We start from the raw sequence: 72,089 nt of genomic DNA, 5'->3' as shown, positions 1-72,089 counted from the left end.
GCCAATCGGAAAAGGCTACATACTGTATGATTTTAACTATATGACATTCCGGAAAAGGCAAAACTATGGAGACAGTAAAAAGATTTGTGGCACCAGGGTTGAGGTTGAGGGCAGGGACGAATAGGTGGAGTACAGAGTATTTTTAGAAAAGTGAAAATACTCTCTATAATACTATAATGATGGATAAAAGTCAATATACATTTGTCCAAACCCACAGAATGTACAACACCAAGATGAACCCTAAGGTAAACTATGGACTTTGGATGATTATGAGGTGCCAAAGTAGATTCATCAGCTGTAACAAATGTACTGCTCTGACGGGGGATGTTGATAATGGAGGAGGCTATGCATGTGTAGGGGAAGGGGGTCTATGGGATATCTCTGTACCTTCTGCTCAATTTTGCTGTGAACATAAAACTGCTCTAAAAAAAAGTCTTAAAAAAAAATCTATAGTCTTCATTTATACAAACAAAAATGAGTTCAAAGGTATAATTTATAATATATAATACATGTGTATTTATAACAAATAATTTTTAAATACCTAGGCACAAACATAAAAATATATAAGGAAACAAACATATATAAGGAATATATATAACATATATTTATATATATTTGAACATATATATGTTCAAACACATATAAGGAAAACTGTTTAAAAGACACTATGTACTTGGATAGAACTGTAGGGAGACGATTCTCCGTGGGTCTCTCATGTTTCTGCACATCTGGCAAACAGAGGCACTGACTTTGTTCCACGCTATCTTTTAAAAAAATGTTTATTATTGAATATAATTTACATACCATAAAATTCACCCTGTTAAAGTGTACAGTTCAGTGGCTTTAAGTATATTCATAAAAGTGTGCAACCAACACCACTATGTAATTCCAGAACACTTTTATCACCCCAAGAAGAAACTTTGTACCTACTAGCAATCACTCTCCATTCTCTCTCCCTGCAGCTCCTGTTAACCACCAATCTACTTTCCATCTCCAGGGATTGCCTACTCTGGAAATTTCAGATAAATGGAATCATATGTGTCTTTTGAATCTGGCTTCTTTCACCTAGCGTAATGTTTTCAAGATTCATCCATGTTGTAGCACGTATCAGTATTTTATTTCTTTTTATTGCCAAATATATATTTCATAGTACAATATACCGTATTTGATTATCCGTTCATCAGTTAATGGACATTTGGGTTGTTTCTACTTTTTGACTGTTATGAATAATGCTGCTATGAACATTCGTGTATGAGTTTTTGTGTGTTACACATGTTTTCAATTCTCTTAGGTTTATTCCTGGCAGTGAAATTGCTGGGTCATATGGTAACTCTACTTTTCACTTTTTGAGAATTGGTATACTATTATTTCTCAGGATTACTATATTTTATATCTCAAGATTTTTTTCCTTTATAAAATTATGGTCATCTATTTTTTTATGGATCAGATGTAAGATTCACTGACTTCTTTGAAAATAGACTTAATCATTGTCCTTAAAACATTTTTCTAGTTTTTTGGGAATGGCTTTAGGTTTTGGATGCTACAGAAACAACCAAATTTCTTTGTTAGTTACATTAATCTTATCATGAGCTCTCATTAGACTTTTCAAGTTTGAAAATTATCCATAGCTTAATAAATTAACCATAGTTATTTTAAGTCTCTCTCATCTATGGACAGTTTAGTTTTATTCTGATGCTTGCCTGAAGTCTCTACAATCAGCTACAGGCCAGAGTTTGTGTCTTTAACAAAGAAGAATCATTTCAGACCCCAGTGGAAAAGGAATGTGCCAGGACTTCAAGTTATTGACACTTCAAAGAAAAGACCCTTGGATATAAGCTTCTCATGGTATCACTTAGCCAACTTTCAGAGCATACCAGGAGTCAGGATTCTAGAACCCTTTAGTTGAGAAGCAGATGGTTTCATAAGACTGCCATCTCAAGATCCAGTGGAAAAGAATTTCTTACACAGTACTGAATGAACAGATAAGGGAAATTTTATGGTGGTTATTTGTTTAAAATATTGTTGATATTGTATTAATGTTCTATTTTCTAGGTATATAAGGAGGCCCTTCTCTTTCCTTCTTATGCTATCTTTAGCCTACAGCAATTTGAATGCCAATTTAGGTAACAAAGTAATAGATATGTTAACTCATATTATTTTCCCCACCTTTTATAAGACATCCAGGGTCTTTTGGATTGAAGTAATCGACATATTTTTAATTAAAAAAAAATTTCAGCTGTGGCAAAAGACAGTTTGGTCAGTCTCCTCTTCTGTTCTTAGACTATACGAAGTGCCTAAACCAGTTCTCCAAGCTGGCTTCCTTTATATTTGGGACTGATAGTGACAGTCTCTTTGGCTGGTTAGAGGATGCAGAGCAGCTTATGCTTGAATGAGGGAAGGGTAGCTGGTGAATGCAGATTAGAACAACCAGGTGCATTCTTGATGATACCAATTTCTTTTTTTTTTTACCTTATCTGCCCCAAACCCCTTCATCTCACTGCCAAATTCTTTTTTTAGCTTTTTTTTTTTTTGGTGCCATACATTAAAGATTGAAGTATCAAAACTTGGAGTTCCACTTAGAGGTTTTTCTGACAAGCAAGGAAGTTGAATTTATTTGCTTTGTATTGCAAATTGTGAATACAGTAAAGCAGTATTAATATAGATTCCACCAAGTCACAATATGTGGTTATTCAGGTACCTGTTTGACATATGTTAAATAATTCTATATGTGTTTCTTAGCATACATGTTATTTGATGGGAACTAAGATTTTTTGGAAGCTAAAACTTGTGGTTTTCCCAACTCACCACTGATATTCTAGGAGTGGATATTCATTCACTCAAGATTTATCATGGCTTCCCTTTTCCCAGCAGACAAAATACAATCTCAAGGTTTCGAATCACCAAAATGAAAAGCCTGTTCACAGGACCAGCTACCTGATTTGTGGGGCCCAGTGCAAAATAAAAATGTGGGGCCTCTTATTTAAAAATTATGAAGAATTTCAAGATGGCAGTAGCAGAGCATTAAACCGAGAGCAGAGCCCTTCAAAACGTGGGCCCTTAAGCGAGCATGTGTGTGTATCTGAATGTATACACACACAAACTTTTCTGTGTAAAATTAGATTTTTAAAGAAAAATTGCAAATATTTGTGCTTTTATATATACATATATGTGTATACACACAGACAAATAACTATTCTCTTTAAAAATCTCATCTGCTCTTAAAATTTGAGCTATTACTTCTAGGCAGATGATTACAACATTTGTATCTCTACTGTATTCATTCAACAAGTATTTCTTGTTTGCCAGAATTCTGTTTTAGGCATTTAGAATGGATATAATGACTGCAGGTCTAAAAGCTATCTTGGACCACAGAAGGAATTTGGGAATGAAAAAACACATGGTAGAGCAACAAGATGTAAGGATCCTGGGTTACTGACAGGGGCCATCATGCCAACTCTGGACTGCATGTCTCAGGCTTTTACGTGTTTATGTTATTTAAGCCACTGGGATTTTGGATTTTTCTACTACTCTCACTGAATCTAATCCTAACTAATAAAATAGACATCTCAAATTTCACATGTCCAAAAATGGACTTTGGATTTTTTTCTCTCAAACCTCAGTAATGGCATCTATGTCCTTCCAGTTGCATAGGCTGAAATCCTTTGGAGAAGTGGTCATTAACTTTGGATTCATGAAGGTTCAAGGGGTCAAGAAGTCCATAAACTTGGATGAGAAAAAAATTACACCTGTGATATCATGAACCTGTAACTGAAATTTAATTATCTCCTTCAATTTATGATTATAGGCAATAAATCACAATAGTGTTAGTAGTATCTGTAACTTTAGCACCAATAAAAATCACAGATATTTTTATATCACATACAGTTGTTGCAGAGATCTCAAATATCTTAAATATTTATTGCTTTGAATTACAGGAGCAATTATGAAGAAGCACCTATATTTAACACATATTTCCTAATATTTTGATAATGATATTTCAATGTAATTGGCTTCCTTTGTAATCTTAGGTGTTTCATTTCACACACTTAAAACATTGTTCTGAGAGGGCAATCCATAAGCTTCACCAGAGGGCTAAAGGGCTCCATGGCATAGAAAGGGTATAGCCCTTTCCCTCTGGTCATCCTTGACCTCTCAGTTTATCTCATACCCATTTGGCAGAGGATGCTAGTTAGCACGGGTATCCATTCTTCCTATTTTCCTTAGTGTCAAAACCCTAGGGTTTTTTTGGGGGGGTGTTGTGGAGGGAGCAATAATGTTCTTACCTGAAAGACTTCATTTCCCAGACACTGTTTGTAGTTAAGTGTGCCCTTGTAACTAAATTCTAGCTAAGGAGTTATAAGTCAAAATGTTGTGTAGGACTTCTGGAAACACTTAAAATGTCCAACTTAGCTGGGTAGAAAACACAGAGAGCTCCCATACCATCATTGGAAAGCCTACTTCTGGAATTGTTTTACATTAAAAAATAAACACTCTAGGTAGATTTCTGTTTCTAATTGTTGACTGCAATTCCTAACTAATATATCCCACTTTTAATAAATCCTATTGGTTCTGCCTTCAAAATCTAATTCAAATTCAGAGTTTGAGTACTTCTCACTGTTTCCATCACTGTTACCCTTGTCTCAGCTCTCATCAAATCTCACCTGAGTTATGGCAATAACCAAATTCTACCCAGTCTCCCTTCTCCTGCCTTGGCTCCCCACAGTGTGTTCTCAACAAGTATCCAGAGTGACCTTTTAAAATTCCTAAGGTGGATCATATCACTCCTCTGCCCAAAACTTTCAACAATTTTTTCCTCATTCCAAATAAAAGTTAAATCCTAATGATGGCCTTTATAGTTTTATAAGATGTTACCAATCTACCCCCTTACCTCTCTGATCTCTTCCATCACTCTTCTCCAGCTTAGTCGATTCCTGTCCCATTTTCCCCTTTGTTGTGCTTTCAATATGGTAGGTGCTCAGTAACATACTTATTCAGTGAATAACTGAGGAAGCCAACAGAAGGCTATTTCAAGCCTATCTTTGCTCTAGGCTGGAATTATTCAATGAGCCTGATTATTCCAAATGAATGGATTCTTATGTGTACAATTGATACCGTAATTATTTATGGTCCCGATAGGGTAGAAAATTAACAATAAGAGGGATCACTGATAATGAAAGGAAGAGTTGTTGTATCATCACTCTAACTTAGACAATCCTGCCACAAAACCAACTCTCCTGATTTCCCCACTTCTCTCACAAGTACCCAGAATCAACCACTCAGTTATCCTGCCTCTTTCCTTATAAAAATGCCATCATTTTCATGACATCTCTCACACTTGTCTCTTACTTTTCACCACTCTACCTTCTATCTATTTCAGGGTTCTATCATCTCACACACGGATTACTGCAGGAACCTCCTACTGTGCTTCCTATCATCTCTCTCTCTAATTCTGAGCACTACCAATAGAATAATTTCCCTGAGACACTGGTTTTAATAGTGCTTTCCAGCTCAATATCATTTAATATTTATACATTTATTTTCTGATGGTAATAACTAATGTGCACTGAAGCTTCTTACTAGAGGTAGAGAAGCTAGAGGTAGAGAAGCTATTTGTTCTTATTGTTTTCCTGTAAGTTCATAGCAAAATAATAATCATGAAATATAATTATCTGTAACATAATTGTCTACATGGTTGGTGTAATTAGATATAATTATAAAGCTACTTGCCAGTAAAAGAACTGAAAAAAAGTATTTAAAAAAACTATATTTTACGCCTATATATGCATCCTCTATAATTCATTTCGATTCTTATTTATTTAATACTTACAAGATACAGAGTACTGAACTAAATATTGTGAGAATAAACAAATGAATATACAAATAAAATTATCAAGAAAGTGTTCTTGGCCAGCCCCGGTGGCCTAGTGGTTAAGTTTGGCGCGCTCCGCTTCCGTGGACCGGGTTTGGTTCCTGAGCACCTGGGTGTGTTCTATGTTACCAAGTCAGATACAGATTCTGGTAAGCTACTGGGAAAAAAACGAGATAAAATGAGGAAAGGAAAAAATAATTGAATTGTTGATCAAAGAATAAAGGAGAAATACATTTATATTGAAGTGCTTTGTTTCCATTGAGCTATTTAGGTTATTTCAAGCTTTTAAAAATATCTGACCTTTAAATAGACAATAAAATTGACTGATTTTTAAATATTAAAATGATGTTTCTTATGGCTAAAGTTGCAAAAATTACAACCTTTAAATGTAGGCCTAGCAGTCACCAAGAGTTTGATATTTTTAATAGAGATATATGTATGTTGAGAGAATTACACAAGAAATGCCAAGGAAGACTCAATTTAACCCTGAGGTTCTATTTCATTTCTTTATAGCAACATTTTAATTTAAGCTGCAGAGTCATAACGATAAAAAGCTCTTGAGAATCAGCTGTGAGAATCACCATGCAGACCATACCATGTTCTCAGGTCACATTAATGAGGTCTCTGCAAACAGTGGGCAGGGATTATCAATTGTGTGGTTGCAAATAACAAACACACTCAAATTAGCGTCAATAAAGAGGGGTTTATCAAAAGGATCAAACTGACCATTTCAAAAACATTTAAAGAAATAAAATACAGTTAGGCCAACTGGAAAATGGAAAAGGAATGTTAGAAACCCACCACTTCCTTTCATTTCCCTCAGAGTGGTTTGGCCTCTGCTTCTCTGTGCTTCTGGGTTTACTTGTGGCATCTCTGCTTCCCCATAAATTATCTTGTACTTGGCTTTGATTTGCTGTCTTTTGTAGGTCTTGCCCTGACCTTTTAGTTCAAGTATTTAGCATCTTATGACTCATTGGCTCAGTATCTTTCTCCCGAGAAAAAGAATCTGATTGATTTAGTTTAGGTCGGGTGTCTCCAGGTGGACCAATAGGCTGTGGTGGTGGTGGAGACCTTAGCATATGTCCTTACAGGCGCTGTGGCCAGTTAAAATACACAGCATCTACAATTTTGTAAAATCCTTCAGGGGTAAAGGAGTAAAGTGAGTTATGCTGATAATATATGCCCAGTTCCGTTCTGGAATCTTACTGTTGACAACTCATTCACACCTTTCCTTTCCCACTGATTTTAAGAAATTAAGACAACACACACACACACACACACACACACACACACACACACACACACACAGTGTCCGAGTTATAAAACAGTTGACAAAAAATTAAGGTTATCGGGGCCCGTGGCTTAGTGGTTAAGTGCGGGTGCTCTGCTACTCGCTGCCCGGGTTTGGATCCCAGGCGTGCACCGACGCACGGCTTGTCTGGCCATGCTGAGGTGGCATCCCACATACAGTAAATAGAAGGATGTACAACTATGACATACAACTATCTACTGGGGCTTTGGGGAGAAAAAGGGGGAAAAAAAGGAGGAGGATGGATGTTAGCTCAGGGCTGGTCTTCCTCAGCAAAAAAGAGGAGGATTGGCATGGATGTTAGCTCAGGGCTGATCTTCCTCACCAAAAAAAAAAAAATAAAAATAATTAAGGTTATGGGGGCCTGCCCCATGGTGTAGTGGTTAAGTTTGGCGCATTCTGCTTCACTGACCCAGGTTTGGATCCTGGGCGCAGACCTACACCACTTGTCAGCCGTGCTGTGGCAGTGACTGGACTACAAAGTAGAGGAAGATTGGCACAGATGTTAGCTCAGGGCTAATCTTCCCCAGAAAAAAAAAAAATTAAGGTTGTTATTTTGATCCTTCCACTAGACCTCTTACCTGAATGACAACTCAATCAGCAAATATTTATTGATTCCCTTCACTGAGCTCAGCACCGGACAGCATTGGCGTGGGGGATGAGGACAAAAAGTGACAAGATTGGTCTTTGATGCTCACGTTTTTCCTAAGTTATGAGAAGTCCAAACCCTTAATGGACCCTCCATTTCTGATGATTCTCAGTTGGCTCACAGGTATGTAGTCTACCTTAATCTTATTGTTTCCCTGCTCATCACTGCTTCTCAACTCTTACCACTACTTCTCTAATCACACTCTTACTTCTCAGAACTTGCCCCTTCAACAGGCTTCAAATGGGAGAGGGATTCTAGAAAATTCTCCCAGGCAAATTTTTTGGGGGAAGGAAGGGAAGATATATCATGTCCAATTTTTTTTGTTTTTTTGGTTAAGTGGGCAGCATCTAAAAAAAATCAGTAGAATCCATATGACAATTTGATTTTCTTGTTTCTCTTGAAAAATCTGAAAATCTGGCATTTTGGGATCTGTATTTCCATATAGTTGGGCACAAAGAGTAGTCTTTCTCTTTAGCTGGGACAATAAGCTTCCCAATTTGGCATAGTTCCCCTGCTGTGTGCTGCATGACACCCAGCCTGCTTTACTCATTCTACTTTTTTATCTGCCTTGCCCCCGTAGGCACTTGTGTTTGCACAGCTTGATCTTTCCTAGTTCATGAGATATGCTGTGTTCTCTTATTTTTTTCCAAATCTAATCTCTGGAGAAATTGAGATGCATCTCTGGATTTGAGACTATTTTGTGGCACCACATCACGCTCAAAATAGTGACCCATGTTGGAGACAAATAATTTCTATCCTGTTTTAATTTAGGGACAATTTCTTGCTCACCTCCTCTGACATTCACTTTTAGAGCTAAGGAAACCCACTGTCTGCTTAATTTATTCCAAAACTTAATGACAGTGTCCCTGATTTAATCATTGGTCCTGGTCACCATATGTGCAGGAAATCTAGTGCAAAAAATGCTTCCTGTGGTTTGCGCTAATATTGTAGCACATGGAATCAGGCTCTTACTGCATCTATATTGCTCATCCCACCAACATAATAATTTTTTTAAATGGTAATGTAGGAAAAACTGTCCACTACTTGGAAATGGACAAAAGAGATTACCGAGTTTAGCAGACCTTCTGGAGATTATCTGATTATGTAAGGTTGTGTGTCTTTGATAGACTTTCTGTTGAGGAGGCTATATTACATGTCAATACACTAGAAATGACCTTGTACAAAACTAATAGTAATGCAGATAATTCTTGTGCAAAGCAATGCAAATTAATTTTGTCTTGTAGATACAAAATTGATTTCTGCCTTGTAGAAAAGATTACCACAAACATTAAATTTTATTGCCCTATAGGATATTAGCCAGTTTTGCATCTATTAGCAAATGCTTTTCAGCACTCCTGATTGTGTGTGTATGTATGTATTTTTTTGAAATTTCCCTTTAAACTGATTCCTTCATTATTAATGAGTTGAATAAAATCTTTCAAATGTGTTCATTTTATATTCAAGTGAGAGTAAAAAGTACTTTTTTTCTTCTTAAACATTGCACCTGATGTTTTGATTATCTGATTTCAATAGCTCTAATTAAAAAAGAAACTCAGACAGGTTACTAAATATGTAAACTTAAATTATACAAAAATTAATAGTAGTGATCTTGAGGTAAAAAGAACATTTGGGGTATAGTAACTATAGTTTTTGCATGCGGTATGTTAAATTTTCTGTGGTAAAGGAATCTCCTCCACAAGATTTATGCCCTCAGATCCTTCCTTCCACCCTTGGCTGTGTTTTTTAATCCACAAAGAGGAAAAAGAAATTTTAGAGATGGTGAAATTGGATGAGAAAGGAAAAAAATTAGTAGAAAGTAATGAAGACAGATTCAAGAGCACTGCTTCAGCTGAGTCCTCCTGTAGGGAGTCTCCTTACAGGCCTAAAATCTTGGAGTTTTGTGCACTCCAAAGTGAAGTCATTCCCACCTCAGTGACCCAGTGACTTCCCTGGTTATTAAGGAAGGACATTAATCTACTACAACCCAAACACAAAGAAGTACTCTTTAACTGGCCTGGAGTGTTCTCCTCTGTAGTTTTCTTTCTTTAGAATTGAGGAATAGCAATTTGGTAGCTGAGATCAGAGCTTTAAAAAATATAATTGAGTATTTTCTTCAAGAGCCATTTGTCTAGCAGATTCACAAAGAAACAAAGATATTGCCATCTAGTGGTTTAACTGAAGAAATTCAGTAAAACATTTTTCTCATGAAGTTTCACATTAGTATTTTCTTTATGTGGCCCTAAATTAAAAAAACCTGTTTTTAGAAAGCAATTATTAATACACTTTTTCAAATTAAAGTTTCAGACATGGTCACTCTTCTTTTTCTTTTCAGGGTATATTCCTTATCTATTAAGCTCAGTAGGATATGAACTAGAACAGGCAAAGATCTTTTCATGACTGAGGAAAATATTAATAAAAGACAATGTTTCACTGTAGAAATTGTCAGATGTTATATAGCCTAAACCAAATCATCAAATCAAATTGATTACCAAGTTAATAGTTCATATCAAATTTTAAAAATGAACTATATAAAATAAATAGGTATATATTATGTACAGTTATAATAGCAGTGTTCTCTAAAGTATGGTCTAAAGCCAGGATCTTAAACAAGGATATTTTGTTTTTATTAAGTAGCTCCATTACAGCAAAATTGGCTACAAAAGAATATTCCATTAAATAAAATATTATTTTATCACTGACTTTGATTATAAAATAAGAAATACATTTTATAAAACTCTCCAAAAAACTATGACATTTAAATTTATAAAAATTATATTTATAAATCTAGAAAAATTTTATTTACAGATAAACAGAAAATTCACAGATATTGCCATTTATTTTCTGCATTGGTATAAATTTTTACAGTCCTATGTAAAACAGGATAACTCTATTATACTATAGAACTATTTCATTTCTAATAACAACACGAGAGACAACAGCCTGCACAGATATTCTGACTCTATCTGGCTGTGATAGGGATTTTCCCAGGTTCCCCTTGGATTTTCTGATCATCATGTACTCAAGTATCATCAAAAGGAAACTTGTTTTTTCAATTCCTGAATATTCTGATTTCACTTTTAAAGCAAATTTTACACTTTGGGGACCATAATGGCTTACACTGAATTTAGCAGAGCAGAGGTCTTTTCTCATCCTTGGTCAGGAGAGTACCGTGACAGAATCCATCACGCCTGCACAAACAAGATAAAAGATATCTTTTCATGGCGTCTTTTATGGTAGACAAAGTTTAGAGTGGAGACACAGAAACTAGACAGAGGGACAGACCAACTCAGTTTATGATCCCTGTATAAAATGATGAAACCTTCTACTATGAAAATGGTTTAGGGACAGAGACTGCCACGCCACCCCTGGGTAGTGTATGAGAGGTAAGAAGGAAAGGATATTACTGTGCATACTTGAACATGTCCTGCAGCCTCCTCAATTGTTGTCAGGGTTCAGGTAACTATAGATTGTGCTGTGGTTGTTACGGAAAATAAAAATAGACTGAAAGTTTGGAGTAAGATTTGATTTTGTCATCTACTAAGAAGGCTGCATTCAGGAAGGCAGTCATATGGGCACACAGGAGCCAAAGTTCGATGATCACACTCCCAATTCCTTGGCTAACTTTGATAAGTATGCAATCTACCTTTATATCTACCAAGAGAGAAGGAAAAAAAATTAGACAATGGATTTTCTTAAGGTATATTATGTTACTAGGCAAGCCAATCAAGGCAAAATATTAAAGCGCTGCTAAATTTCAAGAGCTATTTGTAAAGTGTGTTGATAACCTCTTTTGAAACAGGTCACAGTATTTGTCAAGAGGAAATAAAACATGTCTATCAATTTGTAGAAATGTCAACCTTTTCTCTGTCTATTTATACAATATGTAGATCTATTTATCATAGGGGATAATTTCTTCTTCAAGATCTTATTAAAAATACAAAGGCTTGCCCCTCTTTTCTCAAATACTGAATTAGAATCTATGGGATTGAGGTTCAGTCATCTCTGTTTTTAACAAGCTTTCCAGGTCATTCTGATATTCTGACTTTGACAACCATTCTTCTAGACTTCACTAACAAAACCAATAAGACTAAGTACTTTTCATGAAATAGGTTTTAAGGCAATCAAGGGTGAAAGAGTGGAACAACAGGTCAAATTTAATAGCCACTTAGCTGGAGGACTGGCAGATCACCAATGAGATTCCCAATTTACAATACCATCTGTACAGGGAATAATTTTTAATGAGTCTTATTACCATAGGTGGCAACCTGATAAAATCTCTGTGAAAGAGTGTAAATACCCAAAACTTAATTGTATTTATTAATTCAAGAGTTACTTATTGGGTACCAACTACACCTTAGGTGCAATGTTAGGGACTAGAATTACAGAGAAAAAGGTTTTTCCCCTCAGGAAGCTCTTAGTGTAATAAAATGATTCTTAGACTTCAGTGGCAATAAAAAATCACCTCGGGTACTTGTTAAGATTGCAGATTCTCAGTATCTAATTACGAAGAATACTGGTCTGATTAGTAAGACAGAAAGCAAACAGACATTTAGAATAGAAGTGCTAAGTTTTAAGAGATATACAGACATGTTGTTTGATCACTGATCCAGACCAAGAGGGAAGGGTAAGTATCAGGGATAGTTTTCCGTAGAAGGTGATACCAATTTAGATTCCTGAACAAAAACCAGTAGTTTTCTAGACGAAGAAAGATGAAGAAGAGCATGGACAATGGCACTGAATGATGAGAACGTGTGGCATCTATGAGTCACCAAGAAAGGTTTTTTATATCTGGAATTTAGGAGTTGAAAGGGAATGACAAGGGAAATGACACTGGAGAAGTAAGCAGGACTAGATCATGAAGAGTCTTGTATCCTAAACTAGAGAGTTTTAATTTCACCCAGAAATAAGTGGCGAATCATTAAAGTATTTGAAGCAGTGAAGTAGACAGTAACTGCAGCACAGGCAGGTTTTAGAAAAAGCATTCTGATAGTACTGAATGAATGGGTTGAGTAGGGGTCAGGGTGAGGCAGTAAAGGAGAATCGCAGGAAGGCCATTTAGAAGGTTGATGTGATAATTCAAGCAGGAAATGTGAAATGTCTGCTTTAAGGTAGTGTTGCTGGGATGGAGAAGAGAGAAGGGAGTGATATTAAAGTGATTAAATTGATGGGATATGGAGAAAAAGGTAGGGATGGAAGGAAGAAGGTAGTGCGAAGGATGACTTCCAGGTTTCCGGTTTGATTTTATTCATCTCATCTCCTTGGTAATAGTGTTTCTGCTTTTTAATTGGGAAGACTTTCCCTTTGCCTTCTCAGTGCTTAGTATTTTGTACTTTAGGTAGTTATATCATTTGCTGAGTACTTACTATGTTCCAGATGCTACTATCACCAAAACATCGTCTCACTATAGAAGATGCTGTCGGTGCCCTACCCATATCCCCCACTCCCTCCAGAGGTCACCTGTAGCCTTGATGGATAGTTCTTGCAAGAATCCAAAGCTTTTTACTTCAAGCCCTGGACCTTTCTGTGTGAGGGCTTTCTCTGACCCTGGAGCGTGTGTGGCCTGAATAAGCCAGATGTGTCTGAGAGTTAATGCCCTGGGAGCGACTCTCAAGCCATGAGGAGTGGAGGTTGGGGATAACTACCCTGCCTAGTGTCCTAGCCCTTTACTGGGGGATCCCCAGTAGGATTCCTTTCCCTGTCTCACTTTATCATACCCTCACCATGTTTCCTGGGATCCCCTCCAAATAAACTACTGGAACCCAAATCTTTGTCTTAGAGTTTGCTCTGGGGAAAACCCAAACTAAGGTACTCAATTCTTACAACAACCCAATGCGGATGGTAGGAACTGTTCCTGTCACCATTTTATATATGTGCAAACCGACACTTGAAGAGATTAAATAAATTGTCCCTATCACTTAGCTGGTAAATGCTAGAGCCTGGATTCAAACCCAAGCCTGTGATCTCAACGCTATGCTATACTGCCAGTCCCAAATTCCAAGATCCAAACCAGGCATCAACAATCCTGGAGTGAAAGCCAGAGGCAGTCTGTCAGTCTCTTTTAGGCAACATTGAGACTGGCTACTTTTCAGATTCTGATCCTTATTATTATGAAGTTTCAGCCTGAGACTTGGCTGCGGGCACATGTTTGCTCTCTTCATGTCCACTTCAGAGCATTGAAAATGCATCATGTAGTTTCTTCCCCTTACTGAGTACAGTAGTGACCTAGATTTAGACGCTGAGCAGATCACTTTTAAATGAGGTCAAATGTAGTGATGTGATGGCAGAAAGTGGTATGATACATCAACTACTCATAACCCTTTGCTCTACTTGTCAGATTCCCCTAGCACTTTCACGGTTTAGTCCCTGGTTAAGAAGTTGAGGTGGAAGTGAGTGATGAAAGGAAAAGGGCAACTGCTACTGGAGGTCATTAAAACTCAGCAGCAGCTCATATCTTTCTCTCCTTGTCTATAATGTAAATAACCCATATTGAAGGAAAGTATGGAGGAAGAACATGAGAAATCAGATCTAATCTCAATTCCTTCACCAATTAGCTGTGTGACATTAAGCAAATCACCTAACTTCTCAAAATCTGGGTTGTCATCTGTGAAAAGAACAGTTTCAAGTACAGACGATCTGCAAATTCCTTTCTAGTTTTAACACTTCTGTGATTCTACCCAATCCTGAGTTAGGGTTAATTAGATGCAGGAGTCTCAGCTTCAAATATCCTAGTCCATTCCCACTCCTCGCTCATATTTTGTACTTTCCTAAGTTCATGAATTTTTCCTTTCATCTGGAACACTTTCTTTTCTCTTATAAAATTTCAACCCAACTTTTAAAATTCTTGGTCTTAATGATTACGGAAATAATCGTGCCCTTCTCTGAATCCCCAAGTATTTATTATCACACCACTCATTCATATGGCTTTTAGCATTTATAGCACAAGAAAACTCTGCAAGAGACATTACAATAGGCATAGAGTATGGGATTAATTGCTAGAGAAGTGGTTTGACCGTAGTTCTCAACATGTGGTGGACAAATCACATTGAGTTTCTATGACTCTATCCCTTTCTCTCTCACTGATTAGACCCACACTCGTGTGCCATAAAACTCCAGGTTGAATATAATTAGTGTATAAATGAGCTCAAATACTTGTATAGGCCATAATTCACAAAGTGAAGTAGTACATTTGCAGTAAAATAGGAGTGAAGGCAACTCTGGCAAAACGGAGAGCTTGAGTGCCACAGAAAGGGGGCGGCAGTGCCTTGACTGTGAGGGGGTGCTGCATCTGTGATGCTAAATCTTCGGTTCTTCAAGAGAAGCTGGAAATCAAAAGTCTTTGTTCTTTGTTCCTGGTTTTTAAATGTTAACAACAACAACAAAAAACATTTTAAACATGCCTTCTGTAGGTCTTAGCGAGCTGGTAGGTGGTACTGGTCTCTGGTCATCTCTTCCTCAGCCCATTACAATCTGGTTTTTCCAGTGAGATTACTCTCCCAAAAGGTACCAGTTACCAGCTTTGTGACCCAAGGCAGGTAACTTAACTTGTCCTAGCATCAGCTTTTTGGACTATGATATTGACCTCACAGGATGTATGAGCAGTAAATGAGAAAACACCTACAAGACATAGCACACAGAAACAAGCACAAAGCACTCCATGAATGTTTGTTCCTACTATGCTTGAACCATGCTGCAATCTGGCTTCCTCCATTAACATGGTATAGCTTTGGGCTGGCCCCATGGCTTAGCGGTTAAGTGCGCCCACTCTGCTGTTGGCGGCCTGGGTTCGGATCCCGGCCGCGCACCGACGCACCGCTTCTCCGGCCATGCTGAGGCCGCGTCCCACATACAGCAACTAGAAGGATGTGCAGCTACGACATACGACATACAACTATCTACTGGGGCTTTGGGGGAATAAAATAAATAAAAAAAAAACAAAAAACAAAAAAACATGGTATAGCTTTAAACACCCACGTGCTCTCTCTCCCTCTGCCAATGCACACTTTTCTCCCCTCACCCTCTGAGTTTTAACTCCTTGAATAAAGTGCCTTCTCAAGTTGTGTGTGTTTCTTGATGGTAGAAACTACCCTAGTTTCCTCCCACATTTAAAAAATCTTTTTATTCTGGAAAATTTCAACGATATATGAATGTACAAAGAATAGTATAATCAACCCCTGAGTACTCATCCATCCTCAACAACTTTCAGGCAATTGTGTTTCATTCACGCCCTCACCAAATCCCTGCTCTCCCACCCTACACACGGACTGGATTGTTTTGAAGCCAACTGTAGACATCACATCATCTCATTTGTAAATACTTCTATATTTATACAGTTTTCTAAAGAACGTGTGAGAAACAGAATAGTCTTATGGAAAGATTCTTAGTGATGATGGGGAGGGGAAGGGACAGACTAGTAATATGGATCCCTAAAAGATAAGAGTTCTTTTCTTTTCAAGTTTTAAAATTTTAGAAATTCTGTGTGTGCCAATACTATGCAGCTGAATGAAATACATCTCTGGGCAAAATCTGGTCATAAGGCCACTAGTTCGAAACCTTTGCTATAAATAATAAATGGGGAGCAGGGCAAGCAGGAAGGGGTGGACTCATAATAGGGTCAGGTTACAGGAAGAAATTTTTTCTCCAATTACCAGGTAAACCTGTGAGTTTAAATAGTTTTCCACCTTATAGTTCTCATAATTAGAAGAAAATTTCCAAATACATTTTGCATAAATCTTGATTGACAATAGAAATGCTATGACTACTTTTAATTAATCCAATCTGGCTTCCAACATCAACATTCCACTAAATGTGCTCTTGGTGAAGTTACCAATTTTGCCAGGTCCAACTGAGCTGACCACCGCCTCCCACTTGGTTTCCAGCACAACATTTTCTCCTGGCTTTCTTTCTACTACATTGGTCATATCATTTCACAAGCCCAGGATTTGGTTTTGAACTTCATTTTTTTTAACACACACATAATTTTTCTAGTTGATTTATCTAGTTATATGGCTTTAACTACCATTTAAATACTGATGACTCAAGTTTACTCCTAGCCTCCACTTTTCGCTGAAGCTCCACATACCCACACACGTGTTTGTACATACATATACACATTTTAGAATAAATTTTTCTGATATAAAGGACATGTTGCATAAACTTGTAGGTAATAATCAAATAGACAATATTCTTTATTGTAAATTCTATATAGCATATCAATTCTTGAAGAATTCTTTCATTGATTTTTGCCAAAGTCTTGTATCTGTATTCAACCCATGGTTGCAACCAATGAACAAGTGTAGTTCCAATGTGAATGCTGGCTAATTCTTTTCATTGTCTCAATAAGTAAGTTGATACTAGCCAGCTCCAGTACTCCAATGATACTAGAATTCTCTCTGTTCGTGGATTATGCCAAGCTTGTTCCTACTTCAAGACTTTTGCATTTACTCTTTCTCTGCTCTTCTTCAGTTCTTCGCAGGACTGGCTTTTGATCCCAGCTCAAGTGTCACAGAGCTTCCCTGACAACCCTAACCAGGCAGCTTTACTTACTTCAGCTACTCTCTAGCCCGTTGTTCTCCTTTATTTTCTTCATAGAAATTTAGCGTTTATCAGTTCTGGAAAAGCAAGGTATGTATCTATGTATGTATTTACTTATTTGAATGGATGATTCATGCGTACGGCAAAAAAATTCAAAGAGTGCAAAAATATATCCAGGGGACTTCCACTTCCAGGAAAATGGAGTTGATGTACTTTTCCAGTTACAACTAAAAACTCTGGGCATAATATATAAAACAAACATACGGAGATTCTGACAGATAAAGAGAAAGCAGAACAGCTAAGAGCTTCAGGATCCAAAGAACGAATGACATGATGGTGAGTTCCCTAGGCTTTCTTTTTGCTACACAAATCCCAGAATAGGTGGTGGAGAAGCTGACAACCTTGAAATGCCTGTGGGCACCAAGAGAAAAAGGCCCAGCAAAAGCCTACTCCCTTGAGCCAAAGGACCGGAAAAGGGCAGCCTAGCAAGACAGAAAAATTTTAGAAAATAACCAATTTACCACAGAAGAAACTATGGCCCCACCCCCACCCATGCCAGCAAAGGCCAAGAGGGGAGCCTAGACTTCACCCAATTATAGCTTTATTCTCCTATAGGCTGCCCTCCCTGTAGATAAAATGTATTATGATACCCAGTCATATAGTTGCCCCTGCTTCCTTGGACCCCCTCAAAATCACCCAACCAAAGCCAGTCCTTTCTTACACTCTCTTTCTGAGACGCCTCACAGTTGCCTCATGGTGTTTGCAGCAAAAAAATAATAAACTCAACTTATTCAACTACAGGTATTTCTGGTAGTCTTTGGCTGAAGAGCATTGACTTGGTGAAGTGGCTGCCATCTTTATTTTTATTATTATTATTTTCAACTCAAATGATGGTATGTTTTATACACTGGTCTGTACTTTCTTTTATTTCACTTAATGACATACTTCAAACATATTACATATTAGTACATACATATCTGCCTTATTCTTTTCAACAGGTACCTAATAATTCCATGCTATGGATGTAAATTTATATTTAACCTGCCTTCGGCTCATGGACATTTAGTATTTTTCTAATTGTTTTCTTTTATAAGCTGTAATGAATAGCTTTGCACATTCTTTACACAAAAGTACATGTATATCTACAGAATAATTTCCAGGAAGTATAAATGCTGGTTCAAAGGGTACGCACATTTTAAATTGCGATACATATGATCTCAAGGCTTTCCAAAGAGGTTGCCCCAAATCACCAAACCATCGACAATGTTTAAGGAAGACTTTTCGTGCTAATTCTCCATAGTAACTTTGTAATTCCAAACTTAGATCTTTGCAAATCAGTAGGTGCAGATTTGTATCTCACTGTAGTTTATTTGAGCATTTACCTTATTTTAGAGAAGCTGAGAAAATCATATATTTAAAAGCTATTTGTAGATCTTTTTACTTGAGCTGTCTTCTCATAATATTTTAGGTTCTATTATAATATAGAAACATATTATATGTTATATATAACAACATATAACATATATACTATATAACGTAATCTTGGATCTTATTTCACATAGTATTTTATATTCTATTGAATTTTACTTGCAGGGTTTATTACATAATTTAGAAATAAGTATGTATTTCCCCACCCTATCCTATGTAGGCTGTGATTATTGGCTTCTTTTATCTTTTTTTCACAAAGTTTATTTTTAGTTTAATATTCAGATATTGACTGGGTTAAGCTCTAAACATAATTTTTTCAGCGTTTCTTTTCTCTTCTAGTTACCAATTCCCACATTTTACTCTTCAGTCAAAATACGTTTTTCTTTAATTATTTTTTTGTTGTTTAATAGCCTAATTCTCCCTCCCTCCCTCCCTCCCTCTCTCTTTCACCTTCCTCTCCTTCCTTTATGTCTCTCTTTCTTCATATCTAAGCTGTTGCCACAGTAATCACATTATATAATTAGATGCCCCAATTTGGGGAAAAATGAGAAGATTTTTCACGAACATTATGATTTATTAAACTAGAAGAACCGTTATTTCCCTCCTGCTCTTGATGTTGTCTGCCTATAGTATGTAGGTGGTAGCTAAAAATAACCCTATTAATCTTTTCCTCTATATTGTATTCAGCAGCATGTTTAGTGCCTCATTACTAATGAGAATGCATCAAAAAAATGCAAAATCCTTTGTTTCTGATTGTTGTGATAAGAACACCATTTGGTTTCAAAGACATCCTATGAATCTACAAACATGAATATCTAAATACAACTTGTTTTGTTTTAAAGAAATCTAAAGCCAGACAAAGAGATTACGAAATTTGCTATTTAACCAAAGCTCACAAAAGCTTGTTACCAGACTACTGCTCGCTACTAAATATTCTGATTTGAAGAGTAGATCTGAGATTAATAAATCATTTTCAGTTTTATGCAATGCTTCATAGAGAAGCTTTCAATCCATCAAAACAACTCAAAAGGCTAGATGGCGTAGTTTTTAAGTGGAAAGAGCCTCTTAAAGATTTATAGATTCCACTTCATTTTCACTATATTTTTAAGCATATTTTGGTCTTGAGTCTTTTGCTCTTTCTAGTCAATAGTCTTAGAGTCCACTTATATTCACTGCTGAATGTGACTAGCTATGTTGCCCTTAGCTCTGGGCACAAGAGGCCCCTGCTTGGGGCCCCATGATTTGGAATTGACGCCAGCACTTCTTCAGTGGCACCCTACAGGAGGTGAGAAGTCTCAGGCGCCTAAGGAGATATACCCACCTGAAGGGTAGCAGAATATGCTGCCTCAAAATATGCCTCTTTGACATAAAAAGTAATTTGAGTTGAAGGCAATTAAGAAGCAGCAAATGCAGGAAAATCTCTCTCTACTCTCCCCCTTTTCTGCCTTAAGGCAGGATAAAAATTCTCCTTTTACTGCTGACAGACTCTTATTAGCCCAAAGATGGCACCAGAGGAATCTGCAAACTCACCTTATTCTGTTAGTTTCCCCCATATATTCACCTTTCCACAATTTGCCACTCTTGGAAGCCTGAAATTGTTTTCCTTTGTCCTGTCATTTCTCTACAAATCTATTTTTCTTTATTGAAGATGCTATATAAGCTGGAGTTCTAAGCCACTTCCTTAAGTTACTCATTTTTCTCTGGGTATCTCTCATGTATACATGAGGTAAACATGTTAATAAACTTCTGTTTTTTTTTTTTCTTGTTAATCTGTCTTTTATTACAGGGATCTCAGGCAAGAACTCAGAAGGGTAGAGGAAAAATCACTTTTCCTCCCCTACACACCCAAGGCCCACATACCCCCTTTGGGACCAAGCTGTAGATACTTGGGACTCCAGAATTCCTTGCCCAAATGGCTCTGAGCCTACTTCTAGGGTTTTGCATGGCAAGGACCATGCCATAGGAGTGTACAACTCTAAGCCCAAGGGTGGCCACATGGCTGCCACTTGCAGAGGCTGAGAATGGAGCTTGGATTTCAGGCTAGAGAATCCACACATGTGTAGTGGATGCCCCTCACAGTGTGGGACATAGGTGGAAGAAGGAAGAAAAGGCTGAGTTGGTCTGGCTCTTCCGACGTTACCAGGATTCAGTGTAAAACACCAAGGAACTAGAATTCTAACTTTTATATTGGACTTCAGTTCATTATGAAGCTGTATTTGTCAAAGTAGGAGGATAGAACATATTTTATTTAACAGCTTGTTAGCTTTTTTTGTGACTTTTCAATATTTATACATAAGGTATTTAGGGTCTCATTTGCGCTAGCACCCACAAATGTTAAGGAAATGCCTGGTGACCAGGTTTCTTATCCTCCACTGGGTCTTTTATCCTGACTCCAGATTATTCAAGTTGTTTTTCAAGCTATTTACAGAGGGTAATTTTCAGCAACTCTGTTCCTTTTTCAAGGGGAACGAGTATTTACTGATTGTCTCATAGGATACTTTATAGACATTAGCTTAGTTAATCTTCATAGCAAATCTGTGAGGTGTGTAATCCCCATCATAGGGATGAGGAAACTCAAAAGTAAAGTAACTTGCCCAGGATTTCATGGATAATGAAATAGCTAATCAGCTCACCAAGCCCTCTACCCTACCTCCAGTTATCTTCCCTCCACCTGCTGACTTTTAGTGGATGTCCTTACTTCCTATTTTACTAGTAAGGTTGAGAACAGGTACAGTAAATGTCCCCAAATGATCTTCTACCTCACAGTCTCTTAGTTTCTTCACCCTACCTCTCTTTCTTTGCTCTATCTTCTTTCTCTTTATTTAGATAATCCTCCTTTTTTTTTTTCTTTTTTTGGTGAGGAAGATTAGCCTTGAGCTAACATCCACTGTCAATCCTCCTCTTTTGCCTGAGGAAGATTGGCCCTGGGCTAACATCCGTGCCCATCTTCCTCTACTTTATATGTAGGACACCTGCCATAGGATGGCCTGACAAGTGGTGCGTGGGTCCGTGCCTGGGATCTGAAATTGTGAACCCCGGGCCGCCAAAACGGAGCACGCAAACCCAACCACTACGCCACCAGGCTGGCCCCCATCCTCCATTTTTTTACTCCAAGACATCTAGTCTTATCAACTTTCTTTTCCCCTCCCTCACCCCTATCTTCAATCTGTACCTCTCCACTGGCTTCTTCTCTCCTAATAAAGCATTCTCTATTCTAAAGGAATTGTAAAAATAATTTCCTTTGACTTGATGATATCTTTATTAATTCCTTAATTTTCTCCTTCTCTTCAGTCAAATTTCTTGAAAGTGAAGTTAATCCTCACTGCTTCATCATTTTTTAGCTCTTTAGAATCTAGACTCTTTTCCCTAACTCTACAAAAATTGCAACCAAAGGCCCAGTGAGAAACTAATATTTTTTGACGAATAACGTACCTAATAAAATGCATAAAGCACCCTAACCTTAGGTGTGCAGTTAGATGATTTTTACATGCGCACACATTCTTGTAACCACCATGCAGATCAAGATATAGAAAATCTCCAACACCCCATGAAGTTCCTTTGTGCTGCTTTTCAGTATATATACCACCACTACTACTCCACCTCTGCCTGCCCAGAGGTAACACTGTCCTGATTTCTATAAACATTGATTAGGTCTGTCTGCTGGTGAACTTTATATACATGGAATCCCGTACTACATACTCATTTGCATGTACTCTTTTGTATCTGACTTACTTCACTCAAAACAATATCCATGAGTATCCATCTTGTTGTTGACTCATCCAATAGTTCCTTTTGTTTTCTTTGCTCACTGGTAGTATTCTATTGTATGAATACACCTCAATTTGTTTGTCCTTTTGCCTATTAATGAAAATTTGGGTTGTTTCCAGTTTGGGATTATTATAAATAAAGCTGCAATGAACACTCTTGTGAAAGTTTTTCTGGGGAGACATACTACTTCTTTTGGGTATAAACCTGGGAGTGAAATTGCTGTGTCATAAAGTAAGTGAATGTTTAACATTAGTAGAGAAAGACAGTTTTACAAAGTGGTTGTATTATTTTACATTCATCAGCAATGTTTGAGAGTTAGTACACATCCTTGCCACCATTTGATAGTTAGTCTTGCAAAAAAAACCTTTCCTTGGGGCCAACAGTGTGGTGTAGCAGTTAAGTGTGCCTGTGCTGCTACGGCGGCCGGGGGGGCCCAGATCCCAGGCATGCACCAATGCACCGCTTATCAAGCCATGCTGTGGCAGCATCCCATATAAAGTAGAGGAAGATGGACACGGGTGTTAGCCCAGGGCCAATCTTCCTCAGCAAAAAGAGGAGGATTGGCAACAGATGTTAGCTCAGGGCTAATCTTCCTCACAAGAAAAACACCAAAAAACAAAAACCCTTTATTTTAATTTTAGCCATTTTGGTGCATGTGTGATAATATTCATTGTGATTTTAACTTGCATTTTCCTAATGACTAATGATGTTGAACACCTTTTCATATGCTTATTGGCCATTTAGATACCAACTTTTGCAAAGCGCCTATTCAAATCTTTTATCCAATGTTCTTATTGAGTTTCCAGTCTTTTATAATTGATTTGTAATGCTTTGTCAGATACATATGTATTGTAATTGTTTTCCCCCAGTCTGTGGCTTGCCTTTTCAGTTTTCTAATGGTGTCTTTGATGAGAGAAATTTTTAATTTTGATGATACCTAATTTATCAATTTTTAATTTTATGATTAATGCTTTTAAAGTCTTGTTTGAGAAATCCTATATGCCCCAAAGTCATGGAGCATTTTCCTATGCTTTTCCTATGGAGTCATTTTCTTATGTTTTCTTGCAGAAATTTTATAACTTTTTCTTTCACATATAAGTCTATGATCCATCTCAAGTTACTTTTTGTGTATAGTGAGAGCTAGGAATCAGGTTCATTTCTTTTTTGTGTGATGTCTGGTTGCCGAAGCACCATTTATTGCAAGGTCTCCTTTTTCCTGTTGAATTGTATTGGTGTCTTTGTAGTGAGTCAACTGACTGTATGAGTAGGTTTACTCTATTGGTATATTTTTCCAGCTTTTCTCCAATGCTATACTTTCTTAATTATTGTGATTTACTAATTTTGAAAAACAGAAGCCTGTTATCAATCCTTACTCCTGCTCATCTTCTGTTTGCTACTTGAATTTGCCAACCACTCACATTTTTCATGGGGAAAAACATAGGCATTAGAGTCAGGCAGATTTGTCTTTAGAATATAGTTCCATCACCACATGATGGTGATGTGGGATCAAGGAAAAGCGTAAGAAAAAATATCCAAAACTTGGAAATAATGCCAAAGGATGGCTGTATGTCATTACGGAACATTTCTTAATAGATCTACCCAATGATTACTTAATTCTCTAGGAAGTTTACCTTTGTTTGATTTATTTGCCATTGATTAGGACTCAGACTGTGTAAAATGTTAACTTGTAGATTTTTGCTCTATAGAGATGCAATGATTTTTGTCTGGCAGAGACTGTAACTCCAAAGGCTACAGTTTATTTTAAGCTGTAGGACATTAATCTGTAGAATATTGTAACTTAGCAAACTTATATAAGCATACCTTTTGTGACTGCCTATGTACACTCAGTTTCTCTAATTTTTCTGTGAATCAGCCTTATCGTCTTGTGGTTTCCTCACTAAAGAGTTAAATAGATCTTGGAAACATATTCACTCTAGATTTGTGTAACAGGCATATCTTTAAGTTTTGAAAATTACACTTTGACAATAGTGAGGACTTAAATGTTATTCCAAGGAGTTATGTGAACTGGGTGACTGATGATGCATTATGCAAGATAGAGAATATATAGGGAGTCTTTTAGAAAATAATGGTTTTTGTTTTGGTATCTTATTTTCCATTAAGATGGAAATACATGACACAAATGGAAATCTAGGTTCGAATACTGAGAATAGAGGGCTAGAGGAAAAAATTTGAGAAATTTTGGAGTCATCAGCATGTTAAGTGATTGTTGAAATTTAGGAAGTAAGAGGTTCTAGGAACAGCATGGAAGTATTAAGGACATAATTCTGAAAAATAAAAACAAAAACAAAACATTTAGGGAGTGGATGAAGAAAACCATCAAAGGAAACTAGGAAGGAGTAGTAAAAAGCAGCCATGAGCAATTTTAAGGAGTGAGTGGTCAACACACAGATGCAACCCAGGAGACAGCCAGGATGGGAATTGAAAAGAAGCAATTGAACTTAGCAATTAAGAAGTCTTTGGTGACCTAATAAAAGCACTTCCAGTAGGGAGGTAAGGATGTTAGTTAGATTTGCTGTAGGTTGGGAGAAAATGAGATACGAGGAAACGGATGCTGTAAATATAGATTAATGTTTCAGGAAGTTTGGCTCTAAAACCTAAATCAGATCATAATAATTCACTGCTTAAAACCTGCTGATGGATTTCCATTACACTTAAAATAAAATTCACCCCCTCCTCAAGGCCTATTAGGCTCTATATGATTAGGACTCTGCTTATAGTTGACTTCTTGTACCACTCTGCCACTCTCAGTATGCTTCAAACTTACTGAATTCTTTCTTGTCCTCGAATAGGCCAACCTTGATCCTATCTTAGGGCCTTTGCCATTTCTTCTTTTTGATATACTCTCCCTTCAGATCTTTGCAAGGCTTGTGCAACAGTAATGAAGGCGAACTGGTCAGATCTTCCTTTAAGAGAAGCTGCTGTTGAGTAGTATAGTCAACACCTTCCAGGTGTCATACTCTCAGATCCACTCACGCTGAAGCCACACTTACACTGGGCTGCGCCTAGCCTTCGACTGAGTACAGTAGGGGTACTAGAGCTGGCTATTCCTGCCTAATACAGGACTCCTCTATTGGGCAATTTTTGTTCTGGCGCTCGTCATTCCCCTAAGATTTTCCACAACTGCGTTGTACTTTGAAGCTCTTCTTACCCAGTCCTCCTTCCTTCCTGCTCTTGTATTGCAGTCTGAAGACTCTCCCGCCTTCTGCTTGCCACACCTTTATCCTTCACAGATCTTTCCTAAACTCTTTCACGACTAATCCTATCTTGTCATCTAGACTTCAGAGGACCTAAAGTGACACAGCTGGCAATCATTTAATATCTCAGCTCAAAAGTCACCTTCTCACAGACCTTCTCAATTCTGTAGTACTCAACCCCTGGTCAGCTCCTATCTCATTCCCCTGTGTTATTTTCTTCATAGAATTTATCATTGTCCCTTTTAATTTTTTTAAGTCATTTTTTGTATGCTATTTTAAAGCAAATTACAGACATTGTGAACATTTCCCCTCTAAACACTTTAGTTTGCATTCTAAAAAAGAGAACATTTTCAAAGATGGACAAAATGTTATTGGAATGCCTAACAAAATTAATAGTAATTTCTTTATACCATCTAATTCCCTGTCCGTATTTAAATTTCCTCAATTGTCTCCATAATGCCTTTTACAGCTGCTTTGTCCAAACCAGTATCTAACCCAGGACAAGGCATTCTATCTGGTTTTAATGTCTTTTAAGTCCTTTTTAATCTAGGTCAGTCTCTTTTTTCATGCACTGACTTGTTGAAGACAATGGCCAGTTGTCCTACAGAATGTGTTACTTTCTGGTTTGTCTGATTGTTTTCTCACAGTGTCATTTTTTTTTTGAAAGTGGGTTCTCTATCTCCTACATTTCCCATAAATGGGAAATTAGATATTAAGGTTTAATTAAACTCAAGTTAAACATTCTTGGCTAAGAGATGTAAGAGGTTAGGTTAGGTATTTCATATTGAATTACATCAGCAAACATACAATATCTGGTAATAATCTAATTGGCAATGCTCACCTAGGCCATTAGATTAGACTGGTGACACCCTGTGATAGAATTTCTTTTTCTCCCTTGGGACAGAAGGTCATTTGTATGGTGTTACTTTGCAAACACATGAAATACAGTTCTGCATCACAAATCAATGATCCTACCATTTTTAATGCAGTTTTCTTACTTAAAATTCCATGCTTTTGTTTGCTTGTTTACTTTGCTTAATGTAGTCTTTGCCATACAGAAATGTTTCATTTTTGTACAGTAGAACCTGTAGATCTTTTCTTATTGTATCTTCTAGGGCTGCCATAACAAAATACCACAGACTGGGTGGCTTAAACAACAGGAATTTATTTTCTCACAGTTCTGGAGTCTGGAAGTTCAAGATCAAGGTACCAGCAGGGTTAGTTTCTCTGGAGGCCTCTCTCCTTGGCTTGCAGATGGCTGCCTCCTCACTGTGTCTTCATATGGCCTTTACTCTGTGTGTGCCCATCCCTTAGTGTTTCTACCTCTTCTTATAAGGACATCAGTCCTGTTGGATTAGGGCCTCCTTTTCATGACCTCATTTAACCTTAACTACATTTTTAAAGGCTTTATTTCCAAATGCAGTCACATTGGGTGTTACAGCTTCAACATATGAATTTTGGGGAGACACAATTCAGTCTATGATACTTATATAGCATCTGGCTTTTGCGTTAAATTTAGGCAGGACTTCACCACTCTAATATTATAAAAGTATCTTCTCACTCTCTTGTAGTACTTTTTGGACTTTATTTTTTAATTAAATCATCCATTTGGAATTTATCCTGTTGTTAAGTATGTGGTATGGACCCACCTTTATCTTTTTTCCACATGGCTACCCAATCGTCCCAATAGGACTTATCTATTACGGGAGAAGCAATGGACTAGATGTAAATTTTGCCATAGACTAGATTGGACTTTTTAATATTAGAAAAGGAATCGTAATTATAAATATGAAACTTATTCTTATAACCAACATTGAAAAGAAAGCTACAAGATTGCCCTAGACATAAAGCAACAAGAGAGAGAGATTTGGTAAAATACATTTGAAAGCAGTGATTGGAGAAAAAGAAAATAAATTTCTTTCTGGTTTGGAACAGGTCAAGGTCAGACTGCACAGTAAACAGGTTTCAGTTATATTATGAAAAATAATAACACCTTGTCCATGTATTTTGCAAATATTTTTCCTACCTCATTATGTGCCTTTTAATTTTTTTAACCTTGACATTTTTTGTTCTTTATTGGTTTTATTATCATACCTGTTTTCATAGTGAGGGTTTTTCTTTTTTATTGTGGTAAAAAATATTATATTTATATTATACTCTTATTTATACAAGAATATTAATAAGATTATATTATAAGTATATAATTAATATAAATACAATATTGTATTTCATTTTTATTTTTCTGGAGTACACCTCTCAGAAAGTGTATATGATGATTGAATCTTCTGAAATCCTTATGTTCTCACACTTGATTTTTTTTTTTTTTTTTTGTGAGGAAGATCAGCCCTGAGCTAACATCCATGCCAATCCTCCTCTTTTTGCTGAGGAAGACTGGCCCTGGGCTAACATGCGTGCCCATCTTCCTCCACTTTACGTGGGATGCCACCACAGCATGGCCTAACAAGTGGTACATTGGTGCATGCCCAAGATCTGAACCCGGATTGCCCGCAGCCGAGCATGCGCACTTAGCCGCTATGCCACAGAGCCGGCCCTCATACTTGATTTTTTGTCTTGAAAGGGACTAGAATTCTAAGTTCAAAATAATTTCCCCTTACAATTTTGAAGGCATTACCTTCTGGTATCTAATGTTTCTGATGAGAACTCTGATACTAGTTCAATGATTATTCTTTTACAGGAGATGAGATTCTTGCATCTGGAAGCTAACTTTTTCTTTTATTTTTGATGTCCTGAAATGTCTTGTTGATGTAGCTAGGTGTGGTTTCTTTTACCATTTATTTTGTTCAGTACTAGGTGTGTCCTATCAATCTGGAGACTTGTCACTCTTCAGTTCCTCAAAATTTTTCTTCTATTATTTCTTTGATATTTTTCTGCCTCTCCTTCATTTGTTGCTCTCTGTTTCTGGAATTCCTATTAGTCATATGATGCACCTGTTGCATTAGTCTTCCATGTTTTTCAATTTTTCCATGTTTTTGTCTGAATGCTGTATGTTCTGGGATATTTCCTCAATTAAATCATCTCACCACTCTATAAAATTTTTAATTTCTGCAATCATATGTTTATTTTCAACAGTCTTTTCTTATTCTCAGAATGTTCCTTTTTCGGAGTATCCTATTCCCTAATACAATATTTTTTGACTACCTCTTAGGAAGCCTAATGTTATTAATTTATTATGAATTTCTTTTGGTTCCTAAGTTGTTCCTAAGTTGACTCAGAGTCTTCCTAGATAGTTGTTTTCCTTTGTTTTATTTTTCATTCTGTTGATTTTCTTCATATCTCTAATGGTTTTTGATTCTTCATTCATTTTTAAGAGTGGGGTTCAAGATAAACATGGAGAGAGAGAATACTGGTGAGGGGAATCTGGAAGAATTGAAGTGCAGTGGTCTCCCAAAGAGTTTTTTTTTTTTTTTTTTTTTTTTTTTGCTGAGGAAGATTTGCCCTGAGCTAACATCCATTGCCAATCTTCCTCTTTTTTGCTTGAGGAAGATTAGCCCTGAGCTAACATCTGTGCCAATCTTCCTCTATTTTGTAGATGGATCACTGCCAAAGCATGGCTTGACAAGTGGTGTAGGTCCGTGCCCCAGCGCCCAGGATCCAAACCTGCGAACCTGGCTGCCAAAGAGGAGCACATGGAACTTTAACCACTCAGCCACAGGGCCGGCCCCTCCTAAAGAGCTTTTGAATTGACATTTTGTATTTAGCCCTCTTCTCACTTCCATCCTCGACTGTACCACACAACTCTACACCTAGAGTCTCTCTTGGGACTCTGAGAGGTAGATCAACTCTTTCTGAAGCTTTAGTCACCCCCTACAAATCCTGAGATGCCATTTTGATGATCTCATTTGTCAACAAGCTCTTTTGATCAAAAAATATGTCAATATATCTCTTTTGGTCTTTCAGATATTTTTTGAAATACTTTGTCTGCTGGTGGTACCTCTCTAGGTCACTTCAGTATTAGAAACTAATTTCTCAACTATTGTTTTATTAAGGTTTCAGGAGGAAGACTAAACAATTACTAATGCTACTACCTTCTTAAACCAGAAGTTTTAACTACTTTTGGCTTTGGCTCTGGACTTACTATTCTGATTACCATAGTAACAAATACATTTTGATATCCTGTAGAGCAATTTTTGTATTATTATTCTTTTTCACAATTTTTAAGTTATTTTTATGCAATTATTCTTAAGACAATCTTTAGAATAATTTTGTTAAATTCGAGAAAAAAATGTGAGCATTTTTATTTTGATTATACTAAATTTACAGATTAATCTAGGACATAATTAACATTTTTACAGTACTGAATCTTCCCATCTAGAAGTAGAGCTTCTTTTTCAATTTATTCAAATTTCATGTCCTTTAGTAAAATTTTGTGATTTTCTACCTACAGGTTTCCCGTTAAATTTATTTGAAGGAATTTCGTATTGTTATTATTCTTTTATTTTGCAAATGCTTATTGATTTTGCAAATTTCTCTGATCATCAGCTACTTTACTGAATTCTTTTATCAATTCCAATACTGTGATACTCTTGGATTTTTCCAGGTAATCATTTCATCCACACATGATGTTAATTTTATATATCACTTTCTTTTCCTGTTTTATTACAGCATTGATTAGAGTTTCAAAGATAGTGTTGATAACTGCTTTAAAGGTGTCTGTAGCAGAGCTGCTAATCCCATCTTATCTTTAGTAATAGACGATCTGACCCCAAGTTTTAGCAGGGCACACAGTTTTCCAGTTAGAGATTTCTTTTCCCAGCCTCCCTGGTGGAAAGGAGTGGACATGTCACTAATTCTCACTAATAAAATACGAGCAGAAGTGATGCATGTGACTTCCCTGTCATTCCTACAACAGGATATCCTGTTGAAAACATTTTAATTTAACATTTAAAAATCTATCTTCCCAAATTATTTGCCCACAAATATTTGCCCACCCATTCTTCATGAAATTACCACAAACAAAGCACAAAATTCTAGTGTTTCAGGGACTAGGTTTGAGAAACACTAGCATTTTAAGTCTGTTGCTCAAGTTAAAAAAAAGTACCTTTTATATCTAGTTTATTAATATATATTTTATTAGGAATGGGTGTTGAATATTTTCAGTGCCTTTTTGGACATTGAGATGATCTCTTTAACCTAGAATTATAATTAATTAATACAGATTTATATTGTGAACTATCTTTGCATTTTTAAAATAAATTCTATTTGGTTATAGTGAAATGTTCCTTGAAGATAATACCAAATTGATTTTGCCAACGTCCACGATTTTTGCACATATGTTCACTAATGAACATAAAACACGAGGGAGGCACATACAATGGTGAGCGATAGGCACACAGTCTCATCATGGAGCATACATTCAGCGACTTGAAATGCTGTTTAGGATGATAAGGGTTGTGCTAGTTTCAAACATTAAGCTAAGAAGCTCTCCCCATCATGCTTTGAGTTTAAAGCATAAGAATTAGCTCTTCAAGAATTTTTAAAACTCACCCATAAATCTGAGTGGGCTGGATGCCTTTTTATCTCTTGGTACAGAACTTGGGCATCATTTTTCCAGTCCTATCTACAGTTATTGACATAATTCAGTTTTCTGTCTTTTTTGAGTCCTTATCTGTTTTCCTTGAAGTGACTATGTCATTTTGATATTAATATTTATTGGCAGCATGAAGTCAGATAAAGTATTTTAATAATTTTTAAACCTCTCTTTTAAATTACCAACCTTATTAGTGGCAATATTCCCTTTGTTACACTTCCATACATCTGTCAGTTTTATTGGTATTGTCAGGAACCAGCTTATTTTTAGATTACGAGACTACCCTTTCTACTCTTGTTTTTTTTTGGGGGGCGGCGGCTATGCTGTAACTATTAATTTTTAGCTTTAGTCCATCATACTACCATTACTAGTCCAAATTTAGCTTATCCTTTAGGTCTAACATATACACCGTCTCCTTCAGGAAGCCTTTCTTCTGCCCTGCTGTGTTCTCTTTTCTCTAAACCTGTATACATATCTCTCTATAGATATATCAGTGTTTATATATCTTCCCCCTTCCTCTGCTCGACTCCCACCTTCAGGCTATTTTATTCCTTTATGAGATTTGCAGCTCAGGTCAGTACTTTCTGAGTTTTCACAGCAACATTCCATTCAATGCAACAAATATTTACTGAGCATCTATGCATCAGACATTGTATTAGGCACTAGGAATAACGTTAAACGCATGACGGAGTCCTGGCCTTGAAGAAATTCAGTCTAGTACAAGACATGAACAAGTAAACACATTCAATGCTCAAGGGAGCTTCAAGAGACTTGGTTTGGCAGTGTTATATTCGTGCAATTTACAGCACTGGAAAATAAGGGACATAAGCGAACAAATCCGTTAAAAGGAGGAAGAGCAGAGCCAAGGGCGGTGTAGGTACAGCTTCACCGTAAATAGCCTAATAATCCAACTCAGTTATTATCCAAAAATAATCCACAGCACCGGCCTCAGAATCACTCGACAGGTTGTAAGGAAAAAAGATGCAGATTCACACGTACTAGAATCAGATTGGGGGAAAGGGACATTTAAATCTGCGTTTTAAACAAACTCTCTGTGTCCTTAGGCCATCGGCCGTCCAGGTTTTAGAACACTGGAGCCAATTTCGCAGACCTCGAAGTTTGCTACTCCCTCCTACTAGCGGGAGGATGGCCTCCGGCGTGTTTCTTCTCTTCCCTCCCTCTCCTTCCCTCGGAGCCGTCCGTCGTGTCTCCGGAACGTCGCCCACAGGCCGCAACCCTCCTGGGGTGAGGCGAGGTGCAGCCACCCGCCACCCGAACCGCAACGCTGGGACTCAGACACTCAGATCTCGGCTCCGCAAAGGATTCGGGGAAAACTCAACAGGCCAATCCAGGAGGCGGGAGGAGCAGCGGGAGAGGCCGGCAGAGAGGTTTCGTTGATTGACGCGGAAGACGCCCAATGAGAGCAGAGGCCTAGTGCCGCCTCCGCCTTAATGGGCAGGACATTAGCAATTTCAACCAATCCAGCTCAGAAGTGACTAGCTCGTGGGAGGTCCTTGAGGCCGCCGAGGTCGTTGGTGTCTGTTGAACGGGTTGTGGAAGTCGTGCTGCCTTGGGTAGGGGTTTAAAGTCGTTCTTGAGAGAAACGTCTCTGTCCGAAGAGAAAATGAGTTTAACTCTGAGGTCGGTAATGAGGAGGCGGCAATGCTCTCCCCACCCCGCAGCGGGCCCCAGGGCGGGTGTGTGTAGAAGGGAGGCAGTTTGGAGCCGAGGCGAGAGGAAGGGGGATGCAGTTTGGGATGAGGGAAAGGAGCCTCGGCCAACCTTCCCGGGCCCGGACTCCCCACCCTGGAGCCCCTGGTGTCCCGCAGGTGATGAGCCCCGTGCATAGTCATGTCTGGCAGCACTGTGCTTTGGACCGCCAAAAGGACGAGTGGTTTTAGTAGCAAGGAGGAAGTGAAATATCGCGAGGTTTCATCTCGCGGTGTTTCTGCGAGAAATCAGGCCATGGAGCATCCATTCGTTCAGTTCCTCGCTCCTGGTCTGCAGCCTTAACCTCAGCTGCAGTACTGCTCACATACATACCTTTAAGTTTTGGAAGTAAGATAAAAGGCCTCCTTGCTCTTCTCTCGGGGCTCTGCTTTACGGTATAACCGGAGACCCATTTTAGTGACTTTAATTGGTAATGTCGTAGAGTTCCTTATTTCCTGAGTTTCTTTACCTTTCATTCTGTTCCAGCCTCTCACCCTCTCTTGCCCCTTCCCCAGCCCCATCTAGACATTTTACCTTAAAAATATCTATGTAGTTAACGCCACTCTAAAACGGTGCCGTGTTCTGCCAAGGGATAATCGTTGTCCTCTTGGATGGGGTCACTTGTGGGTCTGTTGTGGACTTGGCCTTCCGGAATCCTGGGAAGAGAATGACCCCGGGAATGTCCAAGCTTGTGTGAAGAAAGATCTTCCTCAGCTTTGTCATGCTCCTGGTCCAGTTCTAGCCATCTCTTGCCTGTGTTTTTTTGTAGATTTCGGAGAACAAAACAACTTCAAATGCAAATAGAGAAGGTGTTCTAATAAAAGTAACTGGGTTTTACGTTTTATCGTTTTACAGAATTCTTCTGTTTCAAAATTTGTTCTCAATTACAAGTGTTGCAGCCCCATTTGAAAATTTGGAACACTTAGATCGGCATCTCTTAAGGAAGACATTTCTGGCTTTTAAAATAAATTTCCTTTTCAAGTTTTTCCAGAGTTCGTGAGAAATTAAGTTTACATGTTAAGAGAGATTTAAAAAGACCATTGATTCTTCACGTAATTATATGGAATTAGCCCAAATAGTATTACTTTTTTTGGTGTTTAATCGTGATATTTTTAGACTCAGTATTTTGGCTGATTCGTTAATATCAACGGAAGAAATTATAAAATGCCAAACTATTAGAAACATGTAATAGAAAAACATTTTTAACTTACAGTGCCAAAACACTTTGTAAGTTAGTTGGTAAATTATATGTTTTTGTGTAGCAGTTTTGATAACTTAATGATAAACTATCAAAAGTAAACCAAATATATAGTGATGGTCAATTAGGAATTTTACTTTCTTTTTTTTAACACTTTATATCGTAGAATGATGTGACTAATAAGTGTGGGTGCTTTGTTTTTTGTTGGGGTTTCTGACATAAAAGTAATGTTTCTTATTCACAGTTTTTGTTTGTTCCACCGTGGGAATAAACACAAAGCTAGGAGGAAGGATTTGGTCCTCATTTCTTTTAATAACCTGTAACACTTTTCAGTTTTGGGAAGTGCCGATTTATAATAGCTTAGACTATGGAATGAGCAGGGCTTTGACTCATGTAAGGGAAATTTATCTTTCTTCAAAATACCTTCTTTTTAGAAATTTAGAAAATTATTCGTTGGCTAATTTTTGTGTTCCATTTTTGGAATCTTATTTTAATCATTTAGAGGCATAGGAGAATAGGATTAAAGTGAACTAAAACTTTTTGTTTCATTTCATAGAAGTGAGCTTGTAGTAGACAAAACAAAGAGGAAAAAAAGAAGAGAACTCTCTGAGGAGCAGAAACAAGAAATTAAAGATGCTTTTGAACTATTTGACACAGACAAAGATGAAGCAATAGATTATCATGAATTAAAGGTAATAGTATACTTAAAAATTTTTTTTTCTGTTGAAATGATTTGCATTTTTGACTTGGTTAAAAATACATTTCTAAATAAGTATTTTAGCAACTAAACTTTTTGGAAATATGAAACCATTTTAAACATTCACAGTTAAGTGCTATAATAAAATTGAATAGTACTCCTAACATTTTTTTAGAAACTCCTTTTCACATGGTAAAGTGAGTAGTATTTTAAATGTAAAAATACATTCCTATGGAGGGACTTATTTTTCATTCACGTAATTAAAAGATTTCAAAACTGTAGGATTTAATCAGTTCTTATTATATTCTTCCCACTGGGTTTTTTTTTTTTGGTGACTCATTCTTTTCTCAGATTGGAGGAGTGTTGTCTTTTAATTTGAACATGTTAGTAACACAGTCTCAACCTACTTTCTCTGGTGCAAACAACATAAGTGATGTTTGATGTTGACACAATGCTAATGGGGAAAAATGTCAACTTTAAGGGCTAGAATTATTTATAAAGATACAAGGGGAAATTGGTGTTTGGAGTAGTATGGATCTCACACTCAGCATAATGAGAAAGGTAGCATTTTAGTAGCGTTTTAACTCTCTTTTTCCACTATTTTTTTTTTAGTTACCCAGCTTTGCTCAATTCTACCTTTATGCCTCATCCATTTGTTGCCATTGTTACTATCTTGGTTTGGGATCTTAATTCATACCTGGAGCTTCCTAAATGGTTTCTCCATTTCTAGTTCACCCTGTACACTTCCATTAGATTGATTATTCTAAAATTCTTTTAATAGATTGTTCATTGCTGATAAACCATTAGTGGCTCCTCATTGTACACTGCATGAAGTTCAGATTCCTTTGATTTTTATTGAATGCTCTCCACACTTTTACTACCACCTACTTTTCTCATTTGCTAACTGCTTGCTTCCAGCTGAGCTCTTCCCATTCAGGTAAGGTGAGCTGCTCTGTTCACTGTTCTCAAGCCTGTTCTCTATTTTGGTGTCTGTTTTAATACCAGTCATCCTTTTCTAAATGCCCTTCTACTCCTCTGCATCCATACATCAAGTATCAACTCGAATCTTTCCAAGTAAGACTTCTTTAACCAGTAACATGTCTCTCCTGCCTTGTTACTAGTAACAAGGTCTCTTCTTTCTCTAAATTCTGGGTCCTAGACTGTCTACTTGATAACTAATCATGTAGAGTCTGATGATAATTTTTATTTTAATTTTTTTATCTCTTCTGTTGTATAACTTTTTAATATTTATGCTATACCTTTTTTCCATTCTAGTTGTTAATCCTTTGAGAACAAATAACTTGTTAAAATTATCTATTCACTCTCAGTGCATTGTATAGTGTATTCTATAAATACTCATTGATTGGTTTGTTATAGTTAAAAAAGGGATATATAAAGGAAAGAAATTGCCATTTAATTTTGATAGCAAAGAAAAACTATCAAATTATTTTAGAGACATAAAACATGGAAAAGAATGATTTTTTATTAATGTGTTGTCATCTCTTAAGTTGTAAAAACTTATTTAAGAATTGGAAATCATTTCTTTTGAAAGAGTACTTTATAGTTTGCTTTTCTCTTTTAATCCAAAAGGTGGCAATGAGAGCCTTGGGGTTTGATGTAAAAAAAGCTGATGTACTGAAGATTCTTAAAGATTATGACAGAGAAGCCACAGGGAAAATCACCTTTGAAGATTTTAATGAAGTTGGTGTGTATTTTAATAGTCTGTGTAATTAGCAGTTGTTAGGAAATTATCTGGTTAATATCAGTATTTTTTTAAATTCTCTGGGTTATGAAATTTTGTTATTGAAATTGCTGTGTAATGTGGGTCTTATTGGTTTTTTGGGGGGTTTGCCGATTTTCAAAGAAAAAATAAGATTTACAGCTTTGCTGTGGGATTTATCATTTTGTCTTTTGTTTTGTTCTGAAGATTCTAACCAAGAAATTATTGTCTTGCTTTTTATGGAAAGATGTCTTTCCAAGTAATGTGTGTTTATATTATGTGATAAAACTAAAAGAGTGATGAAAAATTACTTTCTCACAGTAAAACAGACAAGTTTGTATCCTTTTGTTTGGAAAATATTTCCCAAGACCATTCTGATACGTGATTTTTGTTGGCAAAGTGAGAGAAGAGGAAACCTGTAGCAGTTGGTATCTTTGGCTGTGGTTCCAGTGCGTGCCTTCAGGTTGACAAACCTTATGAGGGCCTATATACCCTGGATGACCTTGATCTCAGTGAATAAAGTCATCTGTCTAAAGTTGCTGGTGGGGAGAGGATTATAGTAAGGGACGCATTGGCGGACTGGAAGCAGGAGAAAACATTTTAGAACAACCAACTGAAGATAATGTATCGTGGGCTTGATATGGTTGAACTTTTGTATGGTTGATTTTAGTGAATTACTTATAGCATATATATATATCAGACTTTTTTAGAATAGAGGATTCTGGAGGGCAAGGACTTTGCTACTATAGCTTAAGTTATTTTATTTATTTATTTTTTTTAAAGATTTTATTTATTTATTTTTTCCCTCCAAAGCCTCAGTAGATTGTTGTATGTCATAGCTGCACATCCTTCTAGTTGCTGTATGTGGGACGCGGCCTCAGCATGGCTGGAGAAGCGGTGCGTCGGTGCGCGCCCGGGATCCGAACCCCGGGCCGCCAGCAGCGGAGCACGCGCACTTAACCGCTAAGCCACGGGGCCGGCCCGAGCTTAAGTTATTATATTGGCTAGAGTATTATATATATAATGTACATATGTTCAGGTTTGTTTTTATTAAATTAATTTTCTAAACCAATGATACTGCTTTATATGGATCATGGTATAAGAATATCATATAGGTATTTAGGATTAAACAAAAGAGTGGTACCAGAAATACAGCGTGTTTGGGAAACTTCAAGTAGTCCACTGCTCTAGAGGATGTGGAAATGACTGGAAAGGTAGGATTGGACCAGATAGGTAAAGTCTTGCATAACATGTAGAGTTTGGACTTTAGTCATCAGAGGATCATTGTCAATTTTTAAGGAAGAGGACATGATATGTTTTAGAAAGATAACTCTGTTGAGAGTATTAAAGATGAGTTGGAGGGGCCGGCCTGGTGGCGTAGCGGTTGGGTTTGCACGTCCTGCGTCGGTGGCCCAGGGTTCCCTGGTTCAGATCCTGGGTGTGGACCTACTCACCACTCATCAAGCCATGCTGAGGTGGCATCCCACATAGAAAAGCTACAACTCTACAACTGATATACGACTATGTACTGGGGCTTTGGGGAGGAAAAAAAGAAAAAAAAAAAGAGGAAGATTGGCAATAGATGTTAGCACAGGGCAAATCGTCCTCAGGAAAAAAAAAAAGATGAGTTGGAGGGAAGAGAGACAGAAAATAATTCTGGGTGAGAGGTGAGAATGGTGAGGTGGTGAGAATGAAAAGGGTACATTTAAGGTAAAAAAGGTAGTATCCTCAGTACTCTAGGATCTAATCACTGATTAGGTTTATGGGATTGAAGATGTTTGGATTTTACAGTATGGGAAACTATCTGTTAATGGTGCTGCTATCTTTTTTGGGGTGGGACATCGACAGCTGTCTTGGTGATAGTGGAAGAAGTTTGGATTCCAAAATGTTGAGTTTAAAATAACAAGTATGTTTGGATAGAAACTTCCAAAAGGCAATGAGAAATATAGTTGAAGCTATATTTCTAGTTACCTTTAATGATTTTTGATAAACTTTTAATGTGATATTTTTTAATTTGGTATATTCTTAAGAAATTTTTATAATGTGTAAGGTCTGTTTTGAGGAAGTACATTTCTAATAGTATAATTAAATTGTTTGAAAATAGAGTTACATGGACAGAATTTTGTGAAATAGATTGAACCCCCCTTCACTGCTTGTGCGTCAGTTGACTTATTTTCATTGAAAAAAATGTATTTCTGGTAATTAAATTCTACTTTGTAGAACAGGGATAGAGCATGAAGGCATAGAGGAGAGTCACCATACAAGTTATAATTTTTTTTTTAAATTTATAATTTTTTAGCTGTCAAGAATGATGGGTATTTATAGTTCCCAAGAAAAGTTGCATTCTAAGGCAAAGTATTGATAGAAGATTATCTAGACACATAAGTCTGAAGTAACTAACACAATTAAAGCACCAGTGGGATAAGAATTTATACATCTTGGAGCCCCATCTGTTCCCCAGATCACCCTGTTGCTTCTTTAAGTACACTAATACTTGCAGCAAGCTGCTTTTTTGGTTCACCTGTCATGTAAATTATTTAATTGGTGAAGAAAATTTCTTAACACTTTTTTTTTCCTTGTCCTGCTTTTTTGTTGGGACTAAATTCAAAATAAGTTGAGTATGAGCCATAGAGTTAAGTGTGGTATTTTATTTTGGTGTTATGGCTGTATATATGCCAACTCCTTTTTGACTGAATATTTATGAGCTTTGATGATTTGCATACTTATAGTAATATACTTCAATTAGTTACTTGGAAGACTTTCTGGATAAAATTAATGGAGAAAAGAAAACTATTGAATATATGTGTAGATGATTTAACATTAGCTTGAATAGGTGCTTATTCTAAAGCTTATTCAACCAAATATGATGAAGCAGCAGTAAAACAACAATAATTGGTGGGGGAGTTGAATTGTATTTTTCCTTTTGGATGAAGCATTCTAGTATTTTCCATCTACAAGCATTTGCAAATTTTTAATGATTCTGTAAACCTCAACAAGACTGAGTTATTTTTAATGGCACAGGGAAAGTCATAAATACCTTTTGTTGTTGTTGTAGACTAGCATATAGAATTACATTAGAGATGTTTACTTAGATATTTTCAGAATTTTATCTAGTAACTTAAATTTTATACCATAGATTTTTACTTTAATTTTTGTTATTGTGGCTATTGATTAAAGACTGTGGTAATATTAAAAATATTGTTTAAGTTTACTTATTATATATTATTACATTTGGTATATTAAAATAGATTATTACTGTTGAGATCTGAAATTCCATTTAATTTTAGTTAGTTGTCTGAGAGTTATCTTGTTGAACTAAATGGATATGACTTTAGAGAGGTCTCCTTTCCAGACCTTTTTTTTTGTTTTTGGCTTTCTTACTACAATCAGATTCAATCTTTTTAATAACTACTTTTTGTATTTCGGAAAACCAAGAAGTTCTTCTGATCATGAAGATGTCAGTGGAATTTTCATCTTCTGTCTGAGATTGTGTTTATATCAGTGACGGTAGTACATTTTGTTAATTTGTCAGGGTCTTTTTGTTTTTAAGTTGGATTAAATTTAAGGAACAATCAGTGTTACTATTAAGTTTAGCCAGCAAACAGCTTTTATCTAGTTAGCTTTAATTGTTTTGTTAGTATATCATCTTTACAACTAGGTTACAAACTCCTAGACTTGAGTGCTTGATGTCAGTGGAGCTTAGTACAATTCTTGATAATACTAGACCTTAAATATGATATAAATATAGTCCTTTTTATTTTGCCACTGTAGTAATATAGTTTTGCTTACTCTTATAGTAGGATGAATTGTTAATAATATAAATGTTAAATTTTAAAATATGGGTTTGGTTTTTCTAATTTCAGGTTTTTCTCTTTGGGTTTTTGGGCTCTGATTTGGTATTTTATTGTCAAACTAAATGTTGACAGATTCACAGCTTTAATTCTCATCTAATACTTGATTTCACAAGTGAATGCCTTTGTGATTATAAAGGTTTATTTTTTATCTTTTATTTTTTTAACTCTAGTGACAGACTGGATATTGGAAAGAGATCCACATGAAGAAATATTGAAGGCATTTAAACTGTTTGATGATGATGATTCAGGTAAAATAAGCTTGAGAAATTTGCGACGTGTTGCCAGAGAATTGGGTGAAAACATGAGTGATGAAGAACTTCGGGCTATGATAGAAGAATTTGATAAAGATGGTGATGGAGAAAGTAAGTTTTGAGTAAAACATATATTCCAAGTATTCCTGATGTACACATCTAATAAATTTTTCTAAAGCCAAATGATTTTCAAGACCTTTTGCAAACTGTCTTCATTTAGCATAATTGTTGATCATCTCTAATGGGCTTTCTGCATAAATATTTCACGCATTCAATTTAGAATGAAGCAGATCTTTAAAACCACTATAAAGATTGTAATATGAGGTTCCACACTTTAAAAAGGTACTTTACTTTTCTTTGAGGATGAAACATCACCAAAATCTCAGCCTTTACTGCCTTCTTCCTCAACCTACGTGCGCTTCTAAACTGTTACTAAGTTCTGTTGATTCTCCTGTTCAGGTGTTTTGAATCTGTTTTATATCTTTGTGTACTGCTACTGTCCTAGTTCAGGCCCTAATTTCTTTGTAGGAATGTTATCATAGCTTCATTCCTTTTTTCTTGGATGCCAGCTGGGTGCAGTGTCCTGTGTGCTGGCTGGTGCTACACAGTGAAAAGGCAGATGTGGTCCCAGCCCTCATTGACTTGATAGTCTCTTAAGCCTCCTAATTGCCTTCTATGCCTATAAGCCTCTACTCCCTTCCTAATTCAGTCTGTTGATAGCATTCTTTTTCTAAAATACAGGTTCGATGATGTCATTTCCCTAGTCAAACACTTAGAATGATTCTTCAGTGCCTGCAGAGTAAAGTTCAGAGCCTTCTATGATGTGTTCTACCTTAAGTATCTAGTTTTATTTCTGTAGTCTTCCGCTTTTCTACTTTAACCCTCACCTCCCTTACATACGCAGTTTGGCAAAATACACTCTCTCCTGAAAACACTTTTTTACGCTGTGTGTTTCATCATGCCATTCCTTGATCCTAGAATGCTCTAATTGCCAATTTCTGTATGCCTAAAATGTTAATCATTCTCTCAGGTACATTTTAAACTCCATCTTTTTCTCAAAAGCCTCCTCCAAAGGTCTGTGTTTGTATGAATTATGAGACTTCCATTGAAGGCCCATAGCATTTAGGGGAACAAACTATTTGACACTTGTATACACTGCCTTCTGTTAGTTATGTACGTGTGTCTCTCTCCAACTATATTGGAAGCCCCTTAAGAGCAATATGGAATCATATAGTATGAAAGGCCTGGGGCTTTGGAATCATACAGACCTGGATTTGAGTTGAATCTTTACCACTACTTAGTTGCTATGTAGTTTTGTGCAAGTTTTCAACGTTTTCTGAGTCTCAGTTTCCCCATTTATAAAAATGAGAATAGTAATACCTTCCAGGGTAGTTGTGAGTATTAAATGAAGATAATTGAAGGTGCCTAGCATTAAATGTAAGCTTATTTTTTTTTCGTCTTTACTCATCTTTATATTCCCCTGCATTTTCTTGAACATAATGAGTGCTCTAATGTTGACTTAAAGCCCTGAGCGTGAGCAGGAGTGTATGTTACAGTAGATATATACAGTAGATACAGTACCAACTGTACATAAATACATAAATCTATTCATATACATGTATTACCTTGGAAATACTGGCATGCTTTAATAAGGAGACAAGACAGTAGCAACTAGCAGTCAGGTTTGTAGATTGTCCTTTAGAATTATGCATTATTGTGCTTTCTAATTATATTTATGTGAATATTATTTGAGCATTATAAAATTTTTCTATTTTTAATACTAGCTCTTTGAAAGGGCGTTGATATAGTTATGTATATTTTAAAACAAAGATGATTAGAACTTGAGGAAATTTAAATGATTTCTTAAGCTGTCATTCTAATATTTGGACTTAGAATCCACTGTCTTCATATTTTTAAAATTTTTGTGGCTTCCCTAGCTGTTGATTATTACTCTAAATTAGCTGTAAAGGAACTATGTTCTGTAAAAGTACTATCTTCAGTGGCACAGAGAATCTCGGTATGTCTATTTCATAAATCTTTAATAATGGCTGCTATCTGTGTCAAAAGATCAGTTACAGTTTTTTTTTCTATACTAGGCACATGCTAATTAGATTTTAGTTATTAGCTTCATTTGACATTAGAAGTAAATATCAATTAGGAAGCTGCCTCTTAAATTCAAAGTTGATGTGAAAGTTTGCTTAGAAAATGTGTCCATGTCTTGCATCCCTTGTTAGACTGCTCTGTCTGCTGCTTTTGAATCTCAGAGTTCATACCTGTGCTCCATTGCTTGAAGATTTATTTTAGTGCATCCTTACAACATTTCTTTGGTCGTCACTGCTTGCATTAGTCCGCTTTAAGTCACTGTACAACTGTTACTTGGGCATTCTGCTGTCATTTATTCAAATGACTAGCAGGCAAATAATATTTTTTCTCTTTTTTCCAAGTGATTGATTATAAATAAAACATAGCTGATGCATAGTCTTGAATTGTTAAGATTTGTCCCTTTTTGTGGGGGAGAAGGGTGGTCTTATCATATTAAAATAGTCTAATCCAGTAGTTTCCAATATGGGATGTGGCTCTCTAGGGTGGGGACCTTCTGAGGTATTGCACAGGGTCTGGAAATTCATGTACTGTATGCATCAAATATTGTCTGTAGACCATATGAGTAATAGTATTGCACATGCATACATATACTGCTATTTTTCATTTATATCTGTAAATGCTATTGTGATTGATAAATATACTTATTTTGCAGAATTCATAGTAGCTATCTGACATTATCTAGTTTCAAACAAGACATGCTAAGTATAGCTGTTATTGTGGCAAGTCCAGAAAATTATTATCAAAAGGCATTTTCATATTCAGAAACCATGAGAACTACAACTCTAATCCGTTTAGTCTGGCTTTGGGATTCTGCCTTAACTTATTTGGGTCTCTGCAGCTATGTGAAAATATGCCCATTTTTGAAAAAGTAGGAAGTTACATTTTATATAAACTTGTTAGTCTGATCACTTAATTTGGATTCTTTCAGCTGCAGTTTTGTTTAGATATAATCTGCTTTCTTTGTATATGATAAACTGGTAAAGATCATAATACTTTGCTGCCTTTCTTGTGGACTTTAATAATTCTTCTGTCTTTATGAATTTTTCACACTGTTCAGTATTTAAGAGCAATGAAAATATTTTTTTGTTGTGTTTATAGAATAATGAACATGGTGAATGAGGCGTTAAAGGAAAAGATATAATAGAAAATATAAATAAAGCTGTGGTAATAATATACAAAGAATCCCTTCTCTACCATCCCTCCCAAGATATATAAAATAAAACACAGTAAATTTTTTTGGAAAAAAGGAAGCAGCATTAAAAAAGCCAAAGTGGATCATCTTTTAAATAATTAAGTGTTTAACATTTATTTAGTAGTTAGTATATATTAGATTCTTTGCTTAGTGTGTTACGTTGTGGACTATGTCACTTAATTTTCCTAATAGCTTTTGTGAGGTAAATACAATGTTATACCTATTCATGCATAGGATAAATGCATGTATACATAAGGACACTAAAGCTCTGAGAGATTAGTAACCTGAGGTTATCACAGAGCTAATACATGGCAGAGCCAGAACTCAAACTCAGGTCTCTGTAATGACAAAGAACATGCTTTTAACCATAACACTGTATTGCCTCTTGTGCTGTAAAGTAAAATATTAATTAGATTTCTATGTTTATGGAGTTTTAAAAATTGCATGCTATTATAGGAAGCAATGTATTAGTGAAATATTCAACTGGCACTTCAATGCTAAAATGTGTTTTTCCCCCTTCGGAGCCAGATGGTCTCTAAGGTACTTTATCTGCTTAATTTCTCTAAAATTCTTTATTTTAATGACATGTAATAAGATTTACCATATGAAATGAGTGATTTGTCAAAATTTTGTTAAAAAAGGCAGTGTAGAAGACGACAAAGTGTCGTATTTGTTTGATTCAGTAAATATTTTATCAAATGACTATTTTAAGGTAAGCCTTGTGCTAGCTTTATTAGATGTAGGAACTTGATATAAGATATTGTTAATAGAGAATGTTATAAAACCAAATGTACAAAGGCATCACAGATTCTCTTAATTGTCTGAAAGACTCATTGGTAATAAAGGAGTTAGTTTAATTTCCTTAGCTACTTTCTTCTCTTCAGCTTTCCACTTTTTTGGATTTAAATATTCAAGTGTTTTGTGGTTGTAGAACTATATACAGCTTAATTTGAAATTCGAGTATTGAAATTTTACAAATTGAGAGAAAAAAGTTCTAGATCTTTTTAAATAACAAAACATAAGTACTTTTCAGATTTTGAATATTCTTTTCTTTTTGGATATTTCGAATATTTTAATCATAGCTCCATTATATTGTTAAAATGATTTATAGTCATTCTAAGGCTGCTTTTATTATGTTGTTTTTCTTTAAAACATACTCTTGTTTCCTATTTTGGTCTAGGTGCCTCAGTCCAGATGGACTAAATCAGGGGTTCTTACATGAGGGTGCATAGCAATGAAATTTTAAAAAATTTTTATGTATTTTAATTTTTTTAACTGGGGAGAGAGAGGGGTCATAGCTTTCATAAGATATTGAAACGTTCATTTAGCTACAAAGGTTAAAGATCACTACAACAATTTGTAAGATCACTGAAAGTATTTTGAGTATTATAGGTTTTGTATTCTGCTCTACTGTGTCTGTCATAGTGTCTTAGAGATGTTTAATATTAAATGTATGGATTCATGGTTCTTTATCAGCTTCGGGACAGCTCCTTCTTCTTAACTCCTTATAGCTTATTTTTGCACTATTTTCTTTCTTTAACTATGTTTCTGATTTCTGATGGTGTTCTCTACCTTAGCTTTCTTTCTACCTCCTGTCAAACCAAATCCTATATTTTTATTTTAGATCCCAGGTCAAGATTTATTTTTACCTAAATTTGTCTCATCAGTAATGATTTTTCCCATTTTTGTGGATTTTTTTTCAACACTGATATGTGATTTTTATTTTAATAATAGGTCATGTTTTGTGTTATACAGCGGTTGTTCTCAGATATAAAACGTGGCTAACGTAATTATGGAAACTGGTTTTCTGGAACCAGTGTACTTTTTTCATTCCTGACGTACATATTTTATCTCAAGTTTTTTTTTTTTTTTTTTTTTTTTTTGTGAGGAAGATCGGCCCTGCGCTAACATCTGCCAATCCTCCTCTTTTTTTGCTGAGGGAGACTGGCCCTGGGCTAACATCCATACCCATCTTCCTCTACTTTATATGGGACGCCGCCACAGCATGGCTTGACAAGCGGTGCGTTGGTGCACACCCGGGATCCGAACTGGCGAACCCCAGGCCGCTGCAGCAGAGCATGCACACTTAACCGCTTGTGCCACCGGGCCTGTCAAGATTTTTTAATTGGTTAATTTTTTTCTAACTTTTCATTATGAATCTTCTCAACCATAGAGGAAAAAATGTTGGACTAGTACAGTGAACACCTTTATATCTTCTACCTAGATTCAATAATTAACATTTTACTGTATTTGCTTTATCTATAGTATATATACTTTTTTCTGAATCATCATGAACTTGACCCCCCCTAATATTTTAGCATGCATCTACTAAGAATAAGGATATTATCTTTAGTAACTATGATACCATTGTTACTCCTAAGAAAATTAACAATTTTATAATATCACCTAATATCTTTTTCACTTCAATTTCAAGATATTCTGAAATAGGAACCTTGTGTCTGTTCTGATATATTACAAAACTCCTAGTATAGTGTTGGCATTCACTAGGCACTTAAAAATGTTTGATTCAATGGAGTGTCTTCATATATTACCAGCTAGGGTATTTAAGACTTAGCAGCAACCTAAAAGATCATGTCATAGTTTAGTATTTTCAGATGAAGAAATTGAGTTGCAGAACTGTTCGTGTCAGAGCTATGACTGGAATCTAGGTCTCTTTTTTTCTCATTGTAGTGTTATTGTTATCATTATCAAAATTATCATTCATAACTTGTGCCTTGTTAAGGTTTGTGTTAAGTCTTGGGGCCCGTGAATTCAGCTGTTTTACAAAGAGGAAGCATTCTTTTCTGAACATTTCTATTAATAATTTGTATGTATATTGGTTTTTAAAAATTGTATTTAATAAGATTGTCACCCTAGTTTGCTTTCTTAAACATTATGCTTTGTAAACTGGAAGTTCTTACTGAATTTTATTTATAATTTTGGTAAACAAACACTTAGTCTTTATCAGTGATTATATTCTGCAATTTCATCTGTATTTTATAGTTGCTGTATTACCTTGGTAATTAAGATTAAATCTGTATCTTTTAAAATTACTATTTCTCTGGATACTTTTGAGGTGTGGTGGCCTGGTTTCAATTAGTTTTCCTTTAAAATTAAGGCTTTTAAATATATAAAAGTTTAAAAAAAAATTTGACTTCTTTTCTAATTCTAATATATTTTCATCCTTTAGAATTCTAATTTACATGCATGATATATTTAAGCTTATTTGTGAAGGAAGGGTTTGCTAAATGAACTAGTAGAATAAAGATTATAAAGAGGGTTTAACCAGCTAAGAAATTAAAATTTGCAAGCCTTTAGAACTATTTTCACAAGTGTGTATAAATGTTAAGATTATGATGGATATTTTTTGTAACTTATATCCTGAATTTTTCCTAGTAAATATTATAGAATACTAATTTATATTATCACATTTTATATATTTTTGTATTTGTGAAGTTCTATTTAATAAGCATGTTCAACTTCCTTGCAAAATAGTAAAAGCAAAAAGCTATGTCCTGGTTTATTAAGAATTTTGTATAATATAAAATTTAAAGATACTTAGTGTAAAATAGTAGTATGGTTCTCTGAAAAAATTTATATTTCTGACGTACATTTTCTTTCTTACCACAGTAAATCAAGAGGAGTTCATTGCTATTATGACTGGTGACATTTAAAGAATTACAAGGATAAACACTAAGAATGTTGCAGTTATCATCTTATATTCTATTTTTGTGCCTGGAGCCATGTTAAAAAAAACCAACGTACTTCTTTTTTCCAAAAGGACCAAAAATAAGCATCTTATGTATTCATATTTTACTACTGTTAAGTTTCTTTGTATGAACCATATTCTAATTCCATATAACCATATTGTTAGTACTCTAATAGTTTAGCTTTGTATTTATAGTATAGCTTTTATATATATAAAGTTTGAAAAATTGAATTATGTGGTACACATTCTTTGAAGGTTTTTTATTCAGCATTAGTAGTCACTTTTGTTTTGGTGCACATGTTTTTCAGACTTTCATTAATAAAATGTTTATTTTATTAGTATTTTAAAGTTTGGTCAATTTTCTGTTTTATTTTAATCCCAAATATCTGCTAACTCTCAATAGCATCTTTCTTAAATCTTTTCTCTTACACTACTCTTCATTACAGAAACAAAAATTGAAATACAAATAACAATAGAAGAGCACATTTTTCCATTAAAAATTTGAAATTTTATGTTTCAATACAAGATGATGACGACTCAATATAGGCATAATTCCTTTTTTACGAGTCATGTCTTTCAGTTTAGAGGGAAAAAGTATTGTGCATATAAACCCATTTATCCTCATGTATTATGTTCTATAACACTTTTGGTATCTTAACGTAAGTTATGACAGTTAAATCTGGGTATTTCCTTCTTAAATTAATTGAATACAGTTTGAATCATCTAACTTCTTGACAAAGTGAAAGATTTAAATTTTGGAATTTTGATCTGTTAAGATAATTATCACTCAATTAAACGTCACAGTGATGAAAATATAAAACTGTAAGCCACAGAAATCATTTAAGGCTATGTTTTACCTGTATAAAGAACATTCTGTGATTCACCAGGAAACAGTAGAGACAGACTTTATGGTGGTGGACTTTATTGGTGGACTCTTCTGCCTTGTAGAAGTGTTTCTTAGGGGGAAACAAGTGGTTGCGGGAGATAGGTCATAGTAAAATGGTACCTGTGCTGATTCTTCACTAATAATCCAGTTCCTGTGGTACGGGTTCTCCAGGAAGAAAGTTGACTTGTCTATTTCAGTGAGCTTTCTTTAGAGTTGTTGTTTTAAATTTAAAGTACAGTAATAATTTGAGGCACTTTAAATGTTGTGAACCTTCTAGAGTATTTCGTAAAGAGTTATCCACTACAAATTTAACAAAAAAATCAGTAGGGAATAATATAACAGTGGTAATGTTTCAAACAGTTATCTAGGTAGCAAGTTAATTGTCCATCATATTAAAATTTAATTTTGAATATGAAATCAGTGTTCACAGTAGTAACAATATCCAGGGCAACAAATAGAAGTTGAAATTAAAAAATTTTTATCACCGTTACTGATGAATTGCCTTCTATGTCTTGATCACAAAGTAAGTTGATTTCCAAGAAATCGAAGAATAAAGAAAGTGAAGAATAAAACACATAAAAATAAATCTAGGCTTACCAGCCTTCTGCCACTTTTTTGGAACCAGTAACTCAAGCTACTTTTTGTCAACAGAGATAACTTATTTGTTCTCAATATAAATACTTACTCCTTGAGGTATCAGCAATTTTATTTCTTCTCTTCTTACTGTGAGTTGAGGGAAGAGTGCTCACCTCAGGTGTTCGTGGTACTTTCTCCTACAGAAGGATATGAATTATTCTCAAGTTTTTTCCAGTGTTGATAATCAGTAACTGTAGAGTAGATAAAATTTGCAAGTAGAGGTGGCAATAGAAGAAAGCGGAGAACTTGCTTTAAAAAAGAGGGAAGTGGAGGTGGTTATTAGTCATATTTATCATGACAGTCATATTTATCATGCAGTGGCATTTCATGATGTAGGAAAATGACTGTTTCTTGCTAAAATTGCCTAGTGCATTGCTGGTCTGGTGTCCTGGTAAGCTCTGACAGCTTGGGTTGTTGGCTAAGATCTTTTCCCTCACCTTAGTTATAAGCTAACAAAGCCTATTTTCTAAAGAAGCTATGTGCCTAATAGCAGCTCTTAGATTAGGGTCTGGAGATAGGTAGTTGGGATGGGGAGGAAATAAGAAACATACTTGTTATGCACTTAATATGTGGTAGGTACTGTCCTAGGCTACTGTCCTAGGCTTACTTAATCCTTTATTGCAGGAAATTCATACAGCACTTCTAATGGAAAACTTGCATATTTAGTTGATGTGCTGGTGTTAATGGCCTTACATTAGCAAACACCACGGAGAGTAGACTATCCACTCCAGTGACTAATGGCCTCAACTCCATAAGCCATCTATCTGATGCTAGTCCCTGGAAGTGAATTCTCTCAGGGATTTACTAGTGATGTGTCCTTAAAAAAGATTGTTTTCAATGTTTTGAAGACCAATGTGAGGAAGGCAAAATAATTTCAAATATCACTTAAAATATGTAATTAAGTTTAAATTACATAAGTAATACGTAAAGACATTATATAAAGTCAAGGGAAGATTTTTTTTTTTTTTTAACCCTCAATCCCATTCTCATTCTTCTCTGAATAGTATCAGTGTCAGTTAGGCTTCAGATGGGAGAAAGAGCACAACTAGATATTTTAACAGAGTGTAATATCAGGAATAGGTTAAATTGGTACTGGAGAACCAGCAACTCAGAAAGGGCACACTGAGATAGTTAATTGCAGACAGGAGCTACCACCCCTAGAGCTGAGGGAACACGGTAGAGGTGGTTACTGGAAATTGGAAGCTTGGTGGAGGGATGCTGTAGAGCAGGGACTCGGAGATGTTTGAGGAGGGGGCACGGGCAGGTGGTGCTGGTATTGATGGGGAATGATGAGGCTGGTTTGGAGAATGCTGAGGAAAAGTTGGAGACTGGAACCAAGCTGCTGGAATGAAGAACTGTTGCCGTGGGGATGCTCACAGGAACAGTAAGCAAATAGGAAACAACAAGATTCTTACTGCCTCCTGCCTTCCTGTTTCAGTCTTCTAGTCTTCCTATTAGTTGAGCCTAACAAAAATTCAGCTGGCAAAGGAGGAATGTGCTTTAAACAGTCCCAACCCCAGTATTACACAGTTAAGTATAGAATTGTGGTTTGGAGTTGTGGGAAAAAAATAGCCTAATAACCAACACAATTGACCATATATTTTATATCTGAACCAGGCTGTTTGAGCATGAAGGGGCTTGGAGGAGACCATTATTTATGTTGGGACAACAGGTGTAATTCAGAACTATCCTAGGCAAACTAGGAGATATGGTTACCTGATCTCTGGGAATAATAATCATTGTTATTTTAGAGAAGATTATTTCAGCCTGTTTCCTTTGCGCTTACATGAAAGTATAGAAATAAAGGTTTTTTTTTTTTTTTTGCATGAATATTGTATGCATTCTGCAGCAAAGTTTTTTTTTAAAGGAAATGTCTTTTTAAAATTTAGTAGCATTAAGTGCTGCTGTGTTCCAGGCACACATAAGTATTTACATACATTATATATTTTAATAACAACCTTCTAGAGTAGATAATGGTTTTTGGATTGTCTTTTATTTTGCACACAAGAAAACCAAAGCTTAGAGGGTCTAAGTAACTTGCTCAAGGTAACAGGAACTGGAGTTTGATCTTAAGCTTTCTCACTCCAGAGCCCATTCATAACCACTAGATTGTACTGTCTCCTTCCAATGACGTTTATAGACTATCTCAAGATGTAAAGGATTGGACTTTTAAAGCTACAAAACTGAAAGAGAATCTGGAATTCAGAAGCTCAGCAGCAAAAGCATTTATTAAACATTTATGCTTAATCTAGCATGGCATTCATTGTACTATGTTTATTCCATGTGAGTTAGTGTTTGATGCCAGACCTCTGGAAGCTAATAATCTTAGTCTATATTTTTATGGTCATGGAGGCAACACATTGAAAAAGTAGATGTTTGGGAAAGAAGTGTATTGATTAAAAATACAATCTTAAGCAAATACTGAGAAAGCACGTATTATTGAGTCGTGAAAACTCATAGAAAGTTTTTAATTTGAGAGTAAAATTTAGTAAAACATTTTTTTCAATTAACATTTGTGGAGAAGATTTCATTTTATGGATTGCTTTAATGAAGAAAGAACTATTAAATCCTTAGTAGGAAATGGAAGGAACCTTGGGTTTAGAAGTATGGTTAGTAAAAGGATGTGTGGGAGGGTCTTGGAGGCATCAAGCCGGAGAGGGGAGAGTTTAAGAACCTGGACCTGATTGTCTAAAGCAAAGCTCTTGTAGGTCTCAGTGGAGGTGCATTCATCAGAGAGGGGGTCAATAAAGGTCATTTTAATAGTAGAATGATGAATTGTTCAGGATTTGGGTTGCAAGCAGGAATTCTTGGAATGAAGTATGGCAGTCATCTGGATGACAGCTTGGTTAGGTCTTGGAGATCTTGGTTAAACAGCCTAGGCTCACCCATTCAGTTGAAATAGGTAATCTGTCTACGTTTCCTGATTCTGAGTTTAGTCGTCTGTCATCCTACAGTTAAAGCACTCACTGAAAACTTCATCCAAGACTATGAAAGAGTGCCAAGTTAAATCTAAAACTAGTGAAACCAAATCTCTACTTTATCTGAGATAATATATTTATGTTAGAGTTACGTCTGTGAAGTATACTCTAAATATTAAGTGTAATTAATAATATTATCTAATTGTCTACAAAAATCCAAATTATCCTTTTCTTTAGAACTCTGGAAACCTGAATGTCTTGTGCTATTCTGAGAATATGTAAAATATTTTTTCATTATATGATAATTTTAGGAAGATTTCTGACGTTTTATAGAATCAAAGATCAACAGGGTTACTTGCATTTTATACTTAATTAAAAATATTTTTAAATGAGTTTTGTTTATTCCATAATAAAAGAAATTAGAGATACTTAATAGAATCCCTAGAGCCTGACATTTCTAATTTTAATATGCTTGTAACATTTGTCCAACCCACCGCTGTGTTCTCTGAAAAGAATGATCATTTTCATTGTAGGGCATTACCATAGACTGTCTATCCCCAAGGTCTTCCAAAAGGCTTTGTAAGCCTGGCAGCTAGGGAAACACGTACTTTTGTAGAATGTAAATTCTGGCAACTTACTGATGCAAGCCTACTCCTGATGGATGGCTCTTTAGAGGAAAAATCACTCAACATACATCAACTAAATGCTAAGTGATAAAAATATTTCCAGACTATATTCCCTACCATTGAGGACCTCCTTAAATTTAACAGCAAGTTAAAGATTTGGCGTTGGCCTACTGAGGAGGCCAATCTTTCATTAGAAAATACGCATTTTGCTCGTCTTGAAAATTCATGTATTTAAAATCTCTGCCTAGCAGATAGACTTAACCATACTTTAATTAAGCAGGATCTGCATTTTTCTTTTTAATTTTCTGTTAAAATAAAAATGTTCAATTAAATCTGAAATAGCTGGCCGAAACTAAACTTTCTAGGAGACTCTTTCTATGCCAGTCTTGCTGGGAGATAATTGTTTTTAATCTAAGTCCTAAGGGATGGTGGGATGTTGTTCAACATTGGCATTAAAAACAAAATAACTCCCTCAAAGGACAAAAAAAAAAAGGAGCAGCAAGATGGGGAGTCTAAGAATTTTCTTTATGCAAGAAAACTTTGTTCAAATCTAATTGGTTGGTTTCGCTGGTATAGCAAAAAACTAAAAGAAAAAAAAACCGGGAAAGATTTAAAAAAACTGGAAAATCGAATATCTATTCTAACCACCTCATTTGGTTTTGGGAAAAATTAAATCAGATTCTACTATGGGCCCAAGTGATCTACAAGTCTGATCCTGGAGATTCTGGGGTCTCCAAGGCCTCTAGGGGAATCTCAGGTGTACCCAGACCCAGATAGCTAGGATATTGCTTGTGCATTAATTCTAAACCTACATGAGTTTCTCCTTAGGAGTATTCATAAGCAGATGAGCAAGCCAAGTGTTCAGCTCATTTGAAGGAAATATATTCCTAGGGAACCTGGGGTATCTCAAAGTAGAAAGTTACATAAATCATATACAGTTAACATTTGGTCAAAATAATACTGCTATTTCCATTTGGTCAAAATAAGCTTAAAAATCCAAACAATTTATATTTCTACTTAGGTTACTATGGTCAAAGATTTTTTAAAAATTATCTTAAAAAAGCTAATTTGGATTCCTACCACATGAAGGGTTAATTCATGTGAAAAAGAGATAGAAAAGGCAAATCTTTTCTTAATGAGTTCTTTGTTTTTATTTTGTTTATAATTTATATCCCGTCTTTTTCCAAAGAAGGATTTATAGCAACCTTCTCCAGAACAAGCACAGTAAGATAATTACATTAGAAACAGTAGATCACAAACAGTATGGAAGGAAGAAGAGAAAAATCAGAATCAACTTCAGTTATTTGGGGTTAATTTGAAAGAATTTTCTTTTTTTTTGGAAGATTGGCCCTGAGCTAACATCTGTTGCCAATCTTCCTTCTTTTCTTTTTTCTCCCCAAAGCCCCAGTACATAGTTGTATATGAGAGTTGTAGGTCCTTCTATGCGGGACGGATGCCACCTCAGCAGGGCTTAGATGAGCGGTGAGTACGTCCGCGCCCAGGGTCTGAACCGGTGAACTTGGGGCCACTGAAGCAGGATGTGCAAACTTAACTGATACGCCGGGGGCCAGCCCCTGGAAGAGTTTTCTAATTAACTGTGGTTGAGACACAGCAGAGACCTGGGACAGGGCTTATCTGTCCATCACAAATTACTGTCTTTTTACCACTTTTGCTCTCCCCTCTTGGCCTTGGGATTAGGGAAGCATTAAGTTGACCGAGAAGCATCTCTGGTTGAAGTGGAGTGAGAACCTACAGCAGCCCCTCCTCATTCTACAGCACATCCCCCCAACGCCCAGCACTATAGGGGAGGGAAAATGCTCAACTCCTGCTGTGCCCTAGTCGTCTTTTTTTTTTTTCATAATTTTATTTATTTATTTATTTTTTCCCCCCACAGCCCCAGTAGATAGTTGTACGTCATAGCTGCACATCCTTCTAGTTGCTGTATGTGGGACGCGGCCTCAGCATGGCTGGAGAAGCAGTGCATTGGTGCGCGCCTGGGATCCGAACCGGGCCGCCAGCAGCGGAGCACGTGCATTTAACCGCTAAGCCACGGGGCCGGCCCTACCCTAGTCGTCTTAATCTGCAGACTAGTTAACCTGTTCCTACATAATCAAGAAACTTGTTCCAGGAATCCAGACTGAGGTAAAAGATGAGTGAGGGCTGAGAGGCAAAAGAGGGCTTGTTTTAGAATATGACTTACAGTGTCGATGTAGAAGTTTCTAAGTGCAAATTAATTCACATACTCATTTGGCCAATGACATACCCCATTTACTACTTTCTAAAGCAAATCTGGAAACATGAAATTAAAGGAAGTTAAACCATCATTTGTGGCCCAGTATATTAAAACATGGCTGAGGATTCTGATGAAATAAGCATTGAAGAATACGCTAAGTATACCAATAGCTGCTCAGGAAGCCTCAAGGAAGCCAGAGATTTAGGAGTGGTGTGGGAGAAACTGGCAAGAGTCGTAGGGAAATGATGAAAGGCAGGGAGACACTGATGGCAAAGGACCAATGAGTAGTTACTGGCTTGTGCGTTCAAGTGGTTTACAGATTTACAGTCTGACCCTGGATGTTCTGGGATCTCTAGGACCTCTAGGGTGTGGGAAACAGCTAAAAAAAAGACAACATCATCTAAATTTCAGTTTTTGTCCTGGGACTGACTCTGCTTGACCTTAGTTTTCTAAAGGGCACATAATGAAATCTGACTGAGTTCCATACTGTTCTAAGGTGATCATGGGTGTGCATCCACTGATGGAATTGAGTGGGAACACCTGGTTCTGGTTTCATTTCAAGACCTGTTTCATTCGTGCATGGAAGTTGGCACACTTGTTTCTTCCATTATATACTACTTGTAAGGGTATCATTTCATATAACCTAACAATGAAAAGTGTATCTCTTGGTATTTCAATTTAGTAATATTCTTCTGAGTTTTCAATGAACGATTGTGCTTTCCCATCTTAAGGAGCCATTTGCCTTGTATACATTAATAGATTATAGACCAATAAGAGGAATCATCAGCTAGATTCTTGTAATCAATGTATCTAATTTTTTAAAGTTTCATTATGTTGCATATTCAATTTTGTTAATCTCTATTAACTAAACCTTCACGTTTTGAGGATATTCTTTTTAGGGGGAGGGGTTTTGATTCTTGTGAGTATAAATGTATTAAGAACAAATTTACACGTAGAGCACATGACAGTTAATCCACAGGCCTTCTAACCTTGTTTAATCAGCCAATTCTTTTCTTAAACCTTTCCCTATGCATTTCTTCAAGGAAGAGTGTACTTTATCTGACTATTCGAATTAGAATAGCGATTTGGAGACAGAGAAAAATAGGGCAAAATATATTTTCAACCTCCACCAGGGGGACCTATTGCTGCAACTAAAACATTGAATCTGAGGAAGAACATGCATTTCACATGACAGTTACATGATATTAGTTTTTATTTTATTTTATTTTTTTTTGTGAGAAAGATCAGCCATGAGCTAACATCTATTGCCAATATTCCTCCTTGTTTTCCCTTTTTCTCCCCAAGGCCCCAGTAGATAGTTGTAGGTCATAGCTGCACATCCTTCTGGTTGCTGTATGTGGGACGCTATCTCAGCGTGGCCGGACAAGCGGTGCGTCGGTGCGCGCCAGGGATTCGAACATGGACCCCCAGTAGCAGAGCATGTTCACTTAGCTGCTAAGCCACGGGGCCGGCCCCTAGTTTTTATTTTTTTAAAGTATACACACATTTGAAAGAATGCTTTTATAATCCACATAATGGTATTTCTCAGGTTATAACTTTATTTTTATATTATATATAAAAAATTAAAATATAAAAATAGAGAAATAAGATATGAGGTTTCCTTCATTTGTTAGTTGACAACCTTTTTTATAGAATGACTATAAGATGAAAATATAAACTCAGTCTTTGATAATAATTTGTATTTAAAATATCTATAGGATGACTTATATAAAGTAGACAAAAATCTTTTTCACAAAACACGTTTCTAAATTTTGCCAATTGGTATATTTTATTCCCTACTCTACTGGCTTTTGTCTGGGACTTAAAGGCCTACAGTTTTTATGAAACATTTTCATTCATACTATAATATTTATAATCACAAAATGGGTAAGTTCTGTAGTCACAAAATTGGTAAATCTGTCTTTTTGCTTCACTTTTAGTTGTGAGGACATTCTATTTTGTGCCTTCAGATTATACATGCTTTCTTAGCATCAGGTGCTATCCTATTTGTTTAGACTCTTATATCTCTTAATATTCCTTAATATTTTTTATGGTTCAAGTAATTCTATTTCTACATTATAGGTATTTTTACCTGACTTGTATTACTACCTTCTTCCTGATTTTATTGATTAGAAGTAATTTCCATTAATAGTTCTCAGTGGTGAACAGAGTTTATAAATTCTGTAGAGTAGATATTACTATCCCCATTTTTCAGATCAGGAAATTGAGGCTGAGAGTGATTATATTACTTGACTAATGTAATGTACTCTGCCTTCTGATTCTAAGCCCAATAATCTCTCTGCAATACTGCAGCTATTTTTAACATATCCCGGCTATGGACTAACCATTGTTCCAAGCATATTTCCTTAACCTAGACTAGTGAACTCATGATTTGAGTTAGGGTCCCTTCTGACCAGACATGTTCTTCTGTATGAGAAATGCCTTGCTCTGGAGAACCTATTTGGATAATTTCCACTGTCCTTAATAAATACCAACACATGGTATTTTAGATGTAGCAAGATATATTTTTTGTAGATATTGTAATAATACATTTGGCTAAACAATTTGTAATGATGCTTTTGAATTTCTTCTTATACACATACACACACATACACAAACACAAACACACACACCATTTTTCTCCCCAAAGACAAGTTTTAACTCTCCATTATGAAGAATGGAATGCAATTCAAGCAAAACGAAATGAAAATGTGAAAAGTTTTACTCATACTAAGAGAAATGCAAAATTAAAGAATACTGAGATACCACTTTCACCTATTCAGTTATTTTTGTAGTACACTTTGTCAAACGCTAGGAGGTGGGGGGAAGTAAATAAGTAAACCAGACATTATTCCACTGTTGGGATTAAAAATTGGTACAACCAACATGGAGGGCAATTGATAACATTTCTCAACACTATATATGATAGATACCACTTAGCTCAGCAACATGTTTCTTGGTATTTAGCCTATGGATATACTTGTACATGTGCAACATTATTTATGTTTAAGATTATTCATAGGTCTAGTATAGCAAAAATTGGAAACAAATGTCCCTTGATAGGAGGTTGATTAAATGGAATACTATACTGCTGTTAAAAAGAATGAGCAAGCTCTATACTGATATGCAAAGAGCTTTAAGCAATATTAAATGAAATCTGCAAGGTGCAGAACAACTTTAAGCTATCTTTTGTGTAAAAAGGGAAGAGTAAGAATATATATTTATATTTCCTTTGACATACATAAAGAAAGTCTTGAAGGATATGAAGGACTAATAAAAGAGTACCTGCTTGAGATTGGAGGCAAAAGAGGCAACTGGTTAGCTGAGAGACAGATAGGAGAGACACTTATTTTCTTTAGAACCATGAGAATATTCTACCTATTTAAGAAGTGTATATGTAAGAAAGAGATTGTAAATCAGAGATTAAGTAGACGCATATACTTTTGTTCCCTAAAATGACAGTGAAGGGATATTTTTAACAAGGACAGAGAGAATGGAAGAGGAAGAAATAGCAAATTTTTGGAAGCTGGAAAGCAGATGAATGAATGGTACTGATTCAGCAGACCTAGAAAGCCAAATTCTTTGCTGACAGTGGGAAAAGCTGAAAAGCTTTCACATTGCAGAATATCCAAAAGGTTCAGGAATTGGCTTCTCCAGGTACCTCTGGAAATGAGATTGAAGGTGAGGCTAAAAATAGGAGGATTGGTTGGAAGCCTCTTTAAGAAGCAGTTAAATCCCCAATTGCACAGCCAGGCAAATTCCGTTCCCCAATCTTCAGGTTTAATCTCTGGAAAGGGTTAAAAAAAAAAAAGCACCGAAAAACCCCCACAAAATTCTCTGGATTGAGATGTACCAGGAAGAGGTGGGGGAGGAGGCAGTAACTTGCTAAACACAAAATGGTTGAGTATTTGCATACTAAATACCAAGACCCTCTCCCTCATCTCTCTTTCCCCACTTGGCTCCCAGAGTGTTGACAATCCAGTCTAGGCTGAAGGTGATTCTTTATGAAATCTGACTAGTCAAAAGGAAAGCCACCTGGGGAACAGCCTACAGAACACCCTACAGTAAAGCTCACAGTTGACAAGTGCTGGCATGAACTCAGAGCTTTCAAACAACTTTTTAGTACCTCACTCTTAAATATGAAAAACCAACGATCACTAAGTAACTGAGGGAAGCTTTTAACATGAAAGATAAACACCATAGTGGATGCTGTGTTGCACTGCTCAGATCTGCCCTTCAAGGACTTGGGCATCTCTCCTCCAGTTGCCGGTAATGTTGACTGCTGAGGGCTTACAGCTGAGTGGCTGAAAGGCGTCACTTTGCCAGGTTTACATCCTCTCCCCAGACAGCCCACCTCCAGTTTGGTTGAGATGTGGGGTGTGAGTTGGGAGCGCAAAGACGTAGTTCTTTTGCCTCAACTGGGAATAGCTCTAAAGGGCCATCGCAGCTCTGGAGCTCCCAGTGGGACTGGCTGTTGCAACTGCATCCCAGTTCAGCGTCTCAGTCAGCACAATCCTGCCTCCCTCACTTGCTCAAATGTACTGTTCCTGAAGGCACTCCCCAATTAGCCACATCCCCCTAAATCTTGATCTCAGGAAACCCCACCTATGACAGATCCAAAACAAATAAATGAGAAAAGTGGGAAGAAAAAGATTAATAATCTCAGATAAATAAGAGAAGATATTACATCTGTGATACAAAAGCAAGACACCATAGAAGAAACATTGAAAGAACATAAAAGAGCTTCTTGAGGTTAAAATGTGATGGCAGAAATGAAAATCTCAACGGATAAATTGGAAGACAAAGTTGTGGAGATTTCAGAAAGTAAAGCAAGAAGACAAAGAGGAAAGAAAAGGTGTTTTGAAGGTTGGTCTAAATATCTGGCAACTGAATAAAAGAAAAGTTTCAGAAACAGAGAACAGAGAAAATGGGTGTCATGGGGGAGGATAAGGGGAAAGCAATCATCAGCAAATGAATTCAATAGCATTTCTCAGAACTGAAGAATGTGAGTTTCCAGGTTGAGTGCCTTGGCCTGATTATGAATATAGGGCACTTCATAGCAAAATTTCAGAATACTCGGGGGCAAAAAGGAGATTCTGTAAGCTCCCAGAAAAAATAGATAGGTCACATACAAAGTATTGGGAATCAGAATGACTTCTTAACAACACACTGGAAGTTTGAAGACTATAGATAAATATATTCGAAATAGTGAAGAAAAATGACTTTCCACTTAATACTCTATACCTAGCTAAACTATTAATTAAGTGTGAGGTAGAATATAGACATTAGTAGACCTGCAAGTTCTCAAAAAATTTACCTCTTCATTTGTCTTCTCTGGAAGCTCCTGGAAGATATACTTCCCTAAAAGGAAGGAGTATAAGAAACTTAAAGATGCGGTGTCCATGAAAAGAAGGATCTAACACAAAAGCAAAACAAAATCTCTATGATGTAGGTTAAGAGCAACACCAAGATGTTGACTGTGCTCCAGGCCTAGATTGGAGCAGGTCTGAAGGCTCTGGCAGAAATTATTCAAGAAGGTGAAATCACTAAAATACCTAAAATGAATAAAAAATTGAGAAGAGATTTAACAATCTTCAGAGAGTTTGGGATTCAACTGGTGATAACTACACAGAAAACTAAGCAAAAGTAAAAACAAGACTTATTAACTCCAGAGAAATGATAATTTATGCAAGAAAGAAAAAGTAATAGTAATAATGTTCTTTATTGCTTGACTGTAAAAAGCACATACATAGTCATAAAAGGTAAACATTGAATATTGATCTAACCAAAATTTATGAAATAATAATATTGGAAGGATGAGGAAAGTGCGTGTGTGTGCACGCATGCATATGCACATGCATTGTATTTGCTGGGGTTAGAAAGAGAACTAAATTCTCATCTTCTATAGAAAGAAATAGCAGTATAAGAATGGAGCAAACCTTAGTATTAAGAACATGAACTTTGGGTCTGGACTGCCAAGGTTTGAATCATAGCTCTGCTACTTTCCAGCAGTATGACCTTGGGCAAGTTACTTGACTTCTCTGCGTATCAATACTTGTCTGTAAAATGCAGATGAGGATCATACACATCACACAGGGTTATTGTGAGGATAATATATATGTGAACTTAGAACACCACAATGCTGCTATATAGTAACTGCTATATAAATATTTTCAATATATGTTATCTGTTAGGGACTGAATTGTGTCCTCCCCCCAGTTCGTATGTTGAAGCACTAACCCCAAGTACCTTAGAGTGTGACTATATTTGGAGATAAGGCCTTTAAAGAAGTGATTAAGTTAAAATGAAGCCATTTGGGTGGGCCCCAATCTAATCTGAATGGTATCCTTATAAAAAGAGAAGATTAGGACATGCAGAGAGATGCACAAGGGATGCACAGAGAAAAGACCATGTAAGGACACAGCACGTCCTTGTCACACATGGCCCCAAACCAAATATGATGTCATTTAACTTGATTTTTTAAAAATTCATGCATTAAAATGTTTTTCATTATGTGGGGATAACCATGATTCAGTACAGAAACAACAATCAGGTTACTTATATTTATTTTGTTTACATTATGTGTTCTCTTTACTACATATGTTTAACCAGGTGGAAAACAACAGAAAATTTCCATTTTTTAAAACAAATATAACCTGGTCAGGAATTGAATTTACATTCTAATTGCATTATAATAAATCAGGAATGTTTACGGTCACATCTAGCACCCAGTTAAAACTCAACACATGTATAACAATAACAAGAAAATTTGTTGTCCAAAATGTTGTAATAGCTACTAAAAACACATGAATAAATTTTAATATCCAGACAGGAAACAACAGACATACAGTGTGTATTTGAGGCACATGTATCATTTGAACAGGCACCAGAGTTATGTAGCTAAAGATTAAAGTGTGATTTAGAGATATATTCCACTGTGTATGCACGTGCATTGCCTCCATTAGCATTAATAGAATTTACATGCATGCAGTTAGAGGAGAGAACTGAAATTTGTTGAAAGGCAAAGGAGGAATGATTTTTAACTTTGGCTGTAATTCTAGGAGCGTGGGACTGTATTATTAAAAGCTCTGTGAAAGGCCTCAATTTAGGAACTGAGATATAGAAACTCTATATCAAACTACTAGATGTATATTTCGTTTATATTATCAGAGAAAAGTGAGTCAGGCAAGCTAAAGGATTTGTCAAAGGCTGTTCTGGGATCATGGTACCGTGTAGAAATGGGAAACAATATATGCATTTTGGATGTGGATTAATTTGAGGAATACAAACAATTTTTAATCTGGGACAAAATGTAATTGATGTTATTATGGCCATTAGCAGCCGTATGTGCACATGCAGACACACACACCAGTCATAAATATCAACTTGTATTACCTATGTTCACCTGTAAGCATCTATTCCCTACCCAGGCTTTAGGAAAATATCAATATTTTCAGCCTATTGAGTGTATTTCTTTTTCTTGCTCCAAGATTATCAAGTAAATTGTTGAATCCTATGGTCCCAGCGGAATTTTTTGGGGAATTGGAGGGAAAAGTAAATTTGTATCCTTCTCCCATCTACTACATCCTAGGAAATGGCTCTCATTAAATATACCTATTCCTTTAGTGAGTATCAGAAAGAAATAAATGAGCTAAATAATGAATCAGACCAAGATGGCAACAAGTGATAGGCTTAACTTTCTGTGGGAATAAGTGTATTTGAAAGTACAGTATTTTGAAGAGCCCCTGGGCAATATATTCATTCATTCATTTGGCACGTTCTTAGCGAATATCTGCTATGTGCCAGTCACTTTTCTGGTTCTGCTGACCCAGAGGCGAATAAGATCAAGTTCCTGACTTGGAGAATTTTACAAGTGAGCAATATGCATTAAGAACTTTAAAAATGTCCACACTTTTTGATTTAGTTATTATATTTTTATGACTCTAATCTGATAAGCACTTAGATATTCGCACAAAGATTGATGTATACGAATTTCCTTTGCATCATTATCAAATGCCCACATACTTTTGCATGTTTTGAAATTCTGTCTAATAAGAAATGGATATCTCCAGCTAGCGACAAGGAGTACTTTTAATTGCCTTGACGCTTTTCTGCCCTTTCTGAAATTTCTGAGCATACATTGCTTTTTTAATTAAAAATGTTTTTAAGGTCCTTTTAATCTAAAGATGCAAAACCGATAGACTTTGGAAGAGAAGATATTTGTGAAAAGCAAGACCTCCCTATTTCCTTTGCTCAAACAAATTGTCTTTCATTGATTTCTGATCGGTTGCTAGTGCCTGTACCAGAATCCTGCAGTGGATTCTCTATATTATAAGTAGCTAATGCAGAAGGGTTTGAGGTGCTGGTATGAGTAGAAATGTTTGAGCAAGACTTGAGCCTTAAGTGAGAAGAAACTATGGAGGGAGCCCAGTGTTTTCCTACTACTTACCAAGAAATGTGACTGTGAGGTGCTCAAATGCATAACATGCCATAACGTATTCACGAGTATTCCATTCTACTTCCAGGCATAGGGAAGGATTGAAATTGTCACCCCTTCTGAAGTTAGGTGGCCTGAATTACATGTTTTGGCTAATGAAATCTGAGCAGAAGTGATATGTGTCTACCAGAGGTGGGAGTGTCCAGAGCCTACACGCAGTCTATGGTGTTTCCTTGCTGTGATGATGGTGAAACTACGTGTTAAGATGGAGCTTCCACAGTCTGGGTTTCTTTTTTTTTTTTTGTGAGAAAGATCAGCCCTGAGCTAACATCCGTGCTAACCCTCCTCTTTTTGCTGAGGAAGACCGGCTCTGAGCTAACATCTATTGCCAATCCCCCTCCTTTTTTTTTACCCCCAAAGCCCCAGTAGATAGTTGTATGTCATAGTTGCACATCTTTCTAGTTGCTGTATGTGGGATGCGGCCTCAGCATGGCTGGAGAAGCGGTGCGTGGGTGCACGCCCTGGATCCAAAGCCGGGCCTCCAGTAGTGGAGCGTGCACACTTAACCCCTAAGCCACAGGGCCGGCCCCACAGTCTGGGTTTCTTAGTGACTTAGTGACAGGGTTGAAATCTCCTGTGATCCACATTTAATATTTAGCATGGAAAGAATTAAACTGGTTGTGTTAAGTTACTATGTTTTGGAAGTTTTTTATTATCACATCATAGTTCAGCTTTGTTGAACCAATAAAAAAAGTAAACAAAAATTGTGATGTTCAGATATCTTAACACAGATTTTCATCCAGAGTTCACTCAAAAAATAGTTGGTCTTTCAAAAGAATAGTTTAATTTTTTTTTTTAACCCAAATGGTTATCATACACTAATGAGTCAGGAAGACTTGAAATCTCAGACATCGAATAGTTTATACTTTCAATATCCACCCTTCCAGGGCAAGCAGTGTCTCTAGGTTGTAACTTTAACTTTCTCTGTGGGATCAGTCATAGGCAGTTGTTCCAGCAGGGTTGTGAAATAATAAATAAATATATTTATTTGTCTTTGCTCCCCACCTTACCGCTCCCTGCACAGAACTCCTAAAAACTCTTGTAAATAGGGATACTGGGAAAATCTTTTTTTCCAGCATTTATCTTTGACTCCAGTTCCTGAGACAGAGCTCCTAAGACCTTTGTAATTTCCTGAGTGATAGGAGTGTCTGACACTAAGCTCCTAAATCCTTTGGAATTTCCTGGGTGATTGTATTGTCTTTTGTTCTAATGAGGGGACTCTAGGTTGGCTCCTGGATGGGGGCTGGTCACCAGAAAGACCAAGTCATGATTAGAAACTTGAAACTTTTAGCCTCACCCACCATTCTCCAGAGACAAGAGAGGGGCTGGAAACGGAGTTAATATTCCATCATGCCTACGTGATGAAGCCTCCATAAAAATCCCCATAGTACAGGGTTCAGGGAGTTTCTAGGTTGTCAAACACATCACTACCCAGAAGGTGATGCATCTCAACTCCATGGAGACTATAACTTTGGACCCTCCCAGATCTTGCCCTATGTATCTCCTCATCTGACTGTTCATCTGTATCCTGTATCATATCTTTTATTATATAATAAACTGGTAGACTTAGTAAGTGTTTCCCTGAGATCTGTGAGCTGTTAGCAAATGATTGAATCTGAGGAGGAGAGTCATGGGAACCTTTAGTTTGTAGCCAAGCTGAACGGAAGTTGCGGGCAACGTGGGGACCTAATACTTAATAATTGGCATCTGAAGTTGGGGGCAGTACCGTAGACTGAGCCCTTAACCTGTGGTGTCTGCACTAACTCTGGTTAGTGCGAGAGTTGAATTGAATTGTAGGACACCCAGCTGGTGTCATAGAAAATTGCTTAGTGTGAGAAAAAACTCCACACATCTGTCAGAAGGATTGTGAGCGTGGTAATAGAGTGAGAGTAAAGGAGAAACACACAGAAGTAAGTTTTTCCTTTCAAAGGGTCCATTACCTACAATCAAATTTGCTGATAGAGGGACAGAGAAGAGCCTGTGAGTTGTTTTGTGGCTGAGCCACAAAGCCATCTACAAAAATAGGCCATTGCTTTACATGTGGGTGAAGGGTCTTTGAAACCTTGACCTTGTAGAATGGAGAATGCTTAGTGTTTTTATTCGTTTATTTATTTTTTATTTATGTTAAACTAGAAGTTTCTAAGTATGATTCTGTGACTCACAATTTACCTACTACTTTATAATCATCCAATTGTATTTCGGGTAAGTTGTGACAAACTTAAGGGACTTTGTTAAATCTGTAAAGCATCCATTATAAAGAAATGCCATGCTTTTATAAAATAGATATGAAGCACCTTTCTAAGATCATACGTACTTTCCTTGGTGTCTATGTTTTATTGGTTTTCTCTGCAGATTGATTGTTTTTCTTTTCCATCTAAATAGTCACCCCAAACTCCCCAAATTTATATAGACTAAGTTTTTACCAACAGCAGAGACAAACTAGAATTATTTAATCCTAAATGCAACTTCTTGGAAAAAGAATCTGATCAGACAAGCTTTGGTCTAGTATCCAAATCTGACCCCATTTACTGTGGTCTATGACACGAGTTCACTGAGTAACACATGGGTATTACAACCCATCTCTGGATGAGGTGGAATATTTGTTGTCAGAGAAGAAAGCTGACAACCTAGAATGTGTATGCTGCAGATAAAAGCCGGAACACAGTCTAGCTGGAAATCATTACCCTAGTGTATTATTAGTACAATTAAATAGATGATTAGTATACTCTCAAATGATTTGACTATCACAGTCAGTGTATAAAATTGTTCCCTTGAGCTGTTATAGCTGTTAAAAATATTTTTATATGGTTTTTATTGAAATTAATAATATACAGGAAAAATATTGATGTGATTTTGGGCATGTCATTTCAACAACTGAGTTGTACTTTATAATAAAAAAATTATTTTGTGTATAATAATATCAATGAATATGTAATAACATATATGGAGATGGGAATAAGTATTGAGAAGAGTTTATAGAAAGTGTATGAAATAATAATTTAAGTGATTTGAATATCATGAGAGGAGATATATTTTATAAATCAAACAACTTACATAAAATTTCAAATTCAAAGAAGAAAAGAAACTTAAAAATTTATAATAGGGCAATGTTTCCCAAAGCGTTAACTTTGCAAGCTGCTCCTCCAAAGTTTTCATGCTTTGTATAAGCTTGGGAACTGCTCACTACATTTCCCTCTTGGAAATTCATATTTCACATTAGTGTATCAAAGGCTCTGATATGTCCACTAGGAAAGAAAATTGTTTAACTTTGTAACCCAAAACTATTTGAATACATATTTTTTTAATTTAACAATTAAAAATGCTACAGAATTAGTGTTACAGACTCAGTAAGTTGGCTGACTTCGAGGGTTTCATATCACTACCTGTAGTTTTCCTATACTCCTATAGTCACTTGAGTTATTGTGTTCTAGTAATACATGTATTGATAAGAACAAATGTCAGGCATATATTAGCATTTGCCAGGTTCCTCAAACCCTCTTTTAGTGTTCAACGCCCCCCCCCATAAGGATCATATCACTAGGGGAGACATTTTGTACATTATTGATAATTGATGGATTATCAGTTTGTGTTCAACAACTCCACAAGGCATCCAAGTGAACAACTGTTGTGAAGTCAGGCATAGTCATTTTATTTTATTTTATTTTTTTAATTTTTTGTTTATTGCAGTAACATTGGTTTATAACATTGTAAAAATTTCAGGCATAGTCATTTTAATCTCTACTTTTATGTACTACAAGCATCCTATCTCCATGGATACCGCAACAAACAGATGTTCTTGGCTGAAGTCACTTTGAAAGAGTTCAAGTGCAAGTGATGATAAATCGAAAAGAAAAAAAGAGATAAGACTTCACTTTAATCTTTACCAAACAATGGTTATGTATTCAGTCATTCATGTATTTATCCAACTAATATTTATTGAACATTTACTATGTGCTGAGCACAATGTGGAGATAGGCAGTCTGTACCCTTTCAGAGTTGACATTTTCTCATTAGAAAGAAGCTCGTCTGCAATCTGATGCTGAAATATTGCACTATATTCCAAGAATAAACACAGGATTCTCAGGAGTTGGGAGTTGGGGCTAGTATTAGAGAGGTTTGAGGTTTGTTAACTGTTAGCCATATTACTGAAGGCATAGCATAGTGTTTCCCAAACTTTAGTGTGCATTAGAATCATCTAGAGGGCTTGTTAAAACACAAATTGCTGCCCCTCAACCCCAGAATTCCTGATTCAGCAAGTCTGGCGTGGAGACTGAGGATTTGCATTGCTCACAAGTGCCCAGGAAGTGCTGATGCTACTGGGCTTGGGACCACACTTTGGGAATCACTGACACAGGGAGTGTATTAGTTAACTGTTGCTAGTATAAGAAATTGTCCCAAACTTAGATGACGTAAAACAGTAAGTATTTATTATCTTACACAGTTTCTGTGGGCCCAGGAATCTGGGAGTGCCTTAGCTGGGTGATTCTGTCTTGAGGTCTCTTATGGGGTTGCAGCCAAGACATGGGCCAGGGCTGCAGTCATCTGAAGGCTTGACTGGGACTGGAGGATACACTTCCTAGGTGGCTCACTCACAGACTGTGGGCAGGAGGCCTCGATTCCTCTCTGGCTGTTGGCAGGAGGATTCAGTTCCTTGTCACGTGAATCTCTTCATAGTGCTGTGTGAGCGTCCCCACTTCATGGCAGCAGGCTTCCCCCAGAACAAGTGGTCCAAGAAAGAGAACAAGGAGGAAGCTGCAAAGACATTTATGACCTAGTCACACACCACCACTTCTACCACATTACAAGTGAGTCGCTTAGTCCAGCTCATTTTTGGAGAGAGGAGTGTCAAAAAATTTGTGGACATATTTTAAAACCAGTATAGAGATTACACTCTATAATTAGTACTTAGCTAATTAACTATTAATTGTTTAATTATTAGTAATTAATGAGTGATTATTAACTCTTCAAAATGATATGGTAAAATAATCAAGTAGAAATGCTGAATAACCAGAATTCAAGAGCCAGAATTCATTCTTACTATTCTTTCACTGTTAGTGCTTTCAAAATACTTTGAAAATAATAGTAGTATAATATTATTGTTAATATTTTGAATATTACTCATATTTTGAATATTCTTGTTTTATAAAGATGTATTTTGCTTAAATGTAGATAGTAGGATGTCTCTTTATTTTATGTATCTATGTGTGGATGGATGTACCTATTTAGCTCTGAACATATGTTTGATCCAGTGAAAGTCAAGAGCATGAGTTCTTGCGTTTGAATCCTGGCTCCATCACTTACTAGCTGTGTGATCTTAGGTAAGTTATTTAACCTCTCTAGAACTCGGCTTCCTCATCCGTAAAATGGATTTACTAATAGTACCTGCTTTGTAGAATTGGTCTGAAGATTAAATGAGATAATAAATGTCAAAGAACTTAGAAAGTGCTTGAATATTATTGTTTCATTTTTTATGAATATGTATGTATACATTAAAAATAGAACAATTCAGAAGGGATTAAAATGAAAAGTATAGGTTTAATTTAGAGCATAGCAGACTTCAGTGAATGTTTGGAGAGAGAAAAAATGTTTATATCTCAGCCAAACAAATAACTTGAAATTGTATTAAACACTGCTCCGCTTAAGGAAAAAAAAAAACCCAAAACCTCAGCTATTTCTTGTAACTTGCCCAGTGGCTCCTGCCATATTCTTGCCTTTACCCTTATCCATTCTTCCTTCACTCTCAGGGAACACCCCTTTCCCCACATTTCTTACATTTTTCATGCAGAGCAATTTAGTCCTTCCTTTGTTCTTTTTACTTCTGACCTATATTTTCCTATCCAAAGGCTCATCAGGATATTTTCCTAAACAAAAATAGTTCCTTCTATCTCTAGGAAGAATTCAGATGCCAGCAGTTTAATATATATTTTAAATTTTGTTACTTATAGATTAATTCTTAAAATACCCATTAGCAGCCCATGGCTACTGACCATGCACTGAGTGTTGTAACCATGAATATACTGAGCCTATGATCTACTCAGATAGGAAAGTGTGAGATAGTAAGACCTGGAGCACGCCGTGTGTAACATTTGCGTGTCCTGGATCATTCCTGAGGAATGATGTATCATGAACATTGTTTATAATAATCCCAATTGTCACTTTGTATTTCATGTCACATAAATCCGACTAACGAAAATTTCAAAACCTCAATTTACTAGAAGGCAATGGACCTTAGTTTGAAGTTTTAAATATACTTTCCTTAGAAGACAAGGTAAAAGCCAGGGTTATTGGCTCTTAGGTTCTGGCCCAGGATTCTGTGCCTTCAACATCTAATTTCAGAGGTTTGGAAAAAATGGTTAGTGGTCAGGACAATGTCTGAGGTGCAGTCAAGTCTTGTCATCAAAAAACGTTTTATTATGTTCTGTATCCTTTACTTAATGCGTCTCAGTTTCGTCTTAAGATCAGAATCAGAATCACTTTGGAGTTCTACTCCAGACACGCATACCATGGAGTGGAATCTCTTGAGCCGGAGCCTGCGAGTCTGCACTGTAGCGCGTTCTCCAGTGATCCTTCTGTACAATCAAGTCTGCTCTGCCTAGTCAAACAGAGTTAGAAAGATGTCCAGTAGCAACCTTGAACCTACAAAAAGGGTTTTCTCCTTCATGATTAGTTAACCAAGGATTTTATTAAAATGAACAATCTCCTAACTTTTCTGGCTAATTGAAGCTCTGTTATAATATGGTTTGTTGATTGATTTTGTTTTAAGGATTCTATTTGTATCTTTTAGTTAGACAGTGAGTAAGGCAATGGGTATTTTTTTTAATCCTTAAATATTTAATAGTTTTATTGCTATTTTTAATGGAATATTTTACAATTGCCATTTTATTGGCTATTCCTAACAAAAAGGAACATTTTGGATTTTTGTGCACTGATCTTGTATCCAGAAACCTTATCAGTTGTAGTACTGTGGCTGTCTGCATCACATTAACAGATTTTTGATGTTCCTTTTTTTTTTTTTAAGCATTTTTTTTTGAGGCAATGAGTACTTGATGACTGGTTTTGATGAGCCAGGTATTAGAAGTGTGGGGAGGCATAGGGTGAGAAAAATTCTAGAACCCAGGTCTCCTTACTTCTAGTCCAATGCTATTTGTGTTGATTTTGTCTTTCTAATGTTGTTTTTTAACTCTCATGCTCTGTTTTTAGTTGATATAATTAAAACTTCATTCAACTATTTTGATTGTATCTTTTTCAGATTTTATTAGGGATGTTTCCTTTTGTGGTAAAGTAGATAAATCACTGGCTTTGAAATCAAACCGAATTGTGAATTCCAGTTCTGTTACTAACTAGCTGAATGACTGTGGGCAAATTTAGTAAATTCTCTGAGCCTTAATTTCCTCATCTGTTAAATGGGATAAGAATTCCTACATTATAAGGTTACTGCAAGGATGAAACAAGTAGATGCTTACTTTCCTATTTCCTTTACTTTTCTCTTAGAGAACTTTTGGCCAGTTTTAAAAAATTGTTTAGATTACTTTAACTTGACTAAAGGTATTTATCTTTTCCAAATTCTCATTTGTGTTTACATTTTTCTAATAGGCAGTTTGAAGATGATTAAAGATGTTTTTCTGATTAATTTGTTGTCCTTTCTATTCATAGTATGTAACGCGGATCTATCTTCCCTCGTAAGGAAAGCATGGATCAAGATTACAAGGTAACGAAGCGTGGAACAAAATTACAAGGTAACGAGCACTCTCCTACTCAAACCATATCTCCTTGTTTAAGCAAGTGCTGCTATACATACTTTAGGCGGTGCAGAGAAGAGAATTATAAGATATATCTGTGCCCTCAGGTATCTTGGATTCACCAGTAGAGAGACATCATAAACAAGTGGAAAGGTAAATAAAAATAGATTTAAACAGCATTCAAAGCACTTTTAGAAGAACTGCCCCAGGTAGCACCACATTGATGGTCAGAACACCCACCACTAGCATGAATGTGTGCTAATGCAACTCTCTGGAGAACGGTCAACTTTTACATGAAATAAAAGCATCCATCTGAGGCTGATACTGGCAACCAGTGCATTTTTTCCCCTCCTGTCTCCAGGGCAACCCAGGGAGGGCTGTCTATAGTTATTTACCAATCTCTATTGTAAGATCATGAGACATAAAACCGGACCCTCCTTCTTAGTGTGGGAAATTATTCTTGAGAATAGCATTGAAGTATGCAATATTTAATCTTCATTTGTAATTATCATAATAGGTGAAGAGAATAAGGATTCAAATGATCAAGCAGATAGAATGTTTCCTTTTTCCCACTTATGGTATTAGAGCACATGTTATAAAATAATTGCTTATGCTTTGATCCTTCATACCCTTCAAAAAGTGGATGGGGAAGCTGGATCTGTCTACTCAGACGAGGTAAAATAAAAAATAAAACAAGAGGTAAATGAATGAATTAATTTTAGACACCTAATTTGCATATTTCAGGTTTTTTTTTTTTTTCTCTACACTCTCCCTTGCCACCAGTGTTTAAACTTTCACATATC

The 72,089-nt window shown here is 36.2% G+C and overlaps 1 protein-coding gene across 1 annotated transcript; it reads left to right on the top strand.

The window, feature by feature from the left end:
- Positions 1-32,850: 32,850 nt before the first annotated feature.
- Positions 32,851-47,893, top strand: CETN3 (centrin 3). Its single transcript, XM_058528275.1, has 5 exons — positions 32,851-32,958; positions 34,782-34,917; positions 36,513-36,627; positions 40,667-40,858; positions 47,673-47,893. Exons 1-5 carry the CDS (start codon positions 32,942-32,944, stop codon positions 47,714-47,716), a joined length of 504 nt encoding a protein of 167 aa, XP_058384258.1. The 5' UTR covers positions 32,851-32,941; the 3' UTR covers positions 47,717-47,893.
- Positions 47,894-72,089: the final 24,196 nt, after the last annotated feature.

Source organism: Diceros bicornis, chromosome 1 (assembly GCF_020826845.1).
Source record: "Diceros bicornis minor isolate mBicDic1 chromosome 1, mDicBic1.mat.cur, whole genome shotgun sequence".
Taxonomy (NCBI): domain Eukaryota; kingdom Metazoa; phylum Chordata; class Mammalia; order Perissodactyla; family Rhinocerotidae; genus Diceros; species Diceros bicornis.
The sequence above is the reverse complement of the archived record's forward strand: the minus strand, read 5'-3'. Positions and strand labels throughout refer to the sequence as shown.

What these genes read in the sequence shown, in the direction of transcription:
- CETN3 (XM_058528275.1), top strand. An exon ending in TAGATTATCATGAATTAAAG is followed by an intron (nt 34,918 to 36,512) that starts GTAATAGTATAC and finishes TTAATCCAAAAG; the next exon opens with GTGGCAATGAGAGCCTTGGG. An exon ending in TGAAGATTTTAATGAAGTTG is followed by an intron (nt 36,628 to 40,666) that starts GTGTGTATTTTA and finishes TTTTAACTCTAG; the next exon opens with TGACAGACTGGATATTGGAA.